This window comes from Chrysemys picta, chromosome 2, assembly GCF_011386835.1.
Source record: "Chrysemys picta bellii isolate R12L10 chromosome 2, ASM1138683v2, whole genome shotgun sequence".
In the NCBI taxonomy this organism is placed as follows: domain Eukaryota; kingdom Metazoa; phylum Chordata; order Testudines; family Emydidae; genus Chrysemys; species Chrysemys picta.
In genome coordinates this window covers 282,776,175-282,848,263 of record NC_088792.1, presented here as the reverse complement: position 1 = coordinate 282,848,263, position 72,089 = coordinate 282,776,175, and positions in this window count along the sequence as shown.

The window sequence follows — 72,089 nt, the reverse complement described above, 5'->3', positions numbered from 1 at the left end:
TCTGAACGATACCAGACGCCAACGTTGCACTATACAGACCTGTTTCAAGGAAGCACTTAAGCCCCAAAGCCAATGGGACTTAAACACATGCTTAAAGTTAAGCACTAGATTAAGCACTTTTCTGTCGTTGGGCCTAGGAGCTGATCTAAAGCCCACTGAGGCTGGAGCTTTTCTGTTGATTTTGGGCTTCAGATCAGGTGCTATGTGATACACAAGGAAACCTCCAGCACAAGTGTCACTTTTATACAGTAAGATGCTTTGTAGCGTTCCACGGTTACCGTATGTTAATGACATACTATGAGACTCTTTGTTTTACCAATCAAATATCCTCTCAGCTACACAAAGGGAAGAAAATTCAAAAATAAAATGAACTTGATCTCACCAACTACAGCACTAGCCGGCAGCTGTATTTAACAGTGACAATTTCCTGTGGATTTCAATGTTCTTCACTTGGATCTAGATTCACAGGCTTCAATTTTTAATTCATCTTTATACATTTAAAAAAGGCTTCTTCAAACCACAGTAAGCTTTTCAAAGGCTTTCAGGGAGAGTTTGAATATTGCAGTTTTAAGTACACATACAGGGCCAATTTGTTTTCAAATGGGCATCTAAAAATGTCCCTACACAAAGTGCATGGGGGCAAAAAAAAAATCACATTTACATGTGAAAATTGAGATATAGGGCCCAATTCTTAGCTGGTATAGAGTGATGTAGCTCCATTGACTTCAATGGAAAAATTCTGATCTACAGTGCCTTGAAAACTTCTGTTCAATGGACCACAGTGATTAAAAAAAGTAAATACAATGCTAGACTGTATAAAGAATGGGGCAGAAAATATACTAATAATATTACTGGAATCAGTGGTATAGTCTCACCTGGAACACTGATCTCAGTTCCGGTCATCTAAGCTCAAAAAAGATACAGCATAAATAGAAGGGGTTAGAGATAGCTAACAAAAATAATTAGACACATGGGGAAGATTTCCATATAAAGAGAGACAACTGTTTTGAGGAGACAAATAAGAGGGAACATGATTGAAGTGTATGCAATTATTAAAGTTGCAATGAAGGTAAATTGAGGGTTCCTATTTATCCTGTCATAATTAAAGACTAAGGCAACACTGCATGAAATGAAAGGCAATACATTTAAAACCGAGTAAAGGAAATATTTTCTTTTGTGCACAATGTATCACTAACTTGTGGAACTTCCTGCCACAGGATATCAATGAAGCCAAGAGTTTAGGAAGAATAAAAAAAAAAATTGAAATTTCTATCGTTAATGAGAATATCCCCATTGCATGAAATATTAATATGTATGTGGTGTGTGTGTGTGTGTATATCATTCTGAATACAGTGAGGTGAAAGGTCTATGTGAGGTATAAATCACCATGCTTCAGGACATAAGCAAACAACTTTCTGATAGGGTTTAGGAAGAAACATCTCCTAAAAGTAGATTATTCCATAATTGTCCATTATGGGAATTCTTGCACTTGCTTTGGAAGCATTAGCTACTGGTCACTGTCAGAAACAGGACACTGGTCTAGAAAGAGGCCAGTGCTCTGATCCAAAGTATCTATTCTTATGCTGTCCTATAAATATTAATTGGATAGTTTAAATTAAAGATGTCTGTCTTATTTAGAAAGCTACACCCAGGCCCATCATCTCTAACTCCTGTAGCAGATAATATTGAATTTAACCCCAATAAAAGCCTGAGGACTTTTGACATTTGGGAACATACAGGATATCACAATTTGGACAACTGTTTACAGAAACTCACAACTTTATCTTCCATGGGCATTTGCAAGAAAAGAGAGAGAGAGAGAGAAAAACTCCATTCCCGTGGTCTATAGACCCAGCACCCTTTCATGATACCTCAATTTATAATAATTGATAAGCTAAAGGCTTCTGTTCAAGTCATTATGTCATCAATCACAGAAAACATCTGTAACAAGTCATCCCTTTTCTTGATTCCCTAGACATATTTTCTAAAGTTCAACGGGTCATGGTAAGAGGGGACACACAATCCATCAGAGCCAATACGTTACATTTCGCTAAGGTTCATTTTAAGTACAAAGGATTATAGACACAGGACATTGTAAGACTTTGTCTCATCTACAAAGGATTATGGCAGTTTTGATCCATTTGCTACCAGATACAAAGCACTTTGGTTCAACAGTTAACACCTACAATTGAGACATTTTTCAAAACATCCCCACATAAAGGCAACCCTAAGCAGAAAATTGACAGAATTTGAAAAACTACTCGATGCATCCATGAACCACAAAGGTTTAATTTCCACTCTACACAAAGGAATCTTTAACTGTTACTTAGAGGAAATAACTATGAAAAGTCACTGTAGGCGTAACACCAATATTGAGGAATGGAAGACTAAATGGGCAATGGTCCCCCAAAACATGAATAAAGGAAAATTACATTAAAATGCTTCATTAATGGATGGTACATAATTCCCATTAAAGTTGAATGAATTTATGGTACAGGGATGAGAAAATGCTGTAGAGAACGTAATGAAATAAGACAATTTCTCCACATATGGTGAACATACCCCAAAATCAAGACATTTTGGAAAGCCATGGGAGACTTCATAAGGGAGATAACAGGGTGTCAGCTGTCAGATAACCTATTATTTTTATTATATTGTCCAGAAAACTCTGAGTCTTGTAGAAGCCATAAAGAACGGATCACTCCTCTTCTAGTTGCTGCTAGAATTACCATAGCAAGATGGTGGAAAAGGAGTGAGTCCCCTAAAACTATTGACTTGTATCTAAATAATTTGGGAAATTCTGGTACTTGAAAAATTAACTGAAGTCAGAGCTCTACAGGGGAGATGGAAAAAAAAGATAACTGCTTAGAAATCTGGTGGAAGTTTTTGGAGTTTCCTGGAAGGGGTGTGTGAGGAAGCAGAGAAACTGCTGTCCGGCACAGAGAGGGTTAAAGAAAACCTTTGGGTTCTTCACTTAGCCCCACCCTGCTTTACCTACATCCAATGCGAGGCCTGGAGGTGGGGAGAAAAGAAGGGAGCCTGGCTCAGTTGGGAGCTGACTGGCGAGGACGCAGGAGCGCTCTGTCTTCCTGCACAAAGGGATGGATCAATGACCTGCCAGCCAGCACAGCCACATGAGACAAGTAAGGGCTCCCCTGCCAAGGGGAGGCTGCAAATCATAGAATATCAGGGTTGGAAGGGACCTCAGGAGGTCATCTAGTCCAACCCCCTGCTCAAAGCAGGACCAATCCCCAGACAGATTTTTCCCCCAGATCCCTAAGTGGTCCCCTTAAGGATTGAACTCACAACCCTGGGTTTAGCAGGCCAATGAGCTATCCTCCCCAAGCACTCAGGGCAACTGGACTAGCAGGGCCATGCCCAAACTGAAGAGACATGTAGGAAGTAGCCCAGGGAAGTGGGTCTTTACTCACTGCCAGGAGGGATGGTCCTGGGCTGGGACCCAGTGGAGAGGGAGGGTCCACATCCCCCTACTGCCCTCTCTGGCCTTACAGACTGAAAGACCAGTGATCTGGTGACCTGGCCATGGAAGACCTTATCACAAGGGTCATTGCCCACTTCCAAATCTCATAGCTTGAGAACTATTTTGAAAACTAAGGAAGGGACAAACCCCTTCAACAACAGTCAAAGTTAAACTCAAAATTAAGATATTAAAATCGGGAAAATAGATAGGAGGGAAAAGAGGAGATACTTAATATCACATAGCGTTTTGACAGAGCAACTAACAAACAGGCTATACATCTAAGTGCAGGAAAAACAGATGTCTGGCCTAAACATGAGATAATGAAATACTTTAACTGACAGTATCAACTGACAAGACTGAAGAGGAAGACATTGAGTACAAAAGTATCCACCACAATATGTAATCAAGACCACAAAGCTGAGGGAAGAGGTTGGTAGCAGGTCTCATCAGTACAGCTTTAGGGATTTCCACAGGCTAATTTATAACTGTATTTGTTTATATAGCAAGTTTATTTACACTATAAAATAAGTTATATAAGATTTCTGTTATAAGAGAATGGATCAGGTAATAAATGAAAGAAAGAAAATGTCAGCCTATATGGGTTGTTCACAAATTGTTTTCTTCAATTATTCGCTATTCATGTTGTGTAAGTGGTTAACTGAGACACAGGGTATTTTCAATTCGGTTCCCTGACTGGATCATAGGGATGTACAAGGTTAACCGGTTAACCAGTAAGCATTAGGCTTATCGTTAACCAACCTTAACCGTTAACCCTGGTGGCCCTGCACCAGCCGGAGGGACCCCAACCCGTTCAATTGTTTAACCGGCTAACTTTTTAAACCGAGATTTACATCCTTATTGGATCACTACAATTTTTTAAACAGAACAATAAATGATAATAGAATCATAAATGTAGGGCTGGAAGGAGCTTGAGAGATCATCTAGTCCAGGGGAGGACAACCTGTGGGTCTGGAGCCACAAGTGGCTCTTCAGTGGTTAATATACGGCTCCTTGCATAGGTGCCAACTTTGGGGCTGGAGTTACAGGTGCCAACTTTCCAATGTGCTACAAGGTGCTCACTGCTCAACCCCTGGCACTGCCCCGGCCCCGGCCACACTCCACTCCTTCCCCCCACGGTCCCCGCCCCTGCCCCTGAGTCTGCCGCACCCTTGCTCCTCTTCTCCCTGCCCCCCAGCCTGCTGCACACCACAAAACAACTGATTGTGGTGGGTGGGAGGCACAGGGATGAAGGGTTAGGTGCTGATTGGCTGTGCTGCTGGTGGGTGGGAGACACTGGGGGCGGGAGGGGGGAGCTGATGGAGGCTGCTGACATGTTACTGTGGCTCTTTGGCAATGCACATTGGTAAATTCTGGCTTCTTCTCAGGCTCAGGTTGGCCACCCCTGATCTAGTCCAACCCCCTGCACTGAGTCAGGAGCAAATATACCTAGACCAACTCTGACAGGTGTTCGTCTAACTTGTTCTTAAAAATCTCCCCTGACGGGAATTCCACAACCTCCCTTTTTTTCTATTAACTTTTTATTAATTTTTAAAAGATATATACAGAAAAACAAACTATACATAAACTTCTCATAATGTCTAAACTTCTCATAAGAGATTAACCATTTGCTACCTAACCTTAGCTGTGCTTAACACATTTAATTGTATATAGGATGAATGGTTAAAATATAAACCAATTATTTGTATTACACAATTTACAAACAAACAGAATTTATTTATAATAAAATCCAACCAGTTTTAAAAAAATATTAAAATAAGATGAAGAATAGAAGCAAAATTCAGAGGCAGTGGGTAGAGTGCCTTTAATATGATCCTTCAAGTACTTCTAGGGAAGCATCCCATATTTCTGAATTTTTTTTTGTGTATTTCTGTTACAGTACACAATTCTTTCCATGGTGGCCAAGCTTAGAATATAGAATATCAGGGTTGAAAGGGACCTCAGGAGGTCATCCAGTCCAACCCCCTGCTCAACGCAGGACCAATCCCCAACTAAATCATCCCAGCCACGGCTTTGTCAAGCCTGACCTTAAAAACCTCTAAGGAAGGAGATTCCACCACCTCCCTAGGTAACCCATTCCAGTGCTTCACCACCCTCCGAGTGAAATAGTGTTTCCTAATATCCAACCTAAACCTCCCCCACTGCAACTTGAGATCATTACTCCTTGTTCTATCATCTGGTATCACTGAGAACAGTCTAGATCAGAGATCAGCAACCTTTGGGATGTGGCTCACCAGGGTAAGCACCCTGGCGGGCTGGGCCGGTTTGTTTACCGGCCACGTCCCCAGGTTTGGCCGATTGTGGTTCCCACTGGCCGCAGTTCGCTGCTCCAGGCCAATGGGGGCTGCGGGAAGTGGCGTGGGCCGAGGGATGTGCTGGCCGCTGCTTCCTGCAGCCCCTATTGGCCTGGAGCAGTGAACCTCGGCCAGTGGGAGCCGCGATCGGCTGAACCTGCAGACGCGGCAGGTAAACAAACCGGCCCGGCCCGCCAGGGTGCTTACCCTGGCGAGCCAGGTGCCAAAGGTTGCCAATCCCAGGTCTAGATCCATCCTCTTTGGCACCCCCTTTCAGGTAGTTGAAAGCAGCTGATGTCTATGCTCCAGTCTTCACTTGTTGGTTGCTTTTTAGAGTTCCATTTTTATAGTACTAGTCTTTTAGCAATTAGTAGTGCTCCACTGAGCCAAAGTTTTTCCAGCTTTATTGAGCTTCCAATTAACATCCAGTAAGTTTAAAATTACATGTTTGGCGCGTAACACAATTTTATTTGATAGGAAAAATAACTATAATTAAGTTCTGCCCGAAAACATACGGACATAGGAGCATTCCCAGATCATATGGGTAAAGTTAGCACCTGCTGAATCACAGCACCAATATTTGCCTGACTTAGCGACATCTGTTTTGATTAGTCGGAGATGGGTCCAATGCATCCTCCATGTGATTTTCAGATGGATTCATCTTAAACTGAGGTCCAAGGAATAGTTTGGAGCATGGGTTACAATTTGTTTCCATTGGTTAGCAGAGAATAATTGGCCTAATTCCTCCTCCCATTTCTTTTGTAGGGAATCTGTGTTTAATTCAAATTTGCTGTCCAAAGGTGCATATAGTGTTGCCATAGGTCTTGGCAATCTGGGTAATATCTGGAGAAACAAAAGCAGTTCAGGTGGGTCCATGGGGAGCCCAGACATTGGGGCCAAACAGATGGTAAACGGCATGTTTAAGTTGGATATATTACCACTCCTTCTTGGGGTCTAGATCAGTGGTCTCCAAACTGTGGGGTGCGGCCATCCCAGGGGGCCTGGAGGAACATCCAGGGGGTGCAGCGAGGCCCTCTGGCCTTGCCCCCGGTCCCAGCCCCTAACTGCAGCTGTGGCCGCAGCTCCTCTCCCGGCCCTTGGCCCCGGCCCTGCTCCCCACTGAGGCTTGGCTGCCGGTCCCTGCTCTCCAGCCCCCATTCCCAGCCCCTAGTCTTGGTCCCCGCCCCGCTGCCACAGCTCTACTCCTGGCACTTGGCCATGACCCCTGGTCCTGCTGCAACTCCACTCCCGGCCTGGGGGGCACAGACACAGTCCATTAATTGTAAGGGGGCGGAGGTGCGAGAGGAAAAGTTTGGGCACCGCTGCTCTAGATTGAACCTTTCTTTTAGTATTGTAAATTCAATGAATTGAATGATGGTAAAAATTCCTTTTGTAATCCAATCTGGCCAAATGATGGGTGGCCGGCTATACAGAGTTTTGAATTACCCCAGATAGAGGCCTTGGTATGAAGGGGGGGTTGATTTTTAAATGTAGTAGTATTTAGTAGTATTTCTGGCTGCCACAATAATTGATAATTGTTCGTTAGGGAATTGGTACTAATTCATATGCAGCACATTGGAAAGGGACAAAGGAACAACCAATTCCACTTCCAACTGGAGCCCATCCAGGGCTCTACAGCATGAAGATATGAGCCACTCTGCTACTTGGTTAAGAATTATTGCCTGATGATAAAGTTTAAAACTGGGGAAATCTGAAACCACCAGGGAGCTGTAAGCGCTGCCAGGAGATTCTGGGTTTATTACCAGCACCTCACAAGAAGGACCTGAACATGTCGACTTTGGTAAAATAAAAGGGAGAAATATGGCTCGGGAAGGAATTTGGAATAAAAAGGGCATTCGTTTTACTTACGTTTATTTTTCCCCAAAGGCAGAGAAGTAGTGCCTGTCATCTACACCTCTACCCCGATATAACGCGATCCGATATAACATGAATTCGGATATAACGCGGTAAAGCAGCGCTCCGGGGGTGTGGGGCTGCGCACTCCGGGAGATCAAAGCAAGTTCGATATAACGCGGTTTCACCTATAACGCAGTAAGATTGTTTGGCTCCCGAAGACAGCGTTATATCAGGGTAGAGGTGTATTTAAATTTTTTGCTAACTGGATGATGAATGGGGCTAGGTTAACCTTGACTACGTTTTTAATTCCTTAGGATGCCGGGATATCAGAGGTTTGTTTGTTGCCATCTAAGTGTGCCTGTCGGAGAGCCACTTCTAACTAAATCCAATGCTTCCAACTTTTCCCAATGTATCTTGAAGCCAGAAAATTTACCAAAGTTATTTATTGTTTGTAGGATATTTGGAATAGATTGATATGGATTGTTAATAAATAGGAGGATGTTGTTTGCATATAGAAGGATTTTTTCTCTCCTGAATCCCCGATTTGATCCCTTGAATACCTTGGTGCTCCCTACTTAGTTCTAATGGTAGATTGAAGAGGAGGGGGAAGAAAGGGAATCCCAGGCTTGTTCTCTGAAAGAGAACACAGTGGGGAGGGGTGGGAAGGGATATTGGGCTATTTGTTAGGATACAAGAGTTGGCACTGGAATAGAACAGCTTCAAAATAAAGGATTTTCCCAAACCAAATTTGTCTGGGGGCAAGAAACAGATACGGCCCATTCACTCTGTCAAAAGCTTTCTCCGCATCAAGGGAAATGATTACATGGGAATTTCTAGCGTGTTGACGGAATGCCATAACATTAGTCAACTGATGCATGTTATCTGAGCCATGCCTTTTTAAAAAAAAATAAATCCCACCTCACTCATTACTTTTTAAAGCCTCTTAGCCAATATTTTTAAATCAGTATTTGATTAAAGAGATGGGTCTATAGCGGTTACACTTTTGCACATCCTTATCTGGTTTAAGTAGCACAGTAATTAGATTCTCTTCTAGTAGGAGGTAAGACACCTTTCTTTAAAGCACCTTTTCAGGCACCTGAGTAGTGTCATTGTTTGGGCCAGTGTTAGGTCCAGATCTAGGAAAGGTATTTATGGGTCCCACCCCTCACCACCCCTGGAACAGAGCCCGACAAAAGAGATATTTGACCTAAGCACTCCTTATGGCTATTATTGTAAATTGTGTTTCCTGGAATATCAAAGGTCCGAATCACCTGATAATTAAAAAATAATAATAAAAATCACTCATCTACAAACAATGGAAGCAGATATCTCCCTACAGGAAACTCACCTTAATGACTTGGAGGCAGAGAAATTTAGGAGGGTATGGATGGGAGAAGGGGTGTTTAACAATTTCTCCCCCCACAACCAAAGGTGTATCAATATCATTTCATAAAAGATTCAATTTACAAATCTGAGATGTAAATAAAGATGAGGAAGGTAGATTTTTGCGGCTGAAGGCATAGATCTCTGACTCTTTATATACCCTGATTCATCTATACAGACCCGGTGAAGATGATCCAATTTTTTTTTAAACAAGCTTTTTTCCAAATTGATTAATATCCCACTAGAATCACTCATCATCGCAAGAGATTTTGGACTCTTTTTTAAACACGTCAGGCCAGCCCCTCTGCACACAATCACATACTAGAAACATTAGAAAAAATGATATAGAAGAATTAGGGTTAAAAGATGTATGGCGGTTGCAGAACCCTATGATGAAGGATTTTACTTTTTATTCCTCCCCACATTCCACAACTTCACAACTTGATTTCTACAAATGTGGTAGACTCAGTGCTTAGTAATGAAATCAAGACTATCATGATCTCGGATCATGCACCAGTGATACCACAATTTTAAGGCAGGTCCGGAAAGGAAAAAAGATAGAGAAACTGAGACAAAAGCCATGACAGAACAAGGAGTAATGGTCTCAAGTTGCAGTGGGGGAGGTTTAGGTTGGATATTAGGAAAAACTTTTTCACTAGGAGGGGGGTGAAGCACTGGAATGGGTTACCTAAGGAGGTGGTGGAATCTCCTTCCTTAGAGGTTTTTAAGGTCAGGCTTGACAAAGCCCTGACTGGGATGATTTAGTTGGGGATTGGTCCTGCTTTGAGCAGGGGGTTGGACTAGATGACCTCCTGAGGTCTCTTCCAACCCTGATATTCTATGATTCTATGAAGTGATCAAAATCAACCAAGGATCACTTAAAAATACTTAACTCTTCTCCAAATGGAAATAGGACCTAAGTCCAGGAGGTTTACAAGAGAGGGACCTTGTCATTCACTCCCCAAAACACCCAACTGGGGTATAACTGGATTCCCTTTAACTTTATAAAGCAGAAATAGTCTCGTATCGAGGGAGGGGCCTGGTTACTGCATCATTCACAACAACAACAAAGGGGGAAGAAGGCTATCATCTAAACTTAAGAATAGGTCTATAGCGGCTATATAAGGAAGTTATACAAACTGTTGAAATAACCTTATTCCAATGTAGCTGGATCATTTGCAGTCAGGGGTTCGTTAGCAGAAGAGTTCTACCTAAATTCTTAAAGCCTTCTCCACTCTGGGCATAGCATGAATGACATTTTCTATCAGTTGCATCAGCAGTGCAAATTAGCATAACATTTATTTTAACTCATTTAACAAAAATAAAAACTAAAGAAAAGAACGTGAAGCAATATTGAAAAAACAATTGACAGTTTCATACTAACACATTCTCAGTCATTTGGTGAATCGTAACCACCAATAATACTTATTCTTGGAGGGGATTTTAGGAGATCAGTTTTTTTTTACAGTGTGGGAATTGAAAAGATTCATCATTAAACCAAAATCTCTGTTGCATTGTTTAGATCTGGTATCTCTAAGTGTACATTTAGGGCAAATGGATTGAATAGCTCTGGATTTACGATAAACCCAGAATCCAGGAAATCAGATGGGGATGAAACAAAGTAAAATCACTGAGAGAGGGGCAGGGAAGGAAGATGAAAAAATTAAAAAAGAGGAGAAGAGGGATTGGAAAAGGTACGAAGAGGGAGAGTGCCTCAGAGAGAAAACAAGATCACACTGCTCTGGTGAGCTTTGCTGATGCACAGGTGTAAGGAGTGCCCTAGTCCAGTGAATAGGGTTGCCAATTTTAGTTGGATGAATTCCTGGAGGTTTCATCACATGACATAATCTGGGAGACTCACAATTCTCAGATTGTTTCTCCTTGATCGTCCCTTGAGATCATTAACCTTCTCCTGCAGTGCTTTTATAATTCTTTCCTGATGCTCTGACATTATATTTGTAACCATTGTGTCTTCTAGCAAGGAGATTCTGTTCTCAGCTTCCTCTAGTCTTGATGCCAAGCCTTGCAAATTAGCTTGATGTGTCATACTAATATGTTTGATTTCAGTTATATCTTCATATGCTTTTCTCAAAATAGTCACTTGAGATGTGTTTAGGCCAATCCATAGTTCCTCCTAGTCTCTGGGCAGCTGCTCCCTGGTCAGCCATCTTGGATGCAAGAGGGCTGTCCGACAGCTTCTGCTTTTTTAGGATTTTGTAGAATGTCGGAGATGAAGCACCATCCATAATACCTGATGAATATTAGATGGGACCAACAGTTATTCAATTGCTGATGGTTGTGGATTTTAGTAGGTGGGGAAGGGAGATCTAAAGCTATGCAGCCACCATCCCCCTAGCGGCTCCTAGAAGTCTCCACAACCTCCCTTGGTCACCTGTTCCAGTGCTTAACTAACCTCACAGTGAGAAAGTTTGTCCTGATATCTAACCTCAGTCCCTCTTGCGGCAGATTAAGTCAATTACTTCTTGTCTTACCATTAGTGAACATGGAGAACAATTGATAACCACTATCATTGGTATAACAACCCCTAACATATTCGAAGACCCTACCTCAGTCTTCTTTTTTCAAGCCTAAATGTGCCCAGTTTCGTAACCTTTCCTCTTAGGTCAGCTTTTCTGAAACTTTCATCATTTTTGTTGCTCTCCTCTAGACTCTCTTCAATTTTTCCACATCTTTCCTAAAGTGCGGTGTCCAGAATTAGACACAGTGCGCCAGTTGAGGCTTCACCAGTGCCGAGTAGAGCAGAACAATTACCTTCCTTATCACCCCAGCACGATATTAGCCTTTTTTTGCAACTGCATCACGTTGCTGGTTCATATTCAATTCATGATCCACTATATCCAAGAAATCCTTCTCTGCAGTACTACGGCCCAGTCAGTTACTCCCCATCTTGTATCTGTGCCTTTATTTTTTCTTCCCTTGGACTTGTCTTTATTGAATTGCATCCTGTTGATTTCGGACCAATTCTCCAATTTGTCAAGGTCATTCTGAATTCTAATCTGATTGTCAAAGTGCTTGCCACTTGGTGTCATCTGCAAATTGTATACACATACTCTCCAATCAGTTATCCAAGCCGTTACTGAAAATACTGAATAGTACTGGACCCAGGACAGACCCTGGCAGGACTCCAGTTTAACAGTGAACCATTGCTAACTATTTTGGAGTACAGTCTTTCAGCCACTTATGCACAGCCAATATGGTAATTTAATCTAGTCCACATTTCCTTACTTTGCCTATGAGAATGTCATGTGGGACTGTGTCAAAAGCCTTATTAAAATCGCAGGGTCCTAGAGCCTGGGATCCAGGCCGAACCCGGATGTCTACACAGCAATGAAACAGCCCCGCAGCCTGAGTCCCGCAAGCCCAAGTCATTTGGCATGGGCCAGCTTCAGGTGTGTATTTTAGGCTTGGTCTACACTAAACCCCCAAATCGAACTAAGGTACGCAACTTCAGCTACGTGAATAACATAGCTGAAGTTCGAAGTACCTTAGTTCGAACTTACCTCGGTCCACACGCGGCAGGCAGGTTCCCCCGTCGACTCCGCGGTACTCCTCTCGCCAAGCTGGAGTACCGCAGTCGACGGCGAGCACTTCCGGGTTTGACTTATCGTGTCCAGACAAGACGCGATAAGTCGAACCCAGAAGTTCGATTGCCAGCCGCCGAACTAGCGACTGGGTATAGACGTACCCTTAGAGACCAAAGGCAAGCACATATTTCTCTCAAGCAGATAGGGGAATGCTGCATTTAGGTTGGCTGCCTGTTTCCTCTGAAGCATCAGGTAATGACCCCAGCTGAAGGCAGGATAAGGTACTACAGTAACCTCATGGCCCCTGACCCAGTATGGCAAATTCTATGCTCCAGACACTTGATTCAAAAATACAACATAGCCTCCAGGGAGCTAACAGACCATGATCTGCACAGGAAGCTTTAGGGGGGTTACTTTCTAAGAATAAAATTTTACTGGAGCTTTAATAATTAAAACCAAACCTTTAAGGGTAGAATATCCTCCACAGACCTTATTTTTGTGGGGAGGGGAGTGATATCACATGATCTCCCCCTTTCCTCAGTTCTGTACAGCACGATAGGGTTTGGGGAAGAGACCTCCACCCCACCCCTGCTCCCAGTGGCTGAATAACACCTTCATATATATATATTATATAAACTGGTTTCTCTCTCTCTCTAGTGCACACTGTGATATTGAGCAGCGGTGCCTGGAGCGACTTGTTCGACACGAGCATTCTGTCTCTGTCTTCATGCTTCCATTTCATTTGCTCCTGTGGGAAGCTGCTTCGGCCGTCTCCCCGGACTCCAAAGCCGGTACCTAAATCACAAGACAATATGTCCAAGCATTGTGCCCGCGGCAGACGGAAGGGGAGGCAGGCTGCTGCAAGTAGCGGATGTTCAGGAGCTCGGCTTGGTCTTGCTGGGGCTCTGCCTTTCCTTAGAGAGGTAAAAGGCCAGATCCTCTGCTTGTGTAACTGGTATGGCTCCAGTGGAGAGATCACACCAGCTGAGAATCTGGCCCGTAGGCGCATAGAAAGATGAGGCTGGCTGGGTCTGTCTACACTCCCTTCTCTCAGAGCTGGCCTTTCCGCCGGTGCAGGACTGTGCAGGACTACTCCTCCCCCTGGCCCTGCACAGAGGACCCTTCACTGCTGCTGTATGATCTCCTTTGTACCCACTCTATACCAATGGGAGAGCTCTCCCATCAATGTGATTATACCACCCCATGAGCAGTAGTAGCTATGTCGGCTGTCCATACCGGAGCATCTGTTGGTGTAACTTATGTTGGTCAGTGGTGTGTTTTTTCACACTTTTGAGCGACATACGTTTTACTGACAAAAGTGCTAGTGCAGACCTAGCCTTAGTCTGATACCTGACCAAGACCAAGAGCTCCACGCTGAGGACTTTCTAAATCTTCTGATCAGTCAGTTCCTCTACATAAAGTGCCCCCACAGCTCCACCTCATACTCAGACTTTCTCCTTTCCCTTCTCACTTCTGCAGCTTTCATGTGAGCACCAACAGTGTAGGTTCTTCTCTTATCAATATTCAGGAACGCTTTGCATTGCTGACACCAACCATTCTGAAGGCTTGGATAGTCAAAGAAAGTACATGAAAGTAGCCATCAGAAGGAGAAACTTCTGCTTAATCAGAGCTTTCTTGTTGAGGGATTTAATCTCTTTAAAACTGTATTTTCTGATGCAAAGGACAAAAAGGAAATTCTTTGATCAAAGTTTCCTGAGTATTTCTTGTCATTTGCAATCAAACTGCACATTGCTTACTCAAGAGACCCAAAATTTCCCCTTGCTGGACTAGTCTTTAGAGTAAAAATAGTTGTGACTATGCATACAATGCAAGAAAACATGGCTGTATTGTGTATGGTATCTTCTGTGCAAACCCTATCCCAAAGCCACTTTCAGAGTTCATGAATGCAATTACAGAGTTAAATAAAAACCAGAGGAATTAAAAGGTATCATCAAAGGAAGAAATAGGTTTGCAGAAGAGCAGTGGAATGAAATGGGAGTTGATGGATGATCAAGTAAACCCAGAGAGAGGCACATCTTTCTAGCTCTCCGGAGCTGCAGGGGATCACAGAGATTGTTTTAAGATTGTGTGGCGGTACAGAGAGCAGACCAATGTTGGGTAATTTTTAGTGGTTTCTAAGAGTTACTGGTTACCATTGTTCTCGCTCTAAGGCCTGGCTCCCAGGTTTCTAAAGGAGCCTGATTTTACAAATGGAGGAATATGAAAACTACTGTACTACCAATTACACTTCTAAAGCCACTCTAGAATGTTTCTAAAGGTGACACGGGACTCCCAAACAAATGTAAGGAGAAACTTCGTACCATACCTACAGCCAGCAAGGTACTATCCCCCCGATCCAGCAAACGTGTAGGCCTGGCCTTAACTCTAAGCATAGTGGTATCACTGAACTCCGCGGGTCACATTCTAATCTCATTTTACGTGGGTTCGCACCACTGCAACTCAGCTGACTTCAATAGTTACTTCTGATTCACACTGGTATGAGACTAGAATTAGAAGCCATAGGCTGGATTCTCTGATCTAAGTCAACTGTGCCCTCTCCCCCCGAAATGCCCCCTCGCACCTCAGCACTCCCATTGCTGGAGAAGCAGGGTAAGCGTCATGTTGGAATTGGAGAAAAGGCAGGGACAGGAAGGCAGCATGGTAGATGCTCCTTCCAACTCTAACCTGCTGCAAATACTTCCTCATGACCTCCTTCTCCAGCATGACCAGGAATAGCTCAGGGTAGCGGGGGGCTGGAGAATCTATCCCATGACATGCATGAGTAAAAATTACTCGAATGAGGAGAGATTTTCAGGATCAGGACTCTTTGTTTCTGACATTTGGTCTGTCTGGTGATATCAAGAGTCAATTGATTGATCATTCCTTCCCTAACCTCCCCCCGGTAGCAATTATTTTATATTCTTAACGAGTGCAGCGTATAAGATCACTGCATGACAACGTAATCAGCACTCTTCCTGGGTGCATTGTGAGAGATTCAATACATTCCTTGTGACTTACTTTTTAAAAGTGTTATTCAACAGAGTTTTCCCCATGCATTCGTATTTCAATTAGTTATGTTAATAAAGGTTATGGTAATGCTAATAGGGTCAATGGGGACTGTATTGGATAAACTGAGTTGGGCTGATATCAAAAGCTCCTGGATTAACCCTTCTCCTTAGCAGAAGTATTTTAAATTAAAATAAATCTCTGGTGTTGAGTGCATTTGTATCAGAGGCAAATTAATTGGGTTTCGCTAAAGAAATGGTTTTCACAATTCACTGTGTTCTCTGCCCTACTTTGCCACACTGGACTTGAAATGAAATGCTGTAGTATAATGAGGAAGGGAGTGCGAGTTAGTGTTTGGAGTAAGGAGAAGTAAAGGAGGGAAGAGGAGAGGACGAAATGGACAAGAGGCAGAAGAGGGAGATCAGACAGCAGAAGGAGTATAAAGGAAGAGTCATACCACAATCCAAGAACTGATGACTCTGTCTTGAATACCAGCTAGTTCTAAATAGCTTCCAGTTGCATGTTGTGTGCATCCATGGGTCACTGCTTGGCCATCCATAGAATCTGTCCTTCCTCATGTTAATATGTTGAAAAAACACTCATTGAGCATCACGTTAATGGAATAAAAGATGAAAGTCAGGACTGCTCCATATCTGCCTGAGAGCAGCAATGCAGCAGCTGGAAATCAAAAGGTTCCGAATTTACATCGTATTCCACAAATGCTTCATAACATTCAACTTGCTAGCCTCTATCTGTGCTACTCTTTTCATGGCATAGTTTCTTGTCCATCTCTGGGGTATAAACGCAATTGTACAGAATCATAGAAATGTCGGGCTGGAAGGGCCCTTGAGAAATCAGCAAATCCAGCCACCTGCACTGAGACCGGATCAAGTAAACTTTCCCCCAACTGTCAAACTTGTTTGTCGCTAATTGTCCAAATGGTGAAAGGACAACGGGAGTTTTGCCTGAGCTAGGGCTGTGTAAACACTCAGGGAGGCCCTAAGGATTTGAAGATGCACAATAGAACCACAGAGTTATGAACTCACTGGTCAACCACACACCTCATTTGAAACTGGACGTTTGCAATCAGGCGGGAGCAGAGACAAAACAAAATAAAACAAAACACAACGAAAAAACCAACTACAGTGCAGTCCTGCGTTAAACGTAAACTACTAAAAAAAAGGGAAAGTTAAAAAAAAATTATTTGACAAGGTAAGGAAACTTTCTGGGACTTGTTTAATTTACAAGAAGATGATTAAAAGCAGCATTTTTCTTCTGCACGGTAAAGTTTCAAAGCTGTAGTAAGTCAATGTTCAGCTGTAAACTTTTGAAAGAACCATAACGTTTTGTTCAGAGTTACGAACAACTTCCATTCCTGAGGTGTTCGTAACTGAGGTTTTACTGTAATAGGAAAACAATGGCTTTGCTGTTATTAATAACTGTATTACTGTAGCAGCTTGAGGCTCCAACAGATGTCAGAGCCACATTTGTGCCAGGTGCTGATACACACAGCCCAGCCCCCAACAGTTTACAATCTATAAACAAACACAGACCAAGGAAGTAGTATTATCCCCATTTTACAGATGGGAAACTGAAATACAGGATGAAAGCAACAGAGGGTCCTGTGGCACCTTTGAGACTAACAGAAGTATTGGGAGCATAAGCTTTCGTGGGTAAGAACCTCACTTCTTCAGATGCAAGTCTTGAAGAAGTGAGGTTCTTACCCACGAAAGCTTATGCTCCCAATACTTCTGTTAGTCTCAAAGGTGCCACAGGACCCTCTGTTGCTTTTTACAGATTCAGACTAACACGGCTACCCCTCTGATACTTGAAATCTAGGATAGATTTCATGACGAGGCCAAGGTCACCCTAGAGTAGTGTCCTCAGCCTCAAGACCCTCCTAGTTCTCATTGGCACTATACTGGTTTATATTCTGCACTGCTCTGACTACAGTAAGGAATCTGTGAGCACCTTCCTTTTGTAATCCCAGTTTTTCTTTTCTCTATGCTGTTCATCGATAAAATTCATCTGATGAAGAAAGAAATGAAGAAGAGTAATTGGCTCCTGGAAATTACCATTTTTTTTAACTATACTGTATCCCTCAATGTCACAGGCAGCAAAAGTAGGGAACATTGAAATTGTATTAAAGTGTGGCTATGTGACAGGAACATACTTTCTTTTACATCTCTCTGCGTAAAGACCAGAATATCTATTTCCCCCTCTGTCTAACTGGTGGATTAAACGCTTGTCAGAGCTCTTTGCATGATGAGCGATAAAAGTCCAATTTCAAAATGACTTTGCAATAAAAACTTTTGCACGGCGTGTTTGAAACAAATGTTCTTCCCATAACTTTGCACTTCCAAGAAAAGGCGAGGTTTGGAATATGCCTAGGAATATTTCCGAGATGTGAGTCCAAGGGATGAGAAGAAAGATCCTGCCCACTGCATAGCACTACAGGCGGTTGAAGTGCAATCGTGTCAGCGCTCCTGAGAAAGAGCAAGGAAGTGTTTGGATGGGTGACCTTGAGAAAATCCAGTATGCTGTAGGAAGTGGTATTGGTAACTCAATAGCTTCCTACACAGTTCATTTGGATGTTCACTTCGGGCCCGTTCCAAAGCCCTTTGCAGTAAAAGGGAGCCTGTCCATTGACGCAATTAACTCTGTAATGGAGTGCTGGTGGAAGACTCCCTTGGATTTCAGTGGGCTTTGGATCAGACCCTTCACCGGCACTGACCCTTTATGGGTGCGTCTGCACAGCGAGCGGCAGCAAGTGTCTAGGTATGTCTATGCTGCATTGTAAAGCCTGGTTTGTGGGACCTGGGCTTGTGGACTTGGTGTTTCCAAGCGTGCATTTGAGCGTCCACACTGCATTGTGAGCCTGGGCTTACAGTTGTGGGACCCGGGTCTCACAGCCATGCTAATGCATCCATGGGACACTACACAAACTTTCTGACTTGGAATCTCCACAATTGATCCTTGAATTTAGCCATTATTGACATGCTCAGCAAACGTTATTGGGAGGGGGTTTTAATCCTAAAGATCTACAGAAAGTTTATATGTGTTGAAACAACAAGGAGTCTGGTGGCACCTTATGCATCCGAAGAAGTGAGGTTTTTATTCACGAAAGCTTATGCCCAAATAAATCTGTTAGTCTTTAAGGTGCCACCAGACTCCTTGTTGTTCTTGTTGTTTTTGTAGATACAGACTAACATGGCTACCCCCTGATACTTTATATGTGTTGATTAGTCACTAATGAACATGTGCTTGCATTGCAGTGTTTTTTTTTTCTTTTTCCTGATTGGAAAAGGGTAACTCTTATACACTTGAGAACAGCCTGAAGAAGACACATGAACTCTGGTGAGGGTTTTGGGGAATGTTGTTTCCCTGCTGGGTGAAACAATTCCGGATGTCGCCCCAAATGGAATCCATAGTGGGAGTATCACCATGTGTTTGTGGGGAAGAGGTGTTGGGGGGGGGGGGATGATACAGAGGCAACCTGCAGTGCCTTTGCCGCACCTATTTCTGTGGATAAGCAGAGGGCCAATCTCCAGGATCGTCAGTGTGTGTGACCTATTAAGCACTGGTGAGGCCACACCTGGAGTACTGCGTCCAGTTTTGGGGCCCCCATTACAGAAAGGATGTGGACAAACTGAAGAGAGTCCATCAGAGGGCAACTAAAATGAATAGGGTGCTGGGACACATGACTTAAGAGGAGAGGCTGAGGGAACTGGGCTTTTTAGTCTGCAGAAGAGAAGAGTGAGGGGGGGATTTGATAGCAGCCTTCAACTACCTGAAGTGGGGTTCCAAAGAGGATGGAGCTCGGCTGGTCTAAGTGGTGGCAGATGACAGAACAAAAAGCAATGGTCTCAAGTTGCAGTGGGAGAGGTCTAGGTTGGATATTAGGAAACACTATTTCACTAGGAGGGTGGTGAAGCACTGGAATGGGTTACCTAGGGAGGTGGTGGAGTCTCCTTCCTTGGAGGTTTTTAAGGCCCGGCTTGACAAAGCCCTGGCTGGGATGATTTAGCTGGGAATTGGTCCTGCTTTGAGCAGGGGGTTGGACTAGATGACCTCCTGAGGTCTCTTCCAACCCTGATATTCTATGATTCTATGACCTCTTTCAGTAGCACTAAGGTCCCCAAATCAAACCTGAAGGAGCTGAACCAGCCGGGCCTGCTGACCCCTGTGAAATATCTTGGCTAGCAGCCCTTTCGGGGAGAGGCTCTAACTCTGAGAGCAGTCAAACATCCTCTGCAAGGGAGACTTCCCCCTCTCCCCCTTATGTCCCAGCACCGGGGTCTATCACCCCGGTGGCAGGGGGCTCAGTTGGAGGTTATAGCAATGAGAAGCACAGCTTCCCCATCCCCCGTGTTCAATGCAAAGGGAGATCTCCCCCGTTCTTCAACTTGGCTCAGAGAAAAGGTTCCCCAGGACTTTCCCCTTGTTGAAATGAAGACTCACCAAGCAAGGGACTTTGAAATGTGAGCAGGATGGGAGGAGGTGGAGGTTGTGATAAAACCTGGGGTCCTAATTCCCGGGCCACTGCTGTAACCACTAGACCATGCTTCCCTGAGTGTGTAAACAGTGCACCGGAATGACCCCGGTTACCACCTGTGAGCAAATCTGCTGCCTTCCCTCACTGCCCTCTCATCCTTTAGCATTCAGCTCAGCCTCTGAGCCAGGGTGGCACAGCTGTTTCCAATCCAACATGACCACATGGGGACTGTGACAAACTGGCCACAAGGGTTCCATGATCTTTAGCCTGGAATAGAGGAGAAGAAAAGTGTTTGTCAGAGAGAGAGAGATCCCAGCTAGACACTGAGTGTTGGAGCATTTTTCTTCAGAACCTGCAGGGACACGAAGATGAATGGGTGCGCTTGTTCAAATGGCAAAGGATCAAAAAGCAATTTGCTCTGACAAGGTTAGAAGGGGCAAGGAGCGGCTTTTTATAACACTTCAGAGGGGTGGCAAGCATAAATACAGTGTGCATATAGAGGAGAGGAGGAAAATATTTTACAGTTAATGATACAGCAGCAGCAAAATAATGGAGTGTAATGGGGGAAAATGCCACTGAATTTATTAGGCAAGCTCACTGGACCCAAGAGTGGTGCAAGATCATAGGAAGAGCTGAAAGGAAAAAAGGCAGAGAAGAGAATAAAGAAGGAGTTGTATCCGATTAATGGCAGACACTAGAAGAGATGGGAGTAAATGAGAAGGAAGGTATTTCTCAATGACTACAATACTTGCTTTGAGTGGACACATACTTTTCATGTTAATGATAATATTATACATAATAACGCTTATACAGCACTTTTCCCATCAGTAGATCTCCATTACCCCCATTTTATAAATTGGGAAACGGATTCAGGGAGGCATTTAAGTGACGGGTACAGAGAAGGGCCACTAGGATGATCAGAGGAATGGAAAACCTGTCGTAAGAAAGGAGACTAGAGGAGCTCGGGTTGTTTAGCCTGATCAAACAAAGGCTGGGATACCAGGGAGGGAGAGGAATTATTCCAGCTCAGTACTAATGTGGACACGAGAACGAATGGATATAAACTGGCCGTGGGGAAGTTCAAGCTTGAAATTAGACGAAGGTTTCTGACCGTCAGAGGGGTGAAATATTGGAACAGCCTTCCGAGGGAAACGGTGGGAGCAAAGGATCTTTCTGGTTTTAAGATTAAGTTAGATAAGTTTATGGAAGGAATGGTTTAAGGGGATAACGTGATTTTAGTCAAAGGAACAGCGTGCCATGGCATGTAATTAGTATAATGGCAAATGAGGGTGGGGCTGGAGAATCTTGCCAACATGCTCGGGGTTTTACTGATCGCCATATTTGGGGTCAGGAAGGAATTTTCCTCCATGGTAGATTGGCAGAGGCCCTGGAGGTTTTTCTCCTTCCTCCGCAGCATGGGGCAGGGATCGATGGCAGGAGGATTTTCTGCTAATTGAAGTCTCTAAGCCACAGGATTTGGGGACTTCAACAGCAGAGTCAAGGGAAAGGGTGGGGACGGCTTTGTGGCCTGCATCATGCGGGAGGTCAGACTAGATGATCATAATGGTCCCTTCTGACCTTAAAGTCTATGAGTCTAAGACCATCCCGGAGACCAGCAGCAGAGCTAGGACCAGAAGCCAGGTTTTCTGACTCCCAGGTCAGTGCACGAGGCACTAGGCCACACTCTTTCTCCCTCATGTCAAGCCTGATCCAAAGCCCATTGAAGACAGTGGACAAACTCAAAGCACGGTGGTGCTGCAGCTATCCAGCCACGAATGAAGGGGAAATTTGGGTCACGGACACCGTAGCAATCTCTTGCTCTTCTGCAAAGTCTGATAGAGTGTAATGGGGTGACAGTCACCTCTCATGTGTGCCCCCTGGTGGAGTGTGAGCATTCACAGTGTCTCAGCTCACGGTGCCCCCTATCGGCCGCTGTGCTTGTCAGACAGGTGTTTGGGGATTCAGCCCTCAGCCGAGTCACCCACAGTCCGTGTGCAAACAAACCCCTTGGGATACACTGTCCAACCAGACCTATCTCAAAGCCCTCAGTAATGTCCTGTAGCACTCCCCGGCCTCAGTCCTTTCACAGTCCAACAGAGCCCCTCACAGTATCCCTCCATTGGCAATGTCTCTGTAGCCCTCCCCGGGCTCCAGTCCTCCATCTGAGCAACAGAGCCTCTCTCAGTACCCTAGTTGGCCAACTTATGTGCAAAGGTTCCTGCTTTGGGCTGCAGCAGTGCCCCCAGGGATTCCTTCCTGGAGGCTTTTTGCCTGCCCTTTAGTCCTCTGACCCCCTCTCTCCAGCTGGGTCAGTCTCAGTTCAGCCCCCTTCTGGAGGGTAACAGTTCTGCATACAATCCCTTCCCTAGGTCTGTCTACACTCCCTTCTCTCAGAGTACAACCACTTCCCCAGTGGCTGCTGGGGGCCCCCAGAGGGACCCCCCACCCACTACTCCAACTCTGAGCCCAGGGACCCTCTAAGTAGCAGCCCTGTGCCATGTCCCTTTAACTAACTGTGCTTCCCTGGGCCACTTCCTCATAGCCCATCTTAATTGAGTCCTAGCAGCCAGCCAGAAGCTATTCCCTCACTTCCCCAATCCCTGCTAGCAACTACCTGCCTTAGCCCTTGCAGCCAGCCAGGAGCACCACTTGCTCCCTCAGTCCCTGCTACCAGACTGATCTAGCCAGCCCTCTCAGCTCCTGCAATCAGCCAGGAACATCCCTTGCTCGCCCAGTCCCTGCAAGCAGACTGAACTCACTCAGACCCCGCACCTCCTTTTATATGAGCCTGCTGGGCTGTCATTGGCTGCTCCCTGAAGCCTCTCTGATTGGCTGCTTCCCCTGCAGCCACTCTAGCCCTCTTGGAGGACTTCTCCTCTGCTCCTTTCCTGGGATGAGTGTAGATGGGTGTGGCAGGAGGCCTTTAGGCCTAGTCTACCCCTTCATGTCTTTCATATCCCTCACACAACATAGGTAGGGCCTCATCAGAACAACCCACACTTAGTAAACTGCAAGGAGCTAAACTGATCTCCCTTGGAAGGACATAGGGGTAAGCGGACTCTGAAAGTATTTGAACATAGCATTTGAAGGTGTCTAGGTACTGCAAGCCTGAGCCTTCCAACATTCATCCATCTCCCCTCTGGAAAATGGCTCCCCAAATGGTGACCACTATGCAAATTAAAGCAAATAATCAACAGTTTAATGGTTGTGTTTCCTAGGGGGGCACTAGTTAGTGGTTACACATTGATTCTCTGAGATACTTATAAACGTGGGTTTATAAAGTACAACCATTAATTAGGTTCTCCTGGAAACATGCTCTGGAGTCTACTATTATTTTGCAAGTAATTGACCCAGTGAGGGATTCTATTTTTTCTTCTTTCAGTAAATCAGTGATGCTCAGAATTTTCCAAAATCCAATGAAAATGTAAGCTGAGGTGGAACAAGGTATTTTTGGTAGGGTGCGTGTTATCTGCCATGGTGCAGGATTAGGGAATTGTTATAATTGCCTTTCACTATAGCTCAAATGCAATAAACCTGTGGGTGGAGGTACTGACCATGAAAAACAAAGAGGAAGGACTATTTATTTTCTTAAACAGCAGCCACACAGGGTTTGCCATTTCTGTTAGAAGCTGGATCTCTGTATAATTGTCAGTGACAATAGGAATAAAATAAAATGATAATAAGGGACATCTTCTTTGCTATGAGCTTGGAAGAGAGTTCAAAGAGACGGAGACGGTTGTTTCTGACACTACTTTGCAATTTCTCCTCTGGCAGTATCTCTGAGAGTCTGCTAGAGCTCAAACAAATGATGAAATGAATTTCTCTTCTTCAAAAGTCAAGGGATGGTCAAATACATTCTACTGTAGTGCAGTGAAACTAAATTCCAGCCCCAATGCTCCGTCTGAGTCAGAAGATGTTTATTTTATGTATTTTTGATAATCCTTAAAATGGTGTTTATTGATCCCCTCCCACACAAGAAAAACTATAAAGCCACCTTCACATCTAATGGATTGATCCAATGTTGGTTTATAATAAAAATTTGAGGCTCCCCAGGGAAGAAGTTCAGATATTTCCTAGAAGGAGCAAACTGGTTGGGTATCACCCCAGGATTGCTGTGTCCAGGGGTGAACCTCAGTGGACATGTCTTTTCTCCACAGCAGAACATCCCTTGACCTTCTCCTTTGGTAAAGGGCCTGTAATTATTTTTATTTTTTTGCCTAAATGGGCACAATACAAATGTTGCCTACTCCGGCAAAAATTCCAGTCATTTACTACACAGACGCTGACTGGAAACCAGCAGCATCTGTATCCAGAGTCTCCATAGGCACAAATAGAGAAGAAAATCCTGGGGATTGTATTTGGTAATGAAGCTTTTTACAGTTATGTCCCTCAAACTCAAACAATGTTTGTGATTGAAACTGATTGCAAGCCTTTGGTAACCATTCCAAAGGGTGTCTACACTGCAATTGAACTCTGCAGCTGGCCCCTGTCAGCTGACTTGGGTGAAAGGGGCTGTTTCATTGCGGTATAGACGTCGCAGCCTCAGTCTGCAGCCTAAGCTCTGGGACCCTCCCACTTCACAGGGCCCTACAGCCTGGGCTCCAAACCTGAGCCTGAAAGTCTCCACCACAAGTAAACAGCCCCTTAGCTCAAGCTTCGCGAGCCGGAGTCAGCTGGCATGGGCCAGCCATGGGTTTCTAGCAGGCCACGTGCCAACTTATGGTAAAGCCCCCGGCCTCCCTGAATGCTTACAGATGCATGGCTGGAAGCCAGGCCAATTCACTTGTGTATTAGTATAGATCAAAGTGATTGTTAAATTTGTAAGAGTGTATTTCAGGGGTCGGCAACCTTTGGCACGCGGCTCGCCAGGGTAAGCCCCCTGGCGGGCCGGGACGGTTTGTTTACCTGCTGCATCCACAGGTTCAGCCCATTGCGGCTCCCACTGGCCACGGTTCGCCGTCCCAGGCCAATGGGGGAGGCCAGAAGCGGTGGACAGCACATCCCTCGGCCCACGCCGCTTCCTGCCACCCCCATTGGCCTCGAGCGGCGATCCACGGCTAGTGGGAGCTGCGATCGGCCAAACCTGCAGTCACGGCAGGTAAACAAACCGGCCCGGCCCGCTAGGGTAAGGTGTATTTGGTGTTTAAACTTCATGAAAGTGAATGGGATGTTACTTGCATCGTTTTCACTTCTCAGTGTCCCATTATCAGGTAATAGCAAACATTACATTGTATATATCCCTGTAACTAAATAACCCATGGAATGAGAAAGAAGCCTTGTATAATGCAAATGAAGAACTTGAACAGGAAAGTGCTAATTTCAAAGCAAGGGGTCATTGTGGGGGGTGATTGCATTCCTCACTCTCCGTCATCAAAGGGAAAACCAACATGGGTGGTGACCCTGTCAGCTTGTTTGCTGTGAGAAGAAGCTGTAGGCATGGATTCAGGGAAAGATCCTGCATCTATGGACTGTTTAGATTCGAACAGGGTGGAATAACTGAATGAGAAGACAGATTCCCAGGTTATTCTGGGTAGTCCTGAGAGACTTTCAGGAAACTGGCAGATTACTACATCTCTGCTACCATTTGTAATTATAGACTGTGACTCACCTCTCTATATATTTTACCTGCTTTAACGTCTCAATAATTCTCATTTCCTTTTCTTAGCTAATAAACCTTTAGTAAGTTTACTATAGAACTGGCTACTAGCATTGGTGTAAGATCTAGGGTATCAATTGATCTGGGGTAAGTGACTGGTCTCTTGGGACTGGAAGCAATCTAAATGTGATGTGACATTTGGCGTAAGTGACCTTTTATTACAAAGTCCAGTTTGTCAGGGTGGCAAGAGAGACTAGAGAGTCTAAGGGAACTGTCTGTGACTCTATGGTTATACTGGTATAATGATCCGGGAGTTCCCATTTGGTATTGGTTTGGTCAAATCTAGCTATAGAACATACCAGCAGTCTGAAGTGTCCACCCGGTTTTCTGGCAGTCTGCCCTGAGGTCAGCACTCACGGTCCTGAGCCACTCCAGACAGCGTGAGAACATGGTCACCATTTACCTTTTCAATGAAGACTGAGGAAAATAGGCATTAAACACCTCAGCCTTCTTGATGTCATCTGTTATTAGCTCTCCTTCCCTGCTAAGTAGAGGACCTACATTTTCCGTAGTCTTTTGCTTGCTTCCTAATGTATTTTTGAGTATGGTCTTTCAACCACTTATTCACCCATAATATAGTAATTTAATTTAGTCCACATTTCCTTATGTTGCCTATGAGAATGTCATGTGGGACTGTGTCAAAAGCCTTTCTAAAATTAAGATATAGCCCATCTACAGCTTACCCCCTATCCACTAGGCCAGTAACCCTGTCAAAGAAGGACATTAGGTTGGTTTGGCATGATTTCTTCTTGACAAATACATGTTGGCTATTACTTATGGGAAGAGACTGTCTAGGAAGGAGTACGGCAGAAAGGGATCTAGGGGTTATAGTGGACCACAAACTAAATATGAGTCAACAGTGTGATGCTGTTGCAAAAAAAGCAAACATGATTCTGGGATGTATTAACAGGTGTGTTGTGAGTAAGACACGAGAAGTCATTCTTCCGCTCTACTCTGCTCTGGTTAGGCCTCAGCTGGAGTATTGTGTCCAGTTCTGGGCACCGCATTTCAAAAAAGATGTGGAGAAATTGGAAAGGGTCCAGAGAAGAGCAACAAGAATGATTAAAGGTCTTGAGAACATGACCTATGAAGGAAGGCTAAAAGAATTGGGTTTGTTTAGTTCGGAAAAGAGAAGACTGAGAGGGGACATGATAGCAGTTTTCAGGTATCTAAAAGGGCGTCATAAGGAGCAGGGAGAAAACTTGTTCACCTTAGCCTCTAAGGATAGAACAAGAAGCAATGGGCTTAAACTGCAGCAAGGGAGGTCTAGGTTGGACATTAGGAAAAAGTTCCTAACTGTCAGGGTGGTTAAACACTGGAATAAATTGCCTAGGGAGGTTGTGGAATCTCCATCTCTGGAGATATTTCAGAGTAGGTTAGATAAATGTCTATCAGGGATGGTCTAGACAGTATTTGGTCCTGCCATGCGGGCAGGGGACTGGACTTGATGACCTCTCGAGGTCCCTTCCAGTCCTAGAATCTATGAATCTATTATTACCCTGTTATACGTTAGGTGCTTACAAATTGATTGCTTAATCATTTGTTCCAGTATCTTTCAGGTACTGAAGTTAGGCTGACCGGTCAGTAATTCTCCAAGTCTTCTTTGATCCCCTTTTTAAAGATAGGGACTATAATTTCCATTCTACATTTGTCTGAGACGAAACCCATCCTCCATGAGTTCTCAAAAATAATCGCTGAAACAGTTCTGAGAGTGGTTCAGCAAGTACCCTTCATGAAGACTGGAGCAACATAGTCATTATGCATCTCACCCTTCTTGATGCCATCTTTTGTTCACTCTCTTTTCATGCTAAGTAGAGCAGTGGTTCTCAACCAGAGGTACACGTTTCCCTGGGCTTGTGCAGAGGTCTTCCAGCGGGTACATCGACTTATCTAGAAATTTTCCTAGTTTTACAACAGGCGACATAAAAAGCACTAGCCAAGTCAGTGCAAACTAAAATTCCATACAGACAATGACTAGTTTATATTGCTCTATATACTATACACTGAAATGTAAGTACAATATTTATATTCCAATTGATTGGTTTTAGAATTATATGGTAAAAACGAGAGTCAGCAATTGTTCAGTAATAGCATGCTGTGATACTTTTGTATTCTTATGTCTGATTTTGTAAGGAAGTAAGATTGCATTGGGTCCAATTCCATCCTCTAGAGGGCAGTAGTATACAGAGACCAGCTGTGGACACTCAACGTCTCTGAAAGCAGACTATAGCTTTCCAAATTGGTATTGTACAACTCTAAAGTCTTTGGGTGAGATCCTCAGCTGGCATAGCTCCACTGACACCAAGAGAGCTATGCTGACTTCCACCTGCCCAGCTATTGTGTTTGTGATGGAATCACATGGGAAAACAAGAATTGGCAGGTTTCAGAGCTGTGTTTTGAAACAACATCAATAGGAACAGTCAGTAATTTATGTGACACTATGCAATTATTTACTAATTTTAGATGGGAAGAAGCTTCTTGAATTGATACGTGTGCTGTTATTCTGCACACTGTCTTGCTGATTTCACATTGTGGAGAGGCAGTAAACGCTTGACCCATTTGAAGTATAGATTTCAAAGTGTGGGAGAGCATATGGCTACTTAGACTGAGAACAGGAGGAGAGATTAATAAGACTGGACTTTTTAGCTTGGAAAAGAGAAGACTAAGGAGAGATATGATTGAGGTCTGTACATTCATGATTGGTATAGAGAAAGTAAATAAGGAAGTGTTATTTACTCCTTCTCATAACAAAAGAATTAGGGGTCACCAAATGAAATTAATATGCAGCAGATTTAAAACAAACAAAAGGAAGTATTTCTTCACACAACGCACAGTCAACCTGTGGAACTCTTTGCCAGAGAATGTTGTGAAGGCCAAGACTGTAACAGGGTTCAAAAAAGAACTAGATAAATTCATGGAGGATAGGTCCATCAATGGCTAGTAGCCAGGATGACCAATGATGGTGTCCCTAGCCTCTCTTTGCCAGAAGCTAGGAGTGAATGACAGGGGATGGATCACTTGATGATTACCTGTTCTGTTCATTCCCTCTGGGGAACCTGGCTTTGGCCACTGTCAGAGTACAGGATACTGCGTTAGATGGACCTTTGGTCTGACCCAGTGTGGCCGTTCTTATGTTCTTATGTAGGACGTTTGCATCTCAGCAAGAATTAAAAGGATGCAGGGACTCCAGGGGTTAGAATTTGTCCTGTAGGACAATAAATGCATTGTACCACTACTTCTCGATGTTGCAATATTAACGTCGTCAAGATGTCATGGTGAGAAGATGCATCTGCATCATCATAATCATCATGGTGTGGTCCAGTGAGGCCCTAAATTACTGTAGGAGTGGAGTTCATGTGAATTTGGGCGCTAAAACATTGGGGCACCCCGAAAATGAGATGCCTAAGAGCCTACTCCTGACCACCACCTTCCCATCTCCCATTCAAATCATGTCCTAAATGATTATGGGCCAAGAAATACATGGATAACAGGGAACTTGCTAAAAACAGACAGTCAGGGAACTGAAAAAAGCAGGGTTGAGGTCACGCTACTGCCTGTTCCTGCCAGACACCGACCATCCTCAACTCTCCATTTAAGGCAGTGGAAGCTGAGGGGATGAAGCGCTTCCCAGGATTGGGCCCTGATATAACTCAGTGTAAACCCAGTGTGCTGTCCTATTAGAGACGGAAACTTACTTACAACCTGCTGTCTTTTAATTGAAGGCTCATTCACAGCAAACACAGCAGCCCGGCTGGCTTTCTCTGGGGAGGGATTCTCACGGAAGCTAACCCTCGCTGCTTTGGCGGGAGCGGGACCTAATGGGTAATTCCTTGATGCTCGTATTCAGTTCCAACCTTCCTCAGAGCAAACATCCCGCCCCCCCCCACACACACACACACAACTCCTGTTGCTTTAATTCACATTTTTGCCTGCAGCAATATCTGGACCCTGCTTGCTGGGTTGCGTGCTAATTGGCAACGCAATGGAAAGCACTGTGCTTTATGTAAATTGTAGCCGGCAGGCGCTAGCCCTGGATGGAGTTAAGGATGAGCTTGTGGGGTGATCGGTCCCTGCCAATTTTTGGAGGGGGATATGAACCCATTTGACCCTGCTGCATCAGTCAGACTCTTGCCCTCTAATAGGATGCAGGCCCCAAAGGAGTGGGTAACTAAGCAACTCATTTGCATGATGAGGATTGTACTGACACTGAGTTCTGTGTGGCCATTCTGGGCCTAGACCCTTCCTTGTTCTCACCCTTGCAGTTGGGGGTCGCGCAGGGGATTTGGTACCGAGTGCTATGCAGTGCAGAGGACAATCTAGCAGGTAACTCACTTGCTCAACGGCCACAGCTGTGCACCCCCTGAGGACTTGCTGGGCCAACATCACGGTGTCCCCGTTCGATATTAGAAAACCCACAAGAAACTGCTTGTGCAGCTGTTCCGACTCAGTTGCCTTCATTGCCACTTTGAATTAATAAGCGACTCATTGTTTTGTCTGGGTGTGCAATTATATACAAGACAGCTTCCTGAAAGGTTCATTTATCATCCCAGTTATACAGTACATTCCTTACCTGCCAAAAATATGTACGGTGAGAGCCTGCCTCCTCAACACTCCCCTTGTGGTTCCGTCTGACACACGTTCAAGGAACAAAAATTCAGAATCTATTTTCTGTTGCAGTGTATTTCTCCCCCTCCCCCCCAAAAAACCAAACAGCTTTGCTGTGCCATCTACTGTTTGTGGCAGGTACTGCTGCTGACCCTCTTTTCCAGCTGTGTTTGCTGAGGCACACGGTGGAATCAAGTGGCTAAGTGCTTAGCGACCATCATTTCCTCAAGACCCTGTCTTAGTTATTAATCCCTGCCTCCCAGAACCTCTGGCACCGGAGCGGTGTGGTTTTGAACACAGCAAGAACATTTAAAGCCTTGGTAGGTGCTAAGCCCCAGAGCCTAAATACCTCTGAGGATCTGGGCCTAAGAGCCTACATCAAAATCTTGGGTTCATCATGGCAACCTTGAGATAGTGACATGGTGTTCTGCAGCCTATAGCACAGTAACTGCTCCCCATCCTGGGCTGAGCATCATATCCTCCAAGTGGGAGCCTGGGCTTTCCCTACTTGCCACCCAGGAGGTGGGCCACTCCTCTCGTCGGTTCACCTCCAAAGACTCATAGACCCAGGGAGTCTGGAGAAAGCCTAAGAGCAGGGTGTCCCCCTGGAATGGGACTGGTGTACCAATAGACTGGTTAGATGCATTACCTAGCTGTTGTCCTCTGCTAGGTGAGCAGTGTCCCCAGATCACTTTGGTTCACTGAGTGACTTCCACCAGCAAAAGCACAAGCATAGGGGATTAAACCTTGTGGGGGCAAGCCATGGTGTGAATCAAGCCAACAGCAGGTAAAGGAATCTATGCATCCATCTGGCCCAGCTGTGAAACAGGTTGATGGATCTTTCCTCTCCCTTTCTGTAGTGTCTGCAAAATCTCAGCCAGAGACTGGACAGACTCAGCCATCCAGGCTGACTTCAGTCAGTGTTCATCCCTATCACCCACTTGTGCTCACGAGGAGCCTTCCACATCTTTCCCAGTAAAGAGCCAACCACTTTTGAAGTGAAAAGAGTGGGATTGTTTACCTTAGAGAGGAGATAAGAGGGACATGTTGAAAGCAATGGAGGATACAGAAAAGGTAGGCTGGATCTTCTAATCCCTATCTGAGACCACAAGAACAAGGGGTCAGTGAAACAGGTGACAAATTCAAAACCAATGAAAGGAAAACCTTTTTCACACTATTCACAATTAGCCCGTGGAACTCATTGCCACTAGATGTCATCTGTTCTATTCTATATAGATTCTTACATCACTTTCATCACTGTAGTGTCTGAGTGCCTTCCAGTTGTGCATCGAGCAATGAGACTAACATCTGGCATGGATTCAGATAGGATTAGACACCCAGATCATAACAAGCATATCCAGAATTATGACAGTAAATACTTACTAGATATTCATAGAATCACAGAATATCAGGGTTGGAAGGGACCTCAGGAGGTCATCTAGTCCAACCCCCTGCTCAAAGCAGGACCAATCCCCAACTAAATCATCCCAGCCAGGGCTTCGTCAAGCCTGACCTTAAAAACCTCTAAGGAAGGAGATTCCACCACCTCCCTAGGTAACTCATTCCAGTGCTTCACCACCCTCCTAGTGACACACAAGAGTTTTGGAAGGGATCTAAACCCTCAGGGTTCAGGGCACGAGCCAACCTTTAATAACTGGGGGGCCAGGCAGGAGCTTATCTCATAGTGGCCTGCTGCAAGACTTCTTGCACCTTTCTCTGAAGCAGCTGGGAGCTGTTGGAAACAGGATACAGGACTAGATGGACGCCTGGACAGCTCCATGACAGCAGTTCCAGTGTTTGTAAAGTGATTTCTCCGGGTCTGAGGAATCAGAAACAGATTTCCCTGTGGGACTTTGAGCCAATCCATAAACAGGAGGTTATGAAAACCCCACGAGAAAGATGGCTGGGGCCATAGGCGCTGACTCCATGGGTGTTTCGGGGCTGGAGCACCCATGGAAAAAAATGAGTGGGTGCTGAGCACCCACCGGCAGCTCCTTGTGGCCCTGCCCTGCCTCCCTCCTCCAGCTTACCTCCGCCTCCTCCGCGAGCTGCCGCCCCATCCTGCTTCTCCCCCTTCCTTCCCAGTGCTTGTGCCGCGAAACAGCTGTTTTGCGGGGCAGGGAGGGAGGGTGGAGGAGGGGGAATGCAGTGCGCTGGGGGAAGAGGCGAGGCTGGGGCGGGGATTTGGGGAAGGGATCCAATAGGACACACTTCTGTCCCCAGACCTTTTAGGGTATGTCTACACAGGGATAAAAGACCCCTGGCAAGGCCACGGCTGGCAAGGGTCAGTTTATTCAGGCTTGCGGGGCTCAGGCTGGAGGGCTAAAAATTGCTCTGTAGACATTTGGGTTCTCTAGGACCCTCCAACGTCTCAGGATCCCAGAGCTCAGGACCCAGCCCGAGTCTGAATGTCTACACAGCAATTTTTCAGCCCAAGACCTGTGAGCCCGAGTCAGCTGACTCGGGCCAGCCGTGGGTTTTTTAACCCTGTGCAGATGTACCTTAGACGAGGGTGCATTGTTTGAGGATGTGAATTCGGGCAATTGTTAGAGGAGTTGGGAAAACGGATAGGACCTAGGAACTGATGTCTGGGTCTCTTTAAAAAAAACAGGCAGCTCTCATGAGTGTCCTGTTAGGTGATTTTATTGGTGGCTTATGCTAAAGAGAGTGAGCACACATCTAGAGCTTAGATCTAGTTAAACAAACACAATTACAGTTAAAGGGTAGCCGCATGTGCGAATACACACACACAAAGATAATTGCACTTGTATTGTTTCTGTAACACTGCCACCTAGTGGGCCTGTTCTTACGTGCGGATATGAGCGCACTGAGCACATGTAGACTCCCCGTCAGAGAACTGGGATGATAAACTAGGGATCTGTTTCATGAACAGCTTGTGTGCATGTGTCCCCTCCTGGCTTGGGAAGGGAGGTTTAAGCTGCAATAATGGGGGGGATTAAAGTGAGATATTTAATAAAAATTGATCCGTGACATCAGCCCTTTAAACCATCAGCACTTTCACTGTTACAGGCTTTTGGGAGGAAGAGCTCCGAGGCAGTCAGGCTTCCTGCATGAGATTAGACAAGGGGGGAAAAAAGTAAGGATGAGGGGAGGAAAAGTCAGCAAGACAGAATAACTAATAACAGAAGTCATATGGGGAGGCTCTGCTGGAGCCTATACCAGGGATAGCTCAGTGGTTTGAGCATTGGCCTGCTAAACCCAGGGTTGTGCGTTCAATACTTGAGGGGGCCATTTAGGGATCTGGGGGGGAAATCTGTCTGGGGATTGGTCCTGCTTTGAGCAGGGGGTTGGATTAGATGACCTCTTGAGGTCCCTTCCAACCCCGATATTCTAGGGACAGGATGTGTCCGGGATGGAGAAGATCAATGCAACAAAGTCACAAGGTTACGTGGGTCCTTAAAGTGCACCTACCACTGTGTTTCTAACTGACTTCTAACCTAAAGGGGGTTCTCAGGTATACAGTTCCCTAGGAATTACCAGCCCCAGAATGTTTCTTTCTGGGTGGAAGCTGGGAACAGGGCAGAGCCAGACCGGGAACCTGTCATTGTAAGCGTTATTAGGATCATGTTGATGCTGTGTTCACAGAGAAAAGCAATAAAGCTAGCACTGGAATGGAAGCTTAAAGGTGATGAAGAACCAGAGAGGAGGGGGACAAAAAGTGTCCTTCTGCCACCTTTATGAGTTCTGGATTCAGCTGGGATCCATTCCGCCATCTGCTATGTGTTAGAGCACCCCAAAAGCTGCTCTCACTGATGGCTGCCTGGTCACACTCTGAAGGGCCATTCTGGTGGGGGTAGGGATATTTGGAGTACAGAGGCAGCTCGGCTGCGTCCTTTCCCCTGTGAAGTCCCCCTGAGCTGGGGAGATAGCTTGCTTTCTGGCTTTTCTGTGCTGCTGGAGCAGCGCAAAGCAGCCAAAACTTGGGGCGAGGGACAAGTGGGTCTGGTATTGAAAGGAGAATCATGTCAAATCCTGAATTTGGAAAGGGGGAAGATGGGTTTATTGGATCCGAGGGGGCTGATTCTGCAGCCTTTCCTCACTGAGTAGCCTTGACATGTGCATTCAATGGGCCTACTTACTGCAGTATCATTGAGGGTGAACGAGGGGTGACATAATAAGCCTCAGACCATTTTCATCACTAGAGCATTCTAAAATCTGCACGGCATGGCCTGTGCAGGCAGAGGCATGATTTTCTAATTCATTAAAGCAGGATCGGTTGCACTTAACTAACATGCATTGGTGCATGCAGGAAGAGCAGACTGTGAGCTGCATTAGCAACCTAGCAGGTTTCCAGGGGCCAGCAGCCCTGACTCACAGGAATAGTTTTTCCAAAGGCAATAGAGTCACTCACTGGAGCCAGAGTTACACCACAGGCCCCAGGCTTGCCTGGAACAAAGTAGATGACAGCTGCACTCAGCTGTTTATACAGAAGCGAAACGCTCCGAGCAGGAGGCCACTTGAACTGGCCCCTAACACCTCTGGAGGCTGCCCGTGCTCATCAAAAGCCAGTGCAGCCATTAGCCAGCCTTTCGTCCCTAGATGGTAGTCCCATTAGCTCTGAGTGGATGACTGTTGTACCTTCTCTGTGGCTAAACAGAGGACTTCACTCTCCTGGGCTGTCTGCCAGGCACAACATTCACTTAAAGAAGCGAACACCTTGGTATGGTGACCAGATGTCCCAGTATTATCAGGACCGTCCAGATATCAGGGGCTTTGTCTTATATATATGTAAGCAGAGTCAGGATGAGCTCTACCCTGACATCTGGTGGTGAATTATGGTGAGTGTGGGAAAGAACTCCAGGGGCTGATCTTGTTTGCATAGGCACACCCACCCGCCTGGCATGAGACAACAGCAACTGATAGTGGTTACTTTGGATGGGGTGGGATCCCCAGTTTCTCTGTTATTGGGGCAGGAGGAATAAAGTGTTGTTACCCTGATTATGTGAATCAAGGACAATGAAACTGTTTTATGACAGAGTGTCTCACCATCACCTAAGTAGCACTCGCTAGACAAGGGACATGGGTTCCACAAGCCAGTGAATTGAGAGAGGATGAGGGTGGATATTTTTATCTGATGGTATGGGCCCCCTTTGGGGGCTCAAAATGCCGCCACCACCTCTTCCTCCTCTCTCCACTGTTGAAGGTCAGAGCTAACTTTGATTCTATTAGGCTTCTAGTTACAGGCTGCTGAGCTGAATTCACTTTGGGCCAATGGTGCACCAGCACTGGGGCTCCCCTGCTATGAGCTGAAGTTAGTAAGAGCTGAGATCACTGAGTGCTATGTTAACTAGTGGCGGAGCCTGATGCTATATTGTTAAGCGGCTGGCGGAGCGGCGCGGAGCCTTGCAGGGACGGTTGGAGCGGCCCAAGGAACGGCAAGCGGAGCCGTTTGTGGGGACGGCTGGAGTGGCTCACAGGTCGGTGACGGAGCCATTTGCAGGGACGGCTGGAGCGGAGCAGCTCGTAGAGCAGAGCAGTTCGTGGGACGGCAGGAAGTGGACTGGCTCGTGGTGAAGGCTGTGGCGGAACCCCACGGAGAGACGGCCGGTCGGCCTCGGATCACGTAAGGTGCCCCTTAACACCCTGTGTGCCCCCCTTTTACTCTGGAGCTGCACTGACCAGAGACAGCGACTTTGGGGGTTGTTGGACTTTTGGGACTTTGGGTGGTTGCTGGACCCAAGAGACTTTGGGGGTGTTGGACTTTGGGAACTCTGGCTGATTTTTGGGTTGCTGGATTCAAGAACCAAAGGGAAAGGACACAGCCCAATTTGCTCATGGTTTGTGTTAGGAATCCTGTTTGTGGTGTTTTTTCCAATTTAATGCTGATGTCGTTTACCTCATGTTATTAAACATTTTCTGCTACACTCAGACTCCGTGCTTGCGAGAGGGCAAGTATTGCCTCTTAGAAGTGCCCAGGGGGTGGTATATAATTGTCCCAGGTCACTGGGTGGGAGGCTCGAGCTGGTTTTGCATTGCGTTATTGAAACGGAACCCCTAGATACAGAACCCGGCCCTTGTTGCTGCCAACTTAGATGGCCAGAAGGGTTACATATACAACTATACCCTCCCCCCTGCCACACACACACACACACACACAAAACAGTGTCCCGATTAGTCACACTTGCTATCTGGTCGCCTTACGGCTCAACAATGTCCATCATGAATAAATAAACCGAGGGACAGCAGCAAGGGGGAACGGTGGGGAAGGAAATTGAATCAGGGCATGCACTGAGCACCAGAACCTCCCATCGAAGACCCTGGTACTTGACGTCTTTCCGAATGCGGCCGTGTGACATTCACAGAGAAAATGCAGGGCTCTGATACTAGCAGGAGCAAAGCAGACCCAAGGGAGGGCCAGTCATGGATGACACTGCAATAACAGTGGCAGACGCCAGATCAATATTAGCTGCATTAGAAGAGATCATTAAGGGGGCCAGGCCGAGTGCTCGAGCTTACTGAAAGATAGAGTAAGCATGACAGCGGAGCTGGAATCCAGGGGAAGGCTGCTGTCAGCTTTGTTGGCGAGGCCAGCAACGCATTTGGGGAACTGGTTTTACATGGAGTTGAATGACAGGGATGGCGCATTAAGAGCTTTACAGGGACACCCCCCTGAAGTTCCAGCAGAGAGAAGAAAATGCAGAGAGAGAGAGAGAGAGAGAGGGCTGCTGGGAGGCGGAGCACTCTCTCCCCTCAGAGATGGCGTGACTGACACGGGAGATGCTATCAAAGAAGGAAAATGGGGCAGGGAGAGATAGAGAGAAGGAAATTAACCAGGTGTGAACGGCTCCTGTGACTCCTCCACTGCACTATTAGAAAGGGAGCATGATCTAATGGCTGAAGCACATGGCGGGTTTTGAATCTGGAGACCTGAGGTTTTCTTTTTCCTGGCCTGGGACCAAACAGGGTGCCAAGTCTATTCCAGATTGGCTGCGTGACCTTGAGCAAGTCGTGTTGTGTCACTTCCCTGGTTGTCAGTGTCCCATTCAGCCAAAGGCACATACTCATCCTGACCTACTTCGCAGTGGCCTGGAGGGAAAGGAGTGGAACATTCACATCTACAATGCAGGTCTGGTGGTTAAGACACCGGGTTGGGCCCCTAAAATCATAGACTATCAGGGTAGGAAGGGACCTCAGGAGGTCATCTAGACCAACCCCCTGCTCAAAGCAGGACCAATCCCCAGACAGATTTTTCCCCCAGATCCCTAAACGGCTCTCTCAAGGATTGAACTCACAATCCTGGGTTTAGCAGGCCAATGCTCAAACCACTGAGCTATCCCTCCACTCCCCAAAGATAGAGCCTTGAGAACTGCATTCAACTCCTAGCTCCTGGGTGACCTTGGGCAAGTCAGTTCCCTGTCTACAGAATGAGGCTGCCAATGAGAATCCTTTGGTCTATCTTTCTGGTTAGACTATAAGCTTTTTGGGGTAAGGAGTCTGACTATGTGTCTGTACAGCACCTGGCACAATGGAGCCCTGATCACCACTGAGGCCTCTAGGTGCTACCATAACATAAATAATCCCAAGGTGATACTCACAAGAGGGACACTGGGAGTGGAAGCAGCAAAGATTGAAGATGCAACAGCGAGCAACCTGCTGAACCTGGAATTGAAAAGGCTACATGGGGCCTTTTTTGGCCTCCACCCACCCCAGGAGACGCTGTGCTACAGACACACCTTGGGACCCAGTTCCCTTGCTCCAGGAAAGGAAGCAAGATATGAATTTACTGCTGGCCTATATTAGCAGCAAACTCAGGATATCACCACCTTAATTCTGGCATCTGCTAACTTTTGAATACTGCGTTTGCAACCCTAAAAATGTGCTTTTAACAAGGTTTTTTGTTTTAGGCAATAATTTCTTCTTCTTTTTCCCCAAGCAAATTCAAGAAAGAGACATTCCGTCATGGAACCCATATTGATCCCCAGCTTGGATCATCGGCAAGGTTCAGACCTTCGGACCCACGGTGCAGACCTCTGCCGCTTGAGCTAACAGAGTAATGGTTAGCAGTAGTAGGTTGTTATTCTGTATGAGGCGCTGTACTAGAGGCACATGAGACTTTGCTATCGGCAAATATCCATGAAACCCACTGACATGACCCTCTTGAGGTCCCTTCCAACCCTGATATTCTATGATTCTATGACAGAGGCAGGTGGAGACTGAGTTCTACTGGGTTGAATTCTAGTGTTTGTAGGGGAGTGTGCTCTTGTAGTTATAAATCCTTCTGCCCTTAAGCTGTCTCTGTCCTCCTCTCTTCCCATCCATTCCCCACCCTCCGCTCCAGATCCTCTCTCCCTCTGCTTCTTTCCAGTCTTCACAACCTGCTCCTGCCCCCACCCCTCAAGACCAATGAGAGCCCCCCTGTTCTCAGTTCCACGAACGCCTGCTTGCCAGAGGGAGCACTTGCAAGGAAAATCCTGGTCTGCCCCTGCAGTCCTGGAATTGAGAATGCTCTGTGGGGAAGGTGCATTTGGAGTCTGGTCACACATAAGGGCTCTGGGGGGCTGGAGCATGCGCAGTGTGGATGGAATATTCAGAGAATGTAGTTGCTAAACTCTAACAAGTCCCTACTGAGCATGTTCAGAGTGAGATTTTTCAGAGGTTTGTAACTTGGTCAAATGTTAGTGAGTTTTCATTGGAATGACAAAAGACATATCCCTGACAGCAGGGTAAGCCCAAGGCCAAATGTCAATTCCTTCTCCAAAAGTGGGGCACTAGAGCTTTTCAGAGAAACGGTTGTAAGAATTTATTTAACATGGGCAAAACAATTCGCCCCCTTAATCTTGCTCTTGGAAACAGCATGCCTGGTTTTGGCTCAAACTTTCTAAAAAAGTTTAGCCTGAGGCAGACACCCACCACAGAAAACTTCAGCCCAAAGGGTTAAAGTTTGGCAACTGAAAAGAGGGTCTTATAATGAGAAGTGTTGACCGATCTTAACTATAGGTGTCACTACCTGCTCTGCTTAGAATAATGAGCCATCAGATTTCTCTCGGATTTACTTACCCACTTTAATTTTTCTCTTCAGTCCAATAATACTGGATGCTTTTAATGGATGGGATTTTAAAACATGGCTTTGTTACATGAGTTAATAAAAGACACCCCAAGCTCTTATTTCCCACCAATAGATAAAAAGATGCCTGGAGTGGAATACTTAAAAGCGCTGATTATATCACAGGAGGCATTTGGAATCTGTGTGGATGTTTGAGACGAATTGGCGCTTAGTGGACGAGATCGTTTAAATTAGTGTGTGGGGGGGAAATATGTGTTTGGAGCGGAGGAACCTGCAAAAATCCATCAGGAATTCAGACGATATAATTAAAAGCAGGACTCAGTAACACTTCATTTTCGCATGAGCCAGCAATTTCCTGTTTTATTTCAGCACAGCAGGCCTATTAATAGCGACTTTTAAACTCTACTTATATTTCTTTCAGCCTGTGAAGACGTCCTGGTGATTCTTAGTTAGTTTCAAAATCATTCTGACAAATTGCATTATGCCCCCAGCTTGAATCGCAAATACATTGTATGTAACTGGTGTTTTCCTGTCATGGTAGAACATGCTGCTGTTTCCTGCCTTTATGTATCCCAGGTACACTTGGGTTGTGAATATTTTATCAATCACAACATCTACAGGGGGAGAGAGGTTCCTCATTCAGTAAGTCACAAATTCATAATGACTCCCGTGGAGCAATACCAATGTACCTCAGTTGAGGGTCGGCTCTTAATCTCTCTTGCTTCAGGTCCCCTCCGAAAATCTGGAATAGTAACACTTCATTTCTCCCATTCTTTGCCTGGTCTCTATAAAGTGTAAGCTCTTCGGGGCAGGCACTGTCTCTTGTGCTTGTACAATTCAGAGGAACCCTGGTCTCACTTGGGTACTAGTAATTGTCATCTTAATGAGCCACAGGTGTTATACATGAAGATGCGTCTGTGATTGGTTCATTGGTGCTGTGAACGTGTGGCAATCTCCTGGGCATTCTTTGGTGTCTTCAGGACCAACCTGCGAGCTTTCCCTTGCCCCAGTTTCTCTCATGGTTCCTTAAATACATTTGGTACAGCTTTTGGAGGACATAAATAGCTCCTTTTGTGGGATTAATTTATTACCAAAAGACCCACTGCCATACAGCATAATCCTCCCAGCACAGTGCCCCTCTAGCTGGTGGGCTTCTGCACCCCATTTCCTTCCCAGATACGGTTACAGGTCTTGCTCATAGAAATCAGTGGGCTCACCCTTCCATCACTCCCCAGCTTTCAGCCCTCTATGGCCAGGGTCTCTGGCCTGGGGAAGTATGCAGGTGACCCTCCAACTTCCATCCTGTTTTCACCTGTCTGCTCTGACTCCAGGACTCCATTGGGATCTCTCACTATTGCCCTCTTCAGGGCTATCCCCTCCCTAAAACTCAGTTCTGCTTCTGCACATCCTTTCTGGACTCCTCCCTCTCAGGGTTCTGAACTCTCATTTATAACAACTCCTGGGGCAGCTCCACCCTCCTCATTACATCAAAAACAAGGGCGCACCTGGACTGGAACAGGAATGCTGGGCCCAATTTCATTTAAAGGGCAAGGCACTCTGCTACAAGTATGCTAAGCAACACACCCCTCCTCTAATGGTGTCTATGAAAACCAAGTGTGCATGTTGCAAAGTCACTTGGGTTCTACTTATGCAACAACTGTGTGTGGGCACATCTGTCCTGCTTCTTTCTTCTGATTTTGTTCTTAGGGGACAAATTGCCAAGCCAATTAAAACGGTGGCTTCCACATCCTTCTTGTTCTTTCACCAAGAGGTGAAGTGCGAGGCTAATCAAAATGCTGGCTGCTCGTGTTATCAAAACCATAATTTCAGAAACAAGTCTCCCTCCCTCGAGGCAGGAGAAAAGGCTGATGGGCAGCAGATGTGGAAAGTTGTCTCGTCAGCATTCTGACCTATGTGGACAAAGGTGATCCCTGTGAAAAGTAGGGGGCTTTGAAAACTGAACTGAATGGGGATCAGGCAGGACTTGAGGCAGACACACCTTGGCCAATGAGAACTATCCCAGAAAGAGTTTCTACTAAGATACTCAGTCCAGGGTTCAAATTCCCTTTTGAAGAGATTGTGTTGGCCAAACAAGCTAGAAGCCCCACATCGCCTCACCTGGAGATGGGCACATGTTTTGAAATATTGTGGCATTTTAATATTGCTCTAGGTTACTTAAAGGCTAATATCTATGATGGAAGAATACAAATGGCAATAAATGGCTTTCACAGGCTTTGGATAACAGCAAAAGCTAGTTACTGAGAATGCAGTGGAATCCTGTTATAAAGGTCGATATGTGGGACTCCCTGCTTTGATCATTATAAGTGAAAAACCTCTCAGGTCCTGCTCCTGTACCGTGCTAAGTGTGCTCAAGTGCCATTGACTCCAATACCTCACAGGGTTAGGCCCTATGCCCAAATTTACAAAAGTATTTAGGCTTCTAAAGATGCAGATAGGCATCTAGTGGGATTTTCAAAAGTACCTGAGTGATGTGGGCACCTCACTCCCATTGGATATCTTGGGAGTTTAGGCACCTAACCTGCTTAGGTGCTTTTATACATCCCTCTAGGCACCTATTTGCACCTTTAGGCACCTAAATACGTTTGTAAATCTGCCCCTAAATCCATAAAACATGGAACATCCTAAATCAGACACAGATGTAGAAGCAAAATTCCCATCTTGCAAGGAAACAGTGAGTTCTATGAGGCATGTTAGTATCAAAGCAGGTCCGGATATTATTGGCTCTAATTAACACATACACACACAAGCTGTAAACATTCTTGACCTGCAGTAGTGTGGATCCTGAAACGTGAAAGTCTCTCCCACCTTTGAATACATTATGCAAATCAAATAATAGAGTCATAGATTCTAAGGCCAGAAAGGACCATACTGACCATCTAGTCTGCCTCCAGGTGTCCATTAAACTATCTCACTTAATGGAGGAAAAGTCACGGGGTGATTTCTCTTCTCCCATGAGCGGGGAGGAGGGGTGTCGTTCTCTGCTGACACTTCACCTGATCGATCAGTCTGGCCCCACATAATGAGCATTGAAGTCATTCTGCTGTCACCGCTCTGAAAACCTCCTGTGATTCAGCAGAGGTCATTGGACTAGCATGGTGTCTAAGGGCCAGATTCTGATCTCATTTAGAGAGGTGTAAATCCACAGTTGAGCCATGGATAGCAATGGGGCTACTCTGGAGTTACACTGTTCTGGTCCCAATACTGCAAGCAAGGCAAATAAGAAGATGGATATGAGGATACTTCAGTTACTCTGCACTTTATTCTTTCTCTTGACTCCTGCACATAAAAATCTGATGTATGAATCCAATGTCTCCTAAGACTGATACTCAGCAAAATCTGTCCATTTGTTGTAGTTAAGTCCTATTAGAGAAGTGCGTGCCTTTCATGTTCCCAGGAGTGAAATATGTGCTGCCCTGTGCTAAAAAGGGTGAACAAAAAAGTCTCAGAGGTGTCTGCTCCCAAATGAAGACAGACTGGTGAGACAGACTGGTGTCTACAGCAGTGAAATTACCAAGAGTGAACTTGTTTGAATTCCCTGGCGTATCTCTGAACTCTGGCTCCTGGGCAAGGTCCATACTTTAGCTGCTCACCACAGGAAAAACAACACAACGGAAAAAGAAGTGGTGGTGCTTGTAGGCGGAAATCCTGAATCAACCCTAGAGACTTGGACACTGGCTGGCATCAGTAGGTCCATAGACTGTAGGCCTGATACACGCACAACCAAAAGCTCAGATACAGAATGGGCTCTTTGCATCGTGATGTGTGTCACTAGCCTGTGTCTGTTTTTGCATCATGACACTATGGCCTGGTCTGCACTTAAAAATTAGATTGACCTGTCTATGCCACTCAGGACTGTGAAAAATTTCACATCTTGAGTGCCAGAGTTACTAGCACTAGTAATAGTAGCAGTATTAGGCATCCTTCAGTCTCAAGAGACCATGGGTATGCGCCCCTGAGAGGTAAAGAATTTACTCAGTTGGTTTTAGGTCAGCTGTGATCGTGGCTGAAGAGACCTACTCAAGAGAGACAATCTCTGTCGCATCTGTCACATTTAAAGGCGATGTTCCGACCTTTGGGCTCTGACTTCTGCGAGCTCTTTTCTTCTCTGCTAAGCTGGACGGCTTCCTCTCAGAACTCCAGAGACCTTTGTTCAGCTCTTGGTTCCAAAGGCTGCGGTCCTGAGTGTGATCTTCCCAGTTATCCACATCCAGGTCCATTTCTTTGAGGTCTCGCTTCCACACATCCTTGAAACACAATTTTGGGCATCCTTTGGGTCTTTGTGCAGATGCCAATTGGCCGTAGAGGTTGAACTTTGGGATGCGCCCATCAGTCATTCAGCGCACATGCCCAAGCCAGCAGAGATGTCTCTGTTGGAGGAGGGTTTGCATGCTGGCCCATTTGATCACCTCAGTGTTGGTGACTCTGTCCCTCCAGGAGATGCCAAAGGTTTGACGAAGGCAACGCATATGAAAGTTGTTGAGCCCCTTTTCCTGATGAGAGTATAAGGTCCATGTCTCGCTCCCATACAAAAGTGTGCTGATAGCACACGCATGATACACACAGATCTGTGTCTGTTCTGTCCATTTGTTGTTTTGCCAGCCCTCTTGCTCAGTCTAGACATTGTTTTGGCGGCTTTTCCAATGTGGATGCTGAGTTCCATTTCACGTGAGAGGTTGACTGTGATAGTGGACCCCAGGTATGTGAACTTGTTCACCACTTTGAGTTCATAGTTGTTGATGTTGATGGAGGGTACTTCCTCAACCCCTTGGCACTTTATGTTCGTATTTTTAGGCTTACGGTGAGCCCAAAGTCTTGGCAGGCTTTGGAAAAACTGTCCATGAGGTTTTGAAGACGGGTGTCTGTGTGGGTTTTCACTGCTGTGATGTCAGCAAAGAGGAGGTGTTGGATAAGGGCCTACCAAGTCTTGGTTTTGGGTCTGAGTCTTGCAAGATTGAACAGCTTTCCATCAGATCTTGTGTGTAAATAGACTCCCTCAGTTGAGGAACAAAAGCTTGTTTCAGTAGCAGAGAGAAGATCCCAAACAGAGTTGGGGTAAGTACACAACCTTGCTTAACTCTGCTACGAATCTGGAAAAACTCAGACTTGCATCTGAAGAAGTGAGGTTCTTACCCACGAAAGCTTATGCTCCCAATACTTCTGTTAGTCTCAAAGGTGCCACAGGACCCTCTGTTGCTTTTTACAGATTCAGACTAACACAGCTACCCCTCTGATACTAGACACTGAGCTGTTGCATTGGACTCTGACTGTCACCAGTTCTAAGCTCTTACTCAATTGGTTCCATAGTTAGGTTGACCTATTCCCTGGGTATAGATGCAGCTAGGTCGACCGAAGAATTCTTCCATTGACCTAGCTACTGCCACTCAGAAAGGTGGATTAACTACATGTGTGGAAAATCCCCATCTGTCTATGTAGGAAGCGTCTAACACTATGGCACTACAGCACCATAGCAGCTGTAGAGTAGACACAGACTATATCCAAGTGTTCCATTGTGATGTTGAGCCTTCATGTTGTGATATCATGTCACCGTCTCTGATTCCCAGGTTATGATACTACTTTGTAATGTTTCATTCTTGACCATGGCTTCATGAGAGAGGCAACATTGTGCTGCATGGAATGCTTGAGAAGGAGAGAGTGGGCCAACTGGTGACCCAACACCTCCAGAGGAAGACTAAGAGAGTGCAGGAAGGAATTTGAGCAGAAACTGAATCCCATTTTTTTCCCAAGCTTGCCCAGGTATCCAGTTGCAAAGCAATGCTGGAGTTCATTGCACCCAGCAGTAAGTGTTTGGTAGGATCCGGACCATTATCAGTAGGAATGTGAACTTAAAAGCATTGTCTGCAAGTAGTTGGCAAGCATTAAATGGTCACTAGGCAGTATGGTCTAGTGGATAGGACGCGGCAGAGGGGTACAAGAAACATGATTTCTATTCCCAGCTCTGCCACGGATGTGTTGCATGAGCTTGGATAAGTCTAGGGTGATCAGACAGCAAATGTGAAAAATTGGGATGGGGTGGGAGGTAATAGGAGCCTATATAAAAAAAGACCCAAAAATCGGGACTGTCCCTATAAAATCGAGACATCTGGTCACCCTAGATAAGTCACTTCCTCTGTCTGGAGAAGGGACTGCCTCTCACTATGTGTTTGTACAGAGTCTAGCACAACGGTATCTGCAATCTTGGTTGCAACCCTTAGATTCTACTGGGACGCAAGTAATAAATCATCATATTTATGGAAACTTAGGGAATTGACTCAGACTGATAAGTCTGTGACGTGAAGAATCACAATGACACATCACGCTCGGTTAGGGTTGCCAACTTCCTAATCACACAAAACTGAACACCCTTGCCCTGCTTCACCCCTTCCCTGAGGCCCCACCCCTTCTCCAAGGCCCCACCCACCCCTGTTCACTTCATCCCCCCTCCCTCGTCGCTCGCTCTCCCCCATCCTCCCACACTCGCTCATTTTCACCAGCTGGGGCAGGGAGTTGGGGTACAGGAGGGGTTGAGGGCTCCGGCTTTGGGGCTGGGGATGAGAGGTTTGGGGTTCAGGAAGGGCTCCAGGCTGAGGGGGGTTGGAGTGTGGGCTCTGGGCGGCGCTTATCTCAGGCGGCTCCTGGGAAGCTGCCAGCATGTCCCTCCGACTACTAGGCAGAGGTATGGCCAGACCAGGCAGCTCTGTGCACTGCCCCTGTCTGCAGGCGCCGCCCTCACAGCTCCCAGTGGTTGCAGTTCCCAACCAATGGGAACTGCGGAGCCGGCACTCAGGGAGGGGGCAGTGCGCAAAGCCCCCCTGGCCACCTCTATGCCTACGAGCTGGAGGGATATGCAGGCAGCTTCTCAGAAGCCACGCAGAGCTGGGTAGGGAGCTTGCCAGCCCCACGCCAACTGGACTTTTGACCTCCAGGGCAGCTGTTCCTTTTCGACCAGGTGTTCCAGTCGAAAACCAGACACCTGGCAACCCTACGCTCGGTGGGGGAAACGACTTCAGCATTCTAACTGTATTATTTTTAAACAATCATTTAAAACATTTTAGTTTTATTTTTTTAATGTAATATATAGAATGTATTAGAATGAATTCAGGGCGAAGGGAAGAGGGAGAGAGAGACATGCAAGCCGTGAATTATTTTAATGAATGAAAGTCATCCACAGTTTATTTGCTGCTGCTTTACTGGGACAGAGGCAATCTCCTGCATTAGCCTGTTGACGCATTTCTAGTAATTGTAATTGATTGCTGCTGGGACCCCTTTCCATAGTGCGCCTTCACAGCAATCCACACTAATGGTTGTGCTGTCAAAGCACAACTCTTTGATGATGTATTACTCACCTGCTAAATCATGAGAGGGCCCTAAGAAAGGGGAATACTTCTCTGGCTTTCTTAAACATCCATATTTATTTCTAGTTCAGAAGGGTGCTCAACAAGTTTTTTTCTTGTAATTAAAAAGACCTTGTCAGCTGCTGCCGTATGGATTTTTCTTGAACACTTTGTTATTTGTAATATTCTTTTAGAAACCTGAAAATAGGGTTGATCCATCTGGCAGACACTGATCTCATGAGCTGATGTTCCCTTCCGTGGACCGTTCCACTATTGCTTGTCTGTGTGTGTGTGTACGTGTATTATGAAGTATTTATTTTTCAGTGGATTTACAATTGCAAACGCCCTGCAGACTAACGGGGATGTTCAGGTACCCAACGTCCCTTGACTTTCAATGAAATTGGACACACAACCACCCTTTGTGTCTCTGCAAATCTGTCCCTAACATCCTGTATTTTGCTACAGGATGGATAAACACAGGGAGTGGGACTGCAAGCTTCTCTGATATTTCCTTTCACTAGGCCCCTGTCCCGCCTTCAAGAGGCCCCCCACTAGGTGTTGTCTACACTAGGGTTTTTTGTAAAGGGTAGTCTAGGCACGCCCCAAAACTTTGCCCCAGGACTAGAGTAATCTCCCAATGCCTGGGATGTACTGAGAATGTTCTCTTCAAACATGTTAACCACCTTGAGTTAACTGGCAATCAGTTTACTCCAGGTAAAATCTCTTGTGTAGACAAGCCCTACAGTTGAAAGAGTAATTCAGTCTCCATGGGTCAATCAGATCCTTGGGCTGTCTTCTGAGGCCATTCACAAAGGTGCTAACTGGGGCAATGTCTTTGGGAAATGGACATCTGTCCCATTAGGAACTGGACTAAGACTCCAAGAAGTCATTTCACAAAAGCCAATGAATAATTATCTGATGGTAATGATTTTTGGTCACCACCAAATGGGCCAAATTTCACCACCAGTGGGCCATTTCAGAAGTTCTATATCCCAGTCCCCTGATCCATCCACGTTAACAAGGGCTTCTAACACCATCCTTTTACTGCCAGTCTTATCCTCTCATTTGGAGCGAGACAATCATTGCACACACCCATTGTAGGGTTGTCAAACCTCCAGGATTGTCCTGGAGTCTCAGGAATTAAAGATGAATCTTTAATTTAAAGATTATGTCCTGTGATGAAAGTTCCAGGAATATGTCCAACCAAAATTGGCAACCCTAGTCCATTGACTTCAATGGGCCTTGGATCAGTTATAGATCGCAAAGCACTTTTCAAAAGTGGGATGAGAGCACTGCCATCAGATGACGTGTCCAGTATTTTACAAATGAATGAGACAGCCACAGGATCATGTACCATATCTAGCTTGGTCTACGCTTAAAAATGAGGTTGTCGTTTATATTGGTCAAAGGTTTGAAAAATGCCGACCTAGCTCCCAGTATTGATGAAGATATGTCAGTGGAAGAATGTTTCCATTGATGTACCTAACTTTATTAGGGGGAGACAGTGTTCCTACCCTTTCCTTCAGTGTAGGCTGAGTCTATACTACGGGGCATAGATGCTGACTCGATGGGTGCCCTGGTGCTGGAGCACCCACGTGAAAAAAAAAATAGTGGGTGTTCAATACCTACTAGCCATGGCTGTTCCCTGCCCCCACTCATCAGCTGATGGGGGCGGAGCTGCCACCAAACAGCTGTTTGGGAACTTGGGGAGGGGCTTGGAGGAGGATGGAGAGTGGCAGGTGGGCTGGGGCCATGGGGAGGGAGCGGAGTAGGGGTGGGAGGAAGTGGAGTGAGGCAGGGCCTTGCGGGGGGGGGACGAAGCAGGGGCAGGAAGAGGCAGAGAGAAGTCTGGGCCTTGGGGAAAGGGGTGGAGTGGGGGCAGGGCCTTGGGGCAAAGTGGGGGGTTGAGCACCCCCAGGGAAAAGGAAAAGTCAGCACCACTGCTACGGGGTGATGCCCACGCTGGCATAGCTTTTTGGTATAGTCTCTGTAGTGTAGACACAGCCTAGAATTTTGCATTTCACTGCTGCCTCTTGTCTCTAAATAGCATGCTCACCCTGCTAAGAGCAACAGTATGAGCAAGGGGAATTAAAAAGGAACATAGCCTAAGGCTAGTGTTAGGAGTAATATCGCTACTGTTTGCTGGAGGGAATTTCCTCCACTGAACTCATGAAACAAACTTCTTTGTGTGGCACTGGAATCCAAAGAGCAGAGCCATACATTAGGAAAGAAATTATCTGTGGCACTTAGCTGTATCTGAACAAGTGAGATCTTTGACTCACTTGATTTTACCCTGCTGCATGTATACCTCTACCCCGATATAACACGAATTCGGATATAATGCGTTAAAGCAGCGCTCCGGGGGGGCGGGGCTGCGCACTCCGGCGAATCAAAGCAAGTTCGATATAACGCGGTTTCACCTACAACGTGATAAGATTTTTTGGCTCCCGAGGACAGAATTATATCAGGGTAGAGGATATTAGCAGGAGTATTGTAAGCAAGACACGAGAAGTCATTCTTCCACTCTACTCCACACTGATTAGGCCTCAGCTAGAGTACTGTGTCCAGTTCTGGGTGCCACATTTCAGGAAAGATGTGGACAAATTGGAGAAAGTTCAGAGAAGAGCAACAAAAATATTTGAAGATCTAGAAAACATGACCTCTGAGGAAAGATTGAAAAAAAGTGGGTTTGTTTAGTCTGCAGAAGAGAAGACTGAGGTGGGACATGATAGCAGTTTTCAAGTACATAAAAGGTCGTCACAAGGAGGAAGGAGAAAAACTATTTTCCTTAACTTCTGAGGACAGGACAAGAAGCAATGGGCTTAAATTGCAGCAAGGGCAGTTTAGGTTGGACATTACGAGAAACTTCCTAACTGTCAGGGTGATTAAGCACTGGAATAAATTGCCTAGGGAGGTTGTGGAATCTCCATCATTGGGGATTTTTAAGAGCAGGTTACACAAACACCTGTCAGGGATGGTCTAGATAATACTAGTCCTGCCATGAGCACAGGAGACTGAACTAGATGATCTCTCGAGGTCCCTTCCAGTCCTACGATTCTATGACTCTATGGCACTTTGGGGCAGGCGTGACCCCCTACACACTCGTTCTCTTTGCTCAAAGCAGAGACGAGAATGGGAAAATTGTCCAATAATGTATCCCATGGATTTAGTGAAATGAATTGATTGCTGTGGAGAATTCTGAAAACAGACCCGTAGCAGTACAAAGTTGCAAGGAATCGTAACAATGAAGGATGGCAAAGGTTGATTCCTCTACCAGTGCAGCACCCAGTGTTTAAATCTGGGTGCCCAGTAATGCATTTGGATATTCTACTTAGTAGCTAGCTGCCTAGAAGGGTGATTTGGTAGCTATCTGAAGGTAAATCTTGAAAAGACTGAGAGGAGATTGTGAGGAGAAGGTTATACTTTGAAGATCTCACTGTCTCTATAAAATTAGATAGATAGATAGATAGATAGATAGATAGATAGATACCACAGAATATGCTCCAAAGAGAAAATGTCCAGCATACACTCCTTAACACACTTAAAACTGCCTTCAAATAAACAAGGACAGTCCCCCAGAGAAGTAGATCGTATCATAGCACTGGTCACCCAAATACCCCAGAAGAACCTGCTTCAATACAGAAAAACAAACAAACAATCAAACGAACAAACCACTGACTGCACACCCGTAGTTTTCACCTACCACCCCATACTAGAACCCATATGAGGTATCATCAAACAGTTACAATCCATACTTGATGGGGACCCCATCCTGAAAGAAATCTTTCCCAACCCACCCAGTCTTACCACATTCCTCATCAGAAGCAAGCTCCCCATAGATCAGGATACCCAACTCAAAGGGTCGCCAGACTCTTCCAGAACAACAGATGTAAAACTTGCAGACGTATCTACATTGCTATGCTGATCAACACCTCCCACAACCAACCTTTCAAGATCCATGGGTCCAACACATGCCTGTCACACCATGTGGCGTACCTCCTCCAGTACAACAAATGCCCCAGCAGCAACTATGCCAGTGAAACCAGACAATCATTACGCTTTCAATTGAACTCACACAGAAAATGATAAAAGTGGGTGAACACTTTTCATAAAATGATCACTTCATATCTGATCTCTCAGTCCTCATCCTCAAAGGAAACCTGCACAACACCTTCCAAAGACAAATCTGGGAAGTTAAATTCATAACTCTGCTGAACACGAAAAACCATGGACTTAACCAGAGACACTGGTTTTATGGCCAATGACAACAATTTATAACATATCCTGCTGCCTATTAACCCTCCATTGTCCTATAACTGCAGAGATGTTAATTTTCCATTTCATTTTATGTGGTCTCCTACCACACGTGTGAACCCTTTATGCTTAACAATCTGTCCCACTTTGTGTTTACTTGGACACTCTGGTTAGCTTTTCCAGGCTTGAAGAAGAGCTCTATGAAGCTCAAAAGCTTGTACCTTCTACCAACAGAAGTTGGATACAACAACACAGCCAACAAAAGTTAGATATATGAGAGAGAGAGGATCACCTGAATGCGGTATTGGGTGCCCTAAATATTATTCCCAAGTTTAAAAGTTGGGCCCCTATATATATATATATTCGCCAATGCTTTTGCACTACAGTTTTAAATGTTCCAAGAAATGAGAATTCTACTTCTCTTGGGAGAAAAATAAACAGTCTAATAAACTTCACTGTTAGAAAGTTTTCCTGATATTCAGCACACAGTTAATATTCTTTTCCATGTGGTTTATTTTTTTTCATCTTGAAGCAAATTTAAGTTATATATTTTAAAAGTTTCAAATAACTCTACAGAAAAAAAATGTTCTTTTCTGGCAAGTGAGAAATGACTAAGAGGTTCATCTGTAATTAAAAATTAGGCAGCATGAGTTTTTGCCAAATAAAGGCATATCATCTCCGGAACTTTTACAAATTAGATCTCATAATTAGGATTAAAGCTAATTACTAGAAAAATAACTAAGAAATTATTCTGGGACAACTGCTGGAGATCAACAGGGGTTAATACAGATACTGCTACACTTTCACCAGACACTGCAATTAACTGTTGGAAAGATGGATTACATTTATAATATGCATGGAACAACTTCCTGAGTAACGGGATGGGATGAGTCAATGTAGTGGATATAAAGTGCTCTAAGGTAATCAAAACCATATAAACACAGGGTATCATTAGTATTGCTCTGCACTAATAAGGGTACAATTAAAGCTTAGGTGACACTTTCATTCTAAGCCCTGTAACACAATCAACGTTTTAAGAGGGAAAAATGATCATTTACTTGAAGAGCAAAGGCTATTTCAGGCTATAAGGGCATGATCTAACTCCCACTGGAGCCAAGGGAAATCTTGCTCGCGACTTCAGTGGGAATTTGATCAGGCCCTAAGTGAACCGAAGATGGGATTTTTAAAAGAGGAGTTTTTAAAGGAGCACAAATACAACTGACATGCAAAGGGAGCTGGATTTCTAACTGCCTTAGGCTATGTCTACACTACAGCTTATGTCGGCATAATTGACGTTGCTCAGGGGTGTAAATAAACCACCCCCCTGAGCGACATAAGTTACACCAAAATGAGCGCTCATGTGCACAGCATAATCCCGTAGTAAAAACTTTGCAGAGCACTTTGGATCCATTTGGAAGAAGGGGACTATATGCAATGCAAGGTGTTATCATAAACAGTCTCTACGGAGAAAAATTAAGTCACAAGGACTATCATAGAATCATAGAATATCAGGGTTGGAAGGGACCTCAGGAGGTCATCTAGTCCAACCCCCTGCTCAAAGCAGGACCAATTCCCAACTAAATCATTCCAGCCAGGGCTTTGGCAAGCCTGACCTTAAAAACCTCTAAGGAAGGTAGACCTCCCTAGGTAACCCATTCCAGTGCTTCACCACCCTCCTAGTGAAAAAGTTTTTCCTAATATCCAACCTAAACCTCCCCAACTGCAACTTGAGACCATTACTCCTTGTTCTGTCATCAGGTACCACTGAGAATAGTCTAGATCCATCCTCTTTGGAACCCCCTTTCAGGTAGTTGAAAGCAGCTATCAAATCCCCCCTCATTCTTCTCTTCTGGAGACTAAACAATCCCAGTTCCCTCAGCCTCTCTTCATAAGTCATGTGCTCCAGCCCCCTAATCATTTCTGTTGCCTTCTGCTGGACTCTTTCCAATTTTTCCACATCCTCCTTGTAGTGTGGGGCTGAAAACTGGACACAGTACTCCAGATGAGGCCACACCAATGTCGAATAGAGGGGAATGATCACGTCCCTCGATCTGCTGGCAGTGCCCCTACTTATACAACCCAAAATGCCGTTAGCCTTCTTGGCAACAAGGGCACACTGTTGACTCATATCCAGCTTCTCGTCCACTGTAACCCCTAGGTCCTTTTCTGCAGAACTGCTGCCTAGCCATTTGGTCCCTAGTCTGTAACAGTGAATGGGATTCTTCCGTCTTAAGTGCAGGACTCTGCACTTGTCCTTGCTGAACCTCATCAGGTTTCTTTTGTCCCAATCCTCTAATTTGTCTAGGTCCCTCTGTATCCTATTCCTACCCTCCAGCGTATCTACCACTCCTCCCAGTTTAGTGTCATCTGCAAACTTACTGAGAGTGCAGTCCACGCCATCCTCCAGATCATACCTTTATCTTTTTTTAAAAAAAATCTTTACTTCTGGGGCTTATTTAGAAACACAGAACACAGCTGAATGGAGAACAAATTCACCCAACCTGGATTTCCATCAGGAACACCTTCACTATGTACAGTGTCTGTCATTGAAGAGTGCAGAGCCATTTATGCAGAGTATTTCTCTATTACAATACATTGTCCTTCTGAGCAGAAACTGCAGAATCTGCGTTTTTCAATGGAGGCTACAGTGCATGGACTTCTTCTCCATCCTGGATTTCAATTTATTAGACCTAGTGGCTTCCGTTAGGTCACCTATTCCACATGGTAATGACCCCATGAGTTAAATAAGTCCTTCAGGGACATTGAATTTGAAATGTCTAATTCACTCTCAGTTCATGCTCCAGTTTTTGCCCTGGTCACCTGCCACAAATAGATTCCTACCCAGGTCCTTGTGTAGCCCTCCTAGGTCATTTATAAATCAGAATTGGGTCTCTTTGTTTTCTCTTTGAGGCTCTTGAATTTTATGTCCTGTCTGAAACCCAGACCTACTACAGCACAGAGAGCAAGTGTTCTATAATATACTTCAATCCTGACCTGAAGTGGCCAGCTCTTAGTAACACTAACACTAACCTCTTAGTCCACTCTTCATGTCGATCTACTCATTGGCCTCTCTGCTGAGATTGCCAACAAACAAGGATGTCAGCTCATTCCAATTGTTATGGTGGTTTTGTTTGTGTGGGCGCTTGTCCACTAGAAATGGGGCTTGAGGCCACCTACACTAGGCCACCAAAGAGCTATCAACTGTAATAAACAGTGATAGATACAAACCAAAGTCTCAGATTCACACATCCCTGAGCTTTGAGGAAGTTCAGATCAGGATCTTAATCTTCACAGCTGACACCATTATCGGTGGGACACACTTATTGCATTTGGATGTTAGAGTAGCTAATAGAGAGGGAAGAAGTATGATCTGGTGGCTAGGGCACTAGGCTACAAATTGGGAGATTGAGGTTCAAGTCCCTGCTGTGACACAGACTTCCAGTGTGACCTTAGGCAAGTTACTTTGGCTCTCTGTGCCTCAATTTCCCATCTGGACCATGGCACCCTACCTCCTGGGGGTGCTGTGAGGATAAATACGTTAGAAAGAGTGTGAGGCGCTCAGATGCTACAGAGGTGAGCACCACAGAGATGGAAAAGGACCTCAGGACAGTGACCATGGATGCTGTGAACTGGGAACTCTCTGTTGGGAGTTCTTCCTGCCCCCTCTCAAGTGAAAAGAAATCGGCATCTGAGCGTGGAGGTGGGGAGAAGAGAGTGAGACAACAAGTGCTTCCAGAGCAGTCGGTTTGCAGCACAATGCGAAGAGAGGCACTTGTGATAAAGACCTCAGACAAAACTGGGAGGACAGCACAGAGTTCAAGGGGAAGGTCCTATATGCTGAGCATGCTCAGAGAGGAGGGCTGACAAACCCACTCCATTTCTGACAGCTGTCAGAGATGTTTACAGCTGGTGATAGGCAGTTCATAGAAATCCAAAGCCACGTGACCTCTCTGCTTGCCATGAAAAGCTCCTTGCTGTGTTGCTCCACGGCTTTGCTGGCATCTTTCATCCTTGCAGTCACATTTTGGAACCAGCCTGCTACAGCTCCAGGGGATCCCTCCCTTCCAGAGCTTTTGAGGACTTTTAATCAATGGACCTTTCGCTCCATTCCCCATCCCAAGCTTCCCGTTTATGCCGGCATTCAGTGGGAAGCTGCAAGCTGTCTTTTTCTCCCTTTGTTCCTTGTCTGCTGTGCAGTGAACTCCCCCGGGCAAATTGTCATGGACAAGATTCTCTCAGGTTGTCCCCTCTATTCTCCATGTGAGACATGTCAATATCACTGGGAAAATCAGCAACATTTACTTTTCTCTCTCTTTCCCAAACCCACCATGGGACTTTCCCTGATCTTGTTTTCCCTCTCCCTGTCCGCTGTCTGTTTCTCACTGGGGTAGGAAAATAATAAGAAAGGAGGAGGAAAATGAAGTGAGAAACTTGCAGTAAATCAGGGATGCGCTTAAATAATTGAATAATTTATTACAATCAGCTGGCACCACACTGGTTATAGAAATGCAGGGAACCTGAAATGGAACTGATCAATTGATTAAACAGCCATCGCTCACACACTGTTCCCTAGTGGAAAGGCATCAGACTCCGATTCCTAAAGTCGCCTGGGGGAGAGACAGGCTGGCTTTGTTGTTTTAAAACACAGATGCTCTGCTTTTCTTGCCTACCTTCACCTGAACTTCTGCTGCATCCAAATCACAATTACAATTCTCTGCCACTTGGAAGAATATATATATTCTGGGAATGTCTTAAGAGTACTATGTACCGAAAATTCCCTCGAATCATGCAGGGAACGAAAAGACAATCAGTTTTAAATTAAATAAAAATTAATGGAGATATCCTATCTCTTAGAACTGGAAGGGACCTTGAAAGGTCATCAAGTCCAGCCCCCTGCCTTCACTAGCAGGTCCAAGTACTGATTTTGCCCCAGATCCCTAAGTGGCCCCCTCAAGGACTGAAGTCACAATGCTCGGTTTAGCAGGCCAATGCTCAAACCACTGAGCTATCCCTCCCACCCAGCTGAGGCTCAAAATTTACGTTTTCTTTAAAAATCTGTTTTTAAAAGTGTTCTACAAAATGTATTAGAAATATCTTCCGAAGACTTCTTTTTAATTTCAGTGATTTTCTAAAAAAGTATTTAAACCCTTCCCTTATGCTGGTGCATGAAAACTAGAAGGTGAAATTGAATATAAACAGCAAGTGAAACTGTCCATTCTGCTTTCACTGTCCAAGGTGAGTTGAAATGGAAAGGATAGATAGATAAAAACAAAAGGTGAAAAAGCAAAATAAATTTTTAAATTCCTTGTCAGCTTTCATAAATGAGCATGCTACATACCTCTACAAGTGAGGCTATATATTTTTTCTATATTTGCATCGTTCTTCTAACCTAGGTAAGTGATGACTAGGGGCATGGAGAGCTCTCCAATGAGGAGCGAATGAAAATACTGGGATTATTTAACTTGGAGAGGAGATGAACACGAGCAGATACAATAAAATTGTATATCAAATAATTAATGGCATAGAGAAGGCAGCTCACAATAATTTTTTCTTCCTGTCTCATAACAACTTACATATCTGGGGTTCCAAATGAGGAGTTTCTAGGTATGGTGCTGATGATTTCCCATACCTGGCTTAAAGCTTACAGTTTGTTGCTGCCTTCCCCTCTCTCCAACCCAAAAGACAAAGAACTCCTCCCTCCACAGTAGTTTTTCCAATTTGAAAGGGTACAGCCTCCCTATTGGTTCCCCTGGTCAGGTGCCAACTCAGGTTAAGCTTCTCTTAACCCTTTACAGTTAAGGCAATTAGGGACCAGTTGCTAAGGAGGATTCTATAGCTACTGACTGACTGGGCGTCCATAAAAGGGAGCTATCCCCCTCATTTATCACACCTTAAAAACTGGCTGGTTCAGTCAGTGGCCAGGTCTACACTACAAACTTACATTGGTCTAACTATGTTGCTCAAAAGTGTGAAAAATCCACACCCCTGAGCAATGCAGTGATAGCGACCTAGTCCCTGGTGTAGACAGAGTTTCTCCCGTCTACATAGCCACTGCATCTCGCGGAAGTGGATTAACTATGGCGACAAGAAGCGTAGTAGTGTCTTCTCTAAAACGCTACAGGTGCGCCGCTGCAGCTTTTTAAGTGTAGATCTGCCCACAGAAATAGAACCACTGCTCCTTTCGAATGATTCTTTTGACAACGAAAGGATAACAGCAAGTGACAGATTGGTTCCTTTAATAGAAAACTCACTGAAATTGCAGCAGAGGAACACTTCAAAATGAAACAGCTCTCAGGCTTACTAGAGCCAGATAAATACCCTCTATACACTCACCACTTCTTAGCTATGAGGGTGGAGTATGAAACTGTAACAGGAGGGGCTTCTAGGAGGCAAGCTAAGACCATCTTTCACACAGCCGATGGCTTGAAATCATAGCCCAGAGGAGCTTTTAGTCTCAAGATTGAAGCCAGTATAACTCAATTAATAATAATAATTCTTATATAGTTCTTGTTGTCATAGAGTCATAGATTACACTGCCAGAAGGGGCCACTGTGATCATCTAGTCTGATTTCCTGTATGGCTCAGGCCATAGGACTTGCCCAAAATAATTTCTTTTGAATTACAGCATATCTTTAAAGAAAACGCAACATATTATCTTGATATAAAAATCACTAGAGCGCAAAAGTTCTCTTCAAAGGACGCCAGCATCATTATCCCCATTTTACAGATAGGGAAACTGGGGCACAGAGAGATGAAATGATGTGCTAGGATCACCCATTAGGTCAGTAATACTTCCAGGAGCAAAGCCCAGATCTCCTGAGTTCAGTGCACTAATTTCTAGGCCGCACTGCCTCCCTGGATTGTTATACTATTGACTTATATTATAGGAGCAACTCCAGACCCCAGTTTGGGGTCAGCCCATCCACTCTGCTAGGCTCTGTACAGACATATTAAAAAAAACGCGTCCCTGCCCTCCAAAGAGTCTGCAGTGTAGATACCAATGGATCACAACAGGTGGCCCTAACAAGTTTTGTGGGGAGGGTCAGAGGACATGGTCACAGAAGAAAAAGCAAATGTTAGTTAGTTATGGCTCACCACCTGGCTACCCATGAAAAGCCATGACCCCTGAATCTACTTAGGTTCTAAGTTCTTTGGGGCAGGAAACTTGTTCTCTTGAAGAGGACCTAGCCCACTGCGAATGTGATATGTTATAAACGATAACAAAAGTATATTCAGGTTAATTGAGTTCAGGTTTTTTGGAGCAGTAACTGTATATGTTAAATTATAAATTACACTGTAAAAACACACAAATAATAATCACTGATACTCAGTAGTTCCCCCACAAAAATATAAATGCAGTGTTTCAAAGAAAAATAAATGCATACAGAAAGGTTATTAAAATCCTCGTGATCCCTCAGGAGGGAAAAATAGCACAGCCTCTATCATGTGATGAAGGTACAGTATCACAGAAAGAGCTGTTTTCTTCTAGAACTGAACAAGGAACTTTATGAGATTGAAGGAACAGTATTATCCCTAAAGTTACACTCTCTGCCTCTATACTTTGCTGTGGCATTTCTACCTAGAACCTTCCTCTAACTTTTTCTGCCTGACATCCTGCTCCCAGTTTAAAGAAACAGTGCACATAGCCTCGCATCTTCCCTCTTTTACTTTATACACAATTTTAAACAAGGAAAACAAATCATTATTGAAAAACAAATGATTGATCCAGACAAGTCACTGGCTTCCCCATTCAGCTACGTTGTGCTTTTTTTCTGTTTTGGACCTGCCGAGGGGTTTGTGTCCAGCTCATTCATTTGAATTATGCAACCTCAAAGGTTTCAATAGGTTGAGGACTCTTCTCAACTGGATCATCTCTTTTGGTGTTGGCAACTCTCATGATTTTATCCCAAGTTTTGTGATATTAGATGTTCTTAAAACCTCAGCTCCCGGAGTCATGTTATTTCATGAGAATCTCAGCTTTAATTTTTCAAAACAGTTTCAGGCCATCATAGTTGCAGAGAAAAGCTTGAAAGCATTACCTGAGTGCACCTGAAAGGCTCAGAAACCAGAAGGCAAATTGAAAGAAGCTCAAATCTATTATTTTTTAATAGTTTTTTTAACCCAATCTCATGATTTTCTGGAACCTGACTTATCATTTCTGAATGTTGGGGTTGGTAATACTGCTTCCTTAACGAAACCCTCATGGGTGACTATAGCTAACAAGTTTCAGAGTAACAGCCGTGTTAGTCTGTATCCGCAAAAAGAAGAACAGGAGTACTTGTGGCACCTTAGAGACTAACAAATGCTCTAATAAATTTGTTAGTCTCTAAGGTGCCACAAGTACTTCTGTTCTTCTTATAGCTAACAAGGCAATTTGTCAGGGTTTGGAAACAGGGGCAGATGTCACACCATTTCTGTGGTATGTACATTGAACAGTATGCACCACAGACAACCTCGCCCGGGAGCAGTGACATACAGCAGCAATGTTTTTTTCATCTTTTAGAAAGACTAGAATTGCTTTGAATTTAAAGAGCCTGGAAACCAAGGGAACCCCAAGGCTTCCCCTGACATTATAAACAGAGTATCTCTTTTGTTGTTGTTTTTATTAATAATTTTTACCTTAATCTATGAGCTTTGGGGGGAAATGTTCTAGTCTGGAGGACACTATTTAGGGATAGTGTCCCTTTATCATGTGATTTCTTGTTAGCACCATTAGCCATGTGCTTTAAAAATTATACCTTCATTTCAAGGCCTTCAATGTAAATATGTAACACTTAAACACCCCTTTGATTCCCAAACCACTCCGACCCCCCAAAGACCCAACCCTCTCAAAAAATCAGATCCCAAGCAGAGTTCCCATCCCATAAAGGGACAAGTACCAGAGACTCCATGGAACCCGCTGTTGTCAGTTGTTGGCTGCGGGTCTTTTCTCTCTGCCTGCTGCACTGGCTTTGGCCAGATAGCCCATAGAGCAGACTTTGATCAAACTGCCCAATAAGACCAGACTCGGATTCAGTAGCGAAGGCACTCAGCCAGGTTTATTGCCAACAAAGCATGGTACTAGTATCCCATAGATGCTACAGGAACACTAATATATGTATGCCCGTGACAATGGACCAGGTCAGTGAACAGCTGGACTTTCCGTTCCTCCTTTGGCCAGACAAAGACACTCCTTCTGTGATCCCTCTTTTATCCACTGATACAAACAAGTTACGTATTGTCCCTCTGATGTGGTTAGTTACCACTCTTCACCTTGTACATGTTGGTTCAATCCATCACCCTGTCATCCTGACCTTATCTTTAGGAGGGGTCAGTGTGTCCCTGTATCATCTCTGGGGAGTGTGTTAAGCCACAACTTTGTATCAGGGTGTTCTGGTACTACCCATCTGGAATGTGTTTACCTGAATACATAGTGCCTAGGAGTGTTTGTGGTTTTGTAACACCAGCCCTGTTCTTGCCAAGTTCATGTATCGGACAGTAAACCTGCAAGCAGGCATCTGCTTTGTAACAGGGCCTGACTTTTGCCCATAGCCGTACTTTTGCTAACTTGGCTTTAGAGTATCGGGGCTTGACTTTAGTTTGGGCTTTAGGCCTTACAGGAGGCCCATATACAGGCCTCATGTCTGAGGCTTTCTCTTTCTACAACACCCGCTAGGAACTTTGCTATTGCTTTTGATTTTACCTAGGAGGGATTCGGATACTATGGTGATGGGCAGCAGTATAAAAGCTCTAAGATAGATAGAGCTCTTTTTTAAATACACAGATCTTCTTTTTTTTCTATTTCCACTTTAAAACCTCAGTACTGAACATTGCTAAGGCTAAAGCCTATTTTAGTGGTCGTCAGGGCTACGTATCAATTACATCCAATCTGAAGCTTTGGCCGTATTCCTACATGAACGTTATCGCTTTTCTTCAGATTTTCCTTTCCATTGGACCAGGCAGCTCAGACACATACTGAGTCCTGCAAATCCCCTCAAAGCTCCATTTGCTGTATAATCTGAGGGTTTATGTTTTGATACAAACCTTTCAACATTCACTGAATCTTTGGGAAAGCCGCTCCTTTTCCTTAAGTATGCTAGGCACGTTCACCTAATCAAAGCAGTCCTCTTCCTTCCGCATTTATTATATAACATTTCTAAATGCTTCTTAGCCTACTTTACTTAAGGGATGTTAAAAAACATAATCAAATGTTCACAAAATGTATTTAGGCCAGAAAAGGATCAAGAATTGCTCTTAACAAAACAACCTTAAGCCTCCTTTCTATTTAGGAGGTTACGGGTCTCTTGATTTCTGATTTTTAGTGCTGTTTGTGCCATGTTGTGGATTAGACTCAGATCATGAACACATTTAATTGTCTGTCTTTAGAGCACACTATGAACGAAAGGGTTGGCTTAATTTGCAGCCTGTGCCGAGAATACAGAACACTGATAAAGTCTAATGGTGGGCTATGAAGAGTGCCAAATGTCCAGATCCTCAAAGGTTTTTCATAGATTCAGAAAATCTAAGGCCAGGAAGAACAATTGCCATCATCCAGTCTGACTTCCAGCATAGCACAGGCCATGAGACTCCACCCAAATAATTCCTGTTTGTACTAGAGCATTTCTTTTAGAAAAAAAAGTCCAATCTTGCTTTAAAAATTGCCCGTGACGGAGAACCCACCACGACCTTTGGTACATTGTTCCAGTGGTTAATTACCCTTACTAAAATGTATAGCTTATTTCCTCTCTGAATTTTTCTAACTTCAACTCAAGCCACTGGCTCTTGTTATAACTTTTAGTCTGATCAATTGAAGAACCCATTATCAAATATTTTTTCCTCATGTAGGTATTTACAGACTGTGATCTTCAAGTCACCTTCTCTTTGTTAAGCTCATAGATTGAACTCCTTGAATCTATCACAATCAGGCCTGTTTTCCAATCCTTTATTCATTCTTGTGACTTTTCTCTGAACCCACTCCAATTTTTCAACATCCTTCTTGAAATGGAGTCACCAGAACTGGACACAGTATTCCAGTAATGTTTGCACCAGTGCCAAATACAGAGGTAATATAACCTCTCTACTCCTACAGGAATTCCCCGTTTATATATCCAAGGATTGCATTACCCCTTTTGGCCACTGGGAGCTCACGCTCAGCTCATTATCAATCCCTCCATCCCCCAATCTTTTTCAGAGTTACTGCATCCCAGGGTAGAGTCCCCTATCCTGTAAGCCTACATTCTTTGTTACTAGATGTATATATTTACAGTTAGCCATTTTTAAATGCATGTTGTTTGCTTTTGCCCAGGTTACCAAGCGGTCCAGACACTCCGTATCAGTGACCTGTGCCCTTCATTATTTACCTCTCCCACAGTCTTTGTGACCTTTGCAAACTTTACCAGTGATGATTTTATGTTTTCTTTCAGGTCATTGATAAAAATGTTAAATAGCGTAGAGCCAAGAACTGATCCATGAGGGACCCCACTGGAAACATTCCTGCCCAATGATTATTTCCTCACTTACCATTACATTTCAAGACCTGTCAGTTAGTCAGATTTTAATTGTCTTAATATGCGCAGTGTTAATTTTGTTTCAATCTTGTTTTCCACTAAAATATCCTGCAGTATCAAATCAAATGTCTTACAGAAGTCTAAGGACATCTCATCAACCCTATTACCTTTATCAACCAAATTTGCAAACTCATTTTAAAAAAAAAGATATCCAGTGAGTTTGACAGGATCTATTTTCCATGAACCCATGTTGATTGGCATTAATTACATTCTTTCATTCTTTATTTACGGAGTCCTGCATCAGCCACTTTATGATTTTGCCCAGGATTGAGGTCAGGCTGATAGGCCTATTATTCCCTAGGTCATCCTGTTTCAATGGGAGTTAGGCCCCGATTCTCAAAGGTATTTAGGTGCCTAAGTGACTTAGGAGCATGAGTGCTATTGACTTTCAATGGCTCACTGAAAACAGCAGGAGCTGCGAAGCTCTTTTGATAATTGCACAAATTAATTAAGGTGCCTAAAGAAGAGCGAAGCTGCTTTGAAGTTCTGGCCCCAATTATGGATATTGAGCTCATTTGAAACTCTGGCCCATAATATTTGGCACACTGTTGGCGTTTACACTGGCTCACAATCATTGGGGATTAACTATGGCTCCATCCAGTTTTTTTGCCAAGCCCAGGAAGGAGGAGATTTGGGTGGCAGGGGTGAGGTAGAAAAACAGAAATTGCTACAATTACAGGTGGGCCAAATTGGAACCTTTTTGATGAACTCCCTCCTTTCCTCCAACATTGGTCTTTCAAATAAAATCATCCCTGCAGCTGAACCATCCCAGTGTTTGAGTTTGTTTCTAATATCACCATAACCCAAATGATGAGGTTTCACAACCTTAAAATCTAAGTCTCTCCTCATCAGCCCATCTCCAGTGACAATATAGGCCTGGCCTACACTTAAAATCTAGATCAACTAGCTACTTCAGTGAGGGATATGAAAAATCCAGTCCCTGGAGTGACGTAGCTGTAACAGCCACCCTGGTGTAGACACAGCTAGGTCAACGGAAGAATGCATCCATAAACCAGGGCTGCCCAGAGGATTCAGGGGGTCTGGGGTGACGCTGAAGACCCGGCACTTTGGCGGCAGGTCCTGGGGCGGAAGGACCCCCCGCCGCGGGTCATTGGGACACTTTGGTGGTGGGTCCTGGAGCGGAAGGACCCCGCCGCCGAATTGCCCCCGAAGACCCGGAGCGGAAGAAGGCCAACAGAGAAAATTATGAGTATTAGACAAGTAGGGTACAGTACTTCCAAACCTCAGAAACAAGCAGAATGAGCAGCTAATCAAACTGGACTGAGGGTGACCAAGGAGCACTGTGAGATCAATTGGCACATCATTTTAACATTCCCTGGAGAGGCAGGGAGTCAGTACATTAGAGAGTCCTTTGCTACCAGGGACATTGCACATTTCTGCTAACAAACACTTGCTGGTGTGAACTAATGTATGGTACGTGAATAATAATAACTATGTAGGCTATGAAAAGAGTGAAGTTGTTGTGGGATAAATGGCTTAAAGAGCTAACTTTTTCCTCTTTTCAGGAACTTTATTAATGTGGATAAATGTAGGCCATGCCATGAATATCATAATGCCCCTTGAACTGCTTTGGAATTCTAGAATAGATACAATAGATTTTAAGGCCAGAAAGGTCTATTATGATCCTGTAGTCTGATCTTCTGCGTGACAGAGGCCATAGAATTTCACCCTCTGATTGCTGCACTGAGCCCAACAACTTGTGGTTAAACTAGAAAATATCTGTTAGAAAGACATCCATTCTGGATTTAAACACTCCAAGTGATGGAGAATTTGTTATATCCAGAAGCTGTTCCAATGGTTAATTACTCTCATTGACTAAAAAAAAGAAATTCCCTCTCATTCCTACTTCGAATTTTCCTGACTTCAATTTCCAGGCACTGGATCCAGTTATAGCTGGGCTTGTTAAATTACAGAGTGCTCTAGCATCAGATATTTTCTCCCTGTGTAGGTACTTATAGACCCTGATTAAATCACCTCTTAGCCTTCTCTTTGTAAAGCTACAGGCAGGGCTGGCTCCAGGCACCCAAGCACATGCTTGGGACGGCACCTGGTAAGGGGCGGCGGGGGGAGCGCGGCGCGGCATTCCGCAGGGGGGGGGGGCGCTCCGGCGGCGCGGCGCTGGGGGGGTGGGCTCTGGTTGCGCGGGGCTCGGCGAGGGGACGGCACGGGTGCGGCGCTGGAAGGGGGTTCTGGCGGGGGCGGGCTCCGGTGGCGCGGCACAGCGCGGGGCGTGGCACAGCGCGAGGCTCGGCGCTCTGGGGGGGGTTCTGGCGGCGCTTGGCTGGGGGGGGGTGGCGCGGCGCTCGGCGGGGGGACTGGGGGGCGGCGCTTTTTTTTGCTGCTTGGGGCAGCAAAAAAGCTAGAGCTGGCCCTGGCTACAGGGTAGCTCTCTATTCATGCTAGACTTAACGCTGAAGAAGATAGAAATATAATCTAGCGTTGCTTTTCAGATCTGGTCAAAATTAGGAATTTCCATCTCGCAGGATAATGAAATTTGGATTTGTCCTGAGTCCGAATGAAAAGTCAGAATCTCGGATTTTTTTGCAGAACAAAATAGTCCCAAACTATTTTGTTTTGATCTTATTGAAATGTTTCATTTTGGCTTTCTCATTTAACTTTGTATATTATATTATATTATATTATATTATATTATATTATAATAGAACATAAAAATCAAACTGAACTGTATCCGACTTATTAAAATGAAATGGTTCAATAATTTCCCTTAGAAAATGTTGACATGATCGATACATTCTTGTGAAATGTTTTGATTTCATTGGATCAACATTTGCCAACAGAAAACTGTTAGGTCAGAAAATTTTCAACCAGCTCTATTGATTTTGCTTATCTTTAGTTAAACTGCGTTGTCAGTACAAATAATACCCTTTGAGACGAAGACATTTCCACCTGCCTGGGCTTTCCCGGGAATCTATGAAAGGATTCACACAGGCAGTTCAGCTCATCTCGGACAATCATAGAATCATAGAATCATAGAATATCAGGGTTGGAAGGGACCTCAAGAGGTCATCTAGTCCAACCCCCTGCTCAAAGCAGGACCAATTCCCAACTAAATCATCCCAGCCAGGGCTTTGTCAAGCCGGGCCTTAAAAACCTCCAAGGAAGGAGACTCCACCACCTCCCTAGGTAACGCATTCCAGTGTTTCACCACCCTCCTAGTGAAATAGTGTTTCCTAATATCCAACCTGGACCTCCCCCACTGCAACTTGAGACCATTGCTCCTTGTTCTGTCATCTGCCACCACTGAGAACAGCCGAGCTCCATCCTCTTTGGAAACCCCCTTCAGGTATATATGAGTGACCAATATATATGGTCACTCATAAACCTCTTTCTACCTGTTTGGAGAAAGGAATTTCCCAGCACTGCCACTTAAACTGATTATGAGACAACACTGTTATCATCTAGAATGGGAATTCTAAAGCAGTGATATAATTTTCTATTCGGTTCTGCAGGTTGCTCCAAAAAAATCAATAGGAAATTTTTCATTCTCCATCCAGCTCTATAGTACTTTCTGCTGCAAAGGTCAGAAAGGATCCGGTCACCCTACTGCAAAATTGTGAATTCATCTTCCTCTGCCGTACCAGGTATTGGCCAGTGCAGGAGGCAGGCTAATGAACTACTTGCCTGATTGCCTAGGCTACATCTTTAAGCCAAGGCTTGTATTGAGTGAGGAGAGAAGGGTCTATGAATTGGTCGATGGAAGCACTGAAGCTGATTCTGTCTCCCATTCCAGCCCCTGCGTGACGCTGTATGGAATATGGGTGACCATTTACAATATTATCGATACCAATATTACAAAATTGCAATGAATCTTATAGCAGATATGCTGTGTAAGGTATCAGTGGGAAAGTTATGATTTGTTAAATATGATAAACTTATTTATATGTATGCATCATCTTTGTATCATGAGATATAAATATGTGTGGTATATTGAGATCTCAAACTTGTGCTGCCTCTGGGTGATACCCCCAGATTGGCATCAGCACTAACCAGCCTGCTTGATGACCCATCAAGGTCATTCAGTTGTACAATGAAACCATGGAGAGAAGCAGGGGCTACGTCTATGAGTCAGCAGGACATCTAGGGACATGCCTATGGACAGAGGACGCCAAATACCTTTCCATGCCCATGTGCTGTGAGCTTATGTTTGGGACAAAGGCTGTACAAGCGACATGACAAAGGATGTACAAAGGCAGCTGCATCACCTCCATTTTGTCTTCAATCCTGCTTCTCACCTCTGGAGTCACTTCTCTATAAACTGAAGCTTTGAACAAAGGACTGATAGACCCATCCAAGCTTTGGATGTGTTCCAGAGGGACTTTCCAAGCCAGCAAACTCACCAATGCTGCTAAGACCTTGATATATGGACTGTGAAGTCATATGTATGTTTCTGATTGCTTTGACCATTTAACAACTCTCTTCTCTTCTTTCTTTTCTTTTCATTTATAATAAAACCTTTGGTTTTAGATACTAAAGGATTGGCTGGCAGGGTGGTATTTTGGGTAAGCTCCAAACTGGTATTGATCTGGTAATGGGGCTGGTCGTTTAGGGATTAGAAGAACATTTTGTAAACTGAATAGAGTTTTAAGTAACTTCTCACTTCACTGGACCTATTTGCTGACTGGGCGCCAGAGACTGAAATGCAGTAAAGGGGGCTGTGTGATGTCTTTTTATTTTAGCTTCTTGATAACCGGTGTGGGGGATCAGGAGCACAGTTTGTGACTAGTTGGTGAATCTAACTATAGTGTCAACCACCAGTTTTGTGAGAATCTGCTCTCCTTTTTGCAGCCTGCCTTCAGCTTGATGTTTGCAGTGTGAGCTACCCTAGGTACCTCGGGTCACACCCTGAATACACCTGTTGCTGTCTACAGGGACCATACAGTGGGCGGGAGGGGGATTTCCCTGGTGCAGGAGCAGTGTAGGGCTGATGTAGGAGGCCTCAGTATAGAGGGTATGCACAGGGCGAAGCAAGGGGGTGCGGGAGTGGTCACAGTACTGACTGCTGCAGGGATTCTGGACTGGGGCTGCTCTGGGGCATTTGCCATATATTAGAGCTCTTCTTACTTATGCCAGGGGGCATCCTGAAAGTACAAAGGCACCTTTGCCTCACCTCCCTCTGGGCGACTCTTTCTGTGCAGGGCCACTCCGGACATGCAGCGTAGAATCGGCCCAGTGTGTCTGAGATGTGTGCAGACGAAATGTGTTTCGCTACTGGCATCGGCGTCCTGCTCTGGCTGGTTAGGATGCCAGCCTGGGACTAAAGTGACCTGGGTTCAATTCCCAGCTCTGCTGCAGACTGCCTGCGGGACAGGGTCTCTGTGCCTCAGTTTGGCATCTGTAAAATGGGGAGAATATACTTCCCTACCTCACGGGGGTGTTGTGATGATAAAGGGATTAAAGACTGCGAGGCGCTCAGAGACTATGGCAATGGGGACCACATACATACCAAAGATAGTTTTGGAGTTGCTAGTGTTGCTGTCAGTGCTAGAGTCTGCTGATCCCTTTTCCACTCCCTAACCACCCACATGGAGTCAAACACAGCCCTGCGTGACTATATGTTTTTGCTCATTGTCCTTTGGCCAAGCATCCAAACAAACCAGATTGATATTCCATACAATTATTATACATCGGGGTGGGGAGAGAACTGACTTAGTAAATAGTTAAATATTACACTTCTCAATCAACGGGGAAGTCCTAATCTTCATCCATAATATTTCTTGACAGCAATGCACTCGTAGGTTGTACCCATACTCCTCTTGGTGTGGTCTGTCAAAAGGAATTCACAGTGTAGCTTTGCACAGCGAAAACCCTGGTGCACATCTGAGCATCAAAGGCACTTAGGGCAAGTGGAAAGATGAAAGCGGTGTTCAATTTAGCATACAAAACAATATATGAGTGCAACAAGCATCCTGAAAGGAAATAATTCTCCAAACATTTGGAACACCTTTTGGGAGAAGAACTGCCAGCTGATGAGCGGTTAAAGCTTACCATGTGTCTGCAAAAAGCCTCGGGAAGCAAAGGAATCGCATTTTAGAGTCATCCCCCGCCCACAATGCACTTTTCGGAATCAGCAAGAACAGAATGGACAGCAGCTATTCCAAATGTGTGCTCTCGGTCTGATAAAACATTGGGGGTAAATCCTGCCCCTCCCTCTATGGCAACAACAAGCACTCTTCTCGACTAGAATGGGTGTGATTCCAGCAGAGTGGGCGGAAGAGGGTTTGGGGACCCCAAAGAAGAAGAAAGGGATCCCCTGCACACTGCAGATAGCTTCTCCATAAAGCTCATTATATCCCAACATGCAGAAGGGTTTGGAGGAAGGGAAAGGAAAGGAGAGGATCCCTGCTGAGGGCTTAATCCAAACCCCATTGAAATCAGTGCAAAGACCCCCATTGATGTCAATATCATATTACCGCTATATAAATCCACGGTACGCCCACATCTTGAAAACTGCGTGCAGATGTGGTCGCCGCATCTCAAATAAGATACATTGGAATTGGGAAAGGTTCAGAAAACGGCAACAAAAATGATTAGGGGTATGGAACTGCTTCCCTATGAGGAGTGATTAATTAGCCTGGGACTTTTCAGCTTGGAAAAGAGATGACTAAGGGGGGATATGAGAGAGGTCTATAAAATCATGACTGGTGTGGAGAAAGTAAATAAGGAAGTGTTATTTACTCCTTCTCATAACACAAGAACTAGGGGTCACCAAATGAAATTAATAGGCAAGCAGGTTTGAAACAAACAAAAAGAAGTATTTTTTCACACAACGCACAGTCAACCTGTGGAATGCCTTGCCAGAGGACGTTGTGAAGGCCAAGACTATAACAGCGTTAAAAAAAACCTAGATAAATTCATGGAGGATAGGTCCATCAATGGCTATTAACCAGGATGGGCAGGGATGGTGTCCCTAGCCTCTGTTTGCCAGAAGCTGGGAATGGGCGTCGGGATGAATCACTTGATGATTTCCTGCTCTGTTCATTCCTGCTGGGGCACCCGGCATTGGCCACTGTCGGAAGACAGAATGCTGGGCTAGATGGACCTTTGATATGACCCAGTATGGCCATTCTTATGTTCTTAATGGGTTTGGGGTCAAACTCTTAGGGAAGTAGAAGTGCATGTGACACTTCTGAAACCATGAGGTCGCTGTGTGACCTCGGTGAGTGGTCACAGGGAACAACTCGAGTAGGACATTTCCTCACACACGCCCCCCAAGCCTGAATAATCTGGTTTGGCTGACAGGAGAGGGCTCCAGACACGTCTCATTATCCATGTATTTGAAATGATCTGGTATTAAATATGGAAATATTATAAATAATATCCAAACAATGGGGCTTGGATATATATAGCCTGAATCTCAGACAGTGACTTGTTCTCATCCTCCTCTAACCGCTGGGAACCAGATTGTTATTACCTCATAAAACAGGGCATTCACCTCTTCTGTATAATTTACTGACTATCTGAAATGAATAATAGAACAACACAGTCCTATGATTACCATCTACAGGCCCGATCCAGGAGTCCTGACTAAGGCAGAGCTGCCATTGAAGTTGGTGACTGAGGAGTGCAGGAGCAGGCCTCTGTGCTATTAAAGCCAGCTTTATGCTTTATGATGGGTTTTGGATGCCTCCATTTGACAGCACAGAGGCTGTTATTCTGCCAATCAAAGAGAGATCATTGTTTATGCCGTGCTTAAATCTGGGGCATTATGTTTATGATTATGCGCGCCTCCCTCCGCAACAAGAGTTGTTGGGGATGCGGCTGACCGAGCCTAGGGCAAAATTCTCAGAGAACCACAGGCAGGGCATTTTCTGTGGAAAACCATGGGCTGTAGACCCCCCTTCCACTGGAGATCAGAGTGAACTGATGTCTCTCTTCTTGAAGAGCTCAACGTGAGACACGCCTCTTTGCAACGGCTTTATCCGCACCATAGGCCCCATCCAAAGCCTGTTGGAGTATTTCCATTGTGTACATTAAACATAATTGTGGCAAATGTCACCAATGTTAGTCACTGAATACAAACTGCTAAGTGTGTGCCACACCCTGAGAAGGCTAAGAACCCACCTCTCGCTTTGCTCACCTTTTACATGTACAGGTAAAGGCAGCACTTGTCAATGTAACAGTGATTAAGGCCATGATTGTACGCCTGCTACTTAAAGAGTATGGGCTCAATTCATCGCTGTGTCACTCCAGTTTTGGATCAATGTAACTCCCCTAAAACCAAAGGACTTATACCAGAATAAGGCCCCAGTTCAGGGAAGTACTTTAGCTCATGAATATTCCTTTTGACTCCACCCTTGTGTCCTAAAAGTTAGGCATAGGCTTAAGTACCTTGCTGAATAGGTGCCTAAAACTGGGGTAACTGAGCAGTGAAGCAGGTTTTGTATTTGGCTTATATTCACATGAGAAACTGATGGTAACACTCCCTTCTTTAGCGGAATAATTTGGCTATTTCTGGATCTTTATTGCATTCTTCAATCCTTCTAAATATTTCATCTTTATAGATTGTATTATTTATATATTACAATCCTTGTCATCCCTTCCAGCTGTCTCAGGGCACTGTTTCTCCCTGTATAAAATAAATTGCTTATAAAATTGTTCTTTAGGCTAGCTCAGAGATAAATAATAATGTGCGCACCTTATAAGTCATAGATAATAGACTGATAAATTGTTGTTCTTGGTACCTGTTTTGAATTTCTTGTCCATACAGATATATTCTCATGTGCATAATATTAGATGGTTTGATATTATAATACACCTCTACCCCGATATAACACGACCCAATATAACACAAATTCGGATATAACGCGGTAAAGCAGCGCTCCGGAGGGGCGGGGCTGTGTGCTCCAGCAGATCAAGTTTAATATAACGCGGTTTCACCTATAACGCGGTAAGATTTTTTGGCTCCCAAGGACAATGTTATATCGGGGTAGAGGTGTACACAAAATGCCTAGCGACAAAAACTGCTCTCAGTTACACCCATTCAAATCCACTGGTTTCAGTTCAGTTCAAGTGACTTCAGTGTTGGCTAGGTCTACATGGGGGGGGGGGGGGGGAGAATCAATTAAAGATATTCGCGTAGCTGAATTAGACGTATCCGATCCGACTTACCCCGTTGTGAGGATGGCGGCAAATCGACCACCGCGGCTCCCCCGTCGACGGCGCTTACTCCTACCTGGGCTAGTGGAGTACGCGCATCGATTCAGGGATTGATTGTCGCGTCCCGACGAGACGCGATAATTCGATCCCCGAGAGATCGATTTCTACCCGCCGATCCAGGCAGGTAGTGAAGAAAAGCCCTGTGGTTGCACTGGGATGTAAGACTAAGGGCTTGTCTTCACTACTGGGGTAAATCAACCTAAGTTACGCTACTCCAGCTATATGAATAATAGAGAACACAGATGGACAGATAAAGGGACAGATAGCGTAACTAAGAGCAGACTTTGCCTCTATTCCCGCTTTTTTGAATGAAAGAAAAATATTAGTCAATCTTTACAGGCGAAGAAGTAACTTCTACTGTAATAGTGCTTATA